The sequence below is a fragment of the Anabrus simplex genome, chromosome X, assembly GCF_040414725.1.
Source record: "Anabrus simplex isolate iqAnaSimp1 chromosome X, ASM4041472v1, whole genome shotgun sequence".
Classification (NCBI taxonomy): domain Eukaryota; kingdom Metazoa; phylum Arthropoda; class Insecta; order Orthoptera; family Tettigoniidae; genus Anabrus; species Anabrus simplex.
Window position 1 is genome coordinate 165584577 of NC_090279.1, and position 72089 is coordinate 165656665.

The 72089-nt window shown below is 38.6% G+C and overlaps 2 protein-coding genes across 2 annotated transcripts; one reads left to right on the forward strand and one right to left on the reverse strand.

The window, feature by feature from the left end:
- Positions 1 to 13720: 13720 nt before the first annotated feature.
- Positions 13721 to 46873, reverse strand: LOC136885973 (uncharacterized). Its single transcript, XM_067158680.2, has 4 exons — positions 46681 to 46873; positions 24974 to 26117; positions 20248 to 20560; positions 13721 to 14439 (listed from the first exon to the last, which is right to left on the reverse strand). Exons 1-4 carry the CDS (start codon positions 46803 to 46805, stop codon positions 14066 to 14068), a joined length of 1956 nt encoding a protein of 651 aa, XP_067014781.2. The 5' UTR covers positions 46806 to 46873; the 3' UTR covers positions 13721 to 14065.
- A 346-nt stretch (positions 46874 to 47219) lies between these two features.
- Positions 47220 to 49633, forward strand: LOC136886126 (uncharacterized). The gene is made up of 2 exons (XM_067158874.2): positions 47220 to 47325; positions 47531 to 49633. The coding sequence occupies exon 2, from the start codon at positions 47586 to 47588 to the stop codon at positions 49236 to 49238; it is 1653 nt and encodes a 550-aa protein (XP_067014975.2). The 5' UTR covers positions 47220 to 47325; positions 47531 to 47585; the 3' UTR covers positions 49239 to 49633.
- The last annotated feature ends 22456 nt before the right edge of the window (positions 49634 to 72089 follow it).

Genomic DNA, 72089 nt, shown 5'->3' on the forward strand with positions numbered 1-72089 from the left:
TCTTTTCAGCAAGTTACTATTTTTCTTTCCTACCTTGATTCCTTTATTTATATTCACTTTTTATGACTAATAAAATTTGAAACATATTCAAACAACAAACTAGGGGCTGATGGTCTCAATGTTAACGTCCCTTAAAATGAATCAACAACGTATTACCAATAGTCATGCACTATTTCATACATAAACTCTAGAAACTTAGCACTTTCATTCATATCAACTTTTTTTTTTTTTCTTTCTTCACAATTCGCTTTATGTCACAGCCACACAGATAGGTCTTGTGGCAACAATAGGACAGGAAAGTGCTAGGAGTGGAAGGAAGCAACCATGGCCTTAATTAAGGTACAGCCCCAGCATTTGCCTCGTATGAAAATGGGGAACCACAGAAAACCATCTTCATAGCTGCAGACAGTGGGGTTCGAACCCACTATCTCCCAAATGCAGGCTTATAGCTGCACGCCCTAGCCACATGACCAACTCGCTCGGTTACTATTCCGTTCCTCAAATACTCACACTTTCCAGAAAATTAATACTTGGTTCTATTAGATTTTAAATAACTGAATTCCAACTAATTCATTTCTATTTTATAGCTTCCAGAGTTCAGTCTGCAAGACATTATAAACTCAATTACAATGAAGAGGAGGAGAAGAACTGATAATTCGTTTGACACTCCATGTTGCATAATAACAGCATATAAAAAGGTCTCTGGTGACATTTGGTGCAACAAAATTTATTAAAATTCAGCCATAGATCCTAACTGATATACTTTTACTCTGCTATATGATAAGAGTAAGAAGGAACATCAAAACTGACAAGCAGGCAGCCTACATTGCACAAAATTAAAATGTATGCAAATGGTTACTGAGGCCGTATGATTATAATTATTATTATTTTTGGCACGTAACAGACATCTTTGATGTTTACCTGACAAAGTTAATTAAGAGTCGGCTGTAGGGCGCCCAGTAGAGTTCCGGTTGTCCTTCCATCTGATAGAATAAAAACAGAACATCAAAACTGAAACACAAGGAGCCTAGAAGACGTCAAATTATAATGGCACCTGCAGAAACCGAGACCATATGATTATTATAATAGTTACGATGACAGGAAGGTAATTGGAGAGGAAAAACATTCTGACAGAAGGGAAACGAACTGAGATGATTTGGATATTATAAGAGAATGGAAAAGGGAAGGATACCAAAGCAGATCACGGAGGCTGAGACTGAGGGAAGAACAAGAGGTAGAACAGCATAATAAGAATGAACCTGGATTTGAACACAGTTCAGGAGCAGTAGTTGGACAGAGGAAGATGGAAAGGTGACATGCTGACCTGGCTAGAGCTGGGATAGGGAAACTGATGATGATGATGATGAATTAAAATAGGTTTTTTTTTTTGACTCCTGGTTTAATGCCACACTAAAAACATTAAAGGTTTTCGGCGATGCAAGGATGAAAAACGGATAGGATTGGGATGACAGTGCCCATGGCCTTAATTATGGTGTGCTCCAGCATTTGCCTGGTGTGAAAATGGGAAACCATGGATAACCATCTTCAGAGCTGCCGACGGTGGGATTTGAACTAACCATCTCCCAAATGTAAGCTAACAGCCACGAGACCCAAACAGTATGGCCAACTCGCTTGGTAATAATGTTATTAATATCATTTCCAGAGTTATTCATTTAAAGGAGTACAGAGGTATCACAATTATGCCCTGAAAAGCAGTGGGAGTGGTTATTTTTAAGGGAAAAAGAAACAGGATTATCAGCCCCTGAATTATTAAAATAACAGTGACAACCGTGCCTCACATGTAAACTTCTTTGAGCACAATTAAGACATATTTACATGGTATACATAAAGCTGTATCTAATTGAAAAAACAAGCAGAGGCAACATACTCAGAAATGAAAATATAATAAAATCTTTATTATAAAATAAAATATGTATAATGTACAATAATATGAAAATAAAATTCCCCATACTTCATTGACTACAATACACAGTTAATTTCATTTATAGGACATGATAGAAATACAATGATAATATGAGGGAAAATCAAAAAGTAATCAAGTACATTTCATATAGCAAAACAGAAATGTGTTCACAAAAGCTGAAATATACATTTGGTATATGTATTTTGCCAGCTTTCCCCGGGATTGCTGGTGTGTGTGCTTTGCGCACACTGAAAGGCAGTTGTTGAGACATTCGTCACAGTTGAGTTGTCTAAGGGACAGAAACAATCTAAAATCTACTGCAAGTTGTCAGCAGTGTACAGCAACACATTCATTACATTCACAAATGTCTGTAACTGGTGTGCAAAGTTAAACGCAGGGCGTCTAACTGTTTTCGATGAACTCCATTCTAGATGGTGTCGCACATTCCCACACACAGACTTTTGCCTATGTAGTGTAATGAAAGAATACCTTGCCAGCAAACACTTCAGCAGCGTCACGTGAGTTGCGACACTGTAAATCATTGGTTACGCGTCCATCTGAATGATTTCCACCACAAAGGCATTGCAAAATTGGTGACATGGTGGGATAAATGTGAATCGATACTCTGTGAAGAAGTAGAGTAATATCCCACCTTCCAAATGTATATTTTGGTTTTTGTGAATGTATTTTAGTTTGGCTGTAACAAAAAACACCCTTAATTACACCTTTTGATTTTCTCTCGTATCATATTATAGTGGTTCCCAAACTTTCAACACCCACGGCTCACTTTTCCTGCCTTGCATATACCATCATGACCCTTACGATCATATAAATCGGATATCCTCTGATCCTTCCTGTTTATTTCTGAGTAGATTACTGCTTCAGTAACAACAAATGTATAAAAGTTATTTAATATAGCAAGGAAAAAGAAAAGTTCCTATAACACATTTATGTTTGTAAATGACTTTGGACATTGATTTTCATTTTCACAGTTCTTCACAAACAAATAAATAATAATTTTATCTACTCAAGAGTACGGTTCCTTGGCTGAATGGTCAGTGATGTGGCCTTTGGTTCAGAGGAACCCGGGTTAATAGATTTTAATCCTAAACAATTATTTTCCTTGGCTCAGGGATCGCGTATTTGTGGTTGTCCCCAGTATTCTTGCAACTCACACACTACACAAAACACTATCTTCCACCTAATTAACACACAGATTCCCATACACGAGAGCCTTCGTGGCACAGGCGGCAACCTCTCACCACTGGGTTCCGTTATTCAAAACCCGGTCACTCCATGTGAGATTTGTGCTGGACAGGTTTTTCTCTGGGTACTCCGGTTTTCCCTGTTGAGCTCGCCTGATGGTCATGATTGTTAAGGCGTTGAAGTCTAAACAGTCTGATACTTTGGTTAGCTGGTTTGAGTCCCATTGGTCGAGAAAATTTCACCATCATCAGAATGTTGGCCGGCAGGGTAGAAGAGGTGGTAGTATACAATTTCTAATCATTAAGATTGCATACCAAAAGCCTGGATTAAATTCTAAACCTCTCCACAGTGCTCATATGGAGTGAGGGCATATGATGCTGTTGATGGTGATTCGTTCATCAGATGGGAACGTTAAGGCTTTAGCAGACCCCTTGGTGCTATTCGACTAGAGTAGGCTATGTGCCGGCACCGGGTTTCACCTCTCCCTTCCTCCTATTATATATCACGACATTCATTTCATCTCATTATCTTCTGTGATGAGGTTGACGCATCCGGTCATAAAAATCCGCCACGGCAGATTCAACTCACCTCATACCCAAACCCATGGAGAAATGGGACAAAGTTGGGCAAACAAACTTTCCCTGTCATCTTTCATTCCAGCAATATCATTTTATATCATCTGTCAGCTGGCAAAATTCCTATCCTTGCCACAAGTTGGGGACTTCGTTCATTACATTCCTAACTAAGTCAAATGACTGGCTGTTGATTTTCATTTTTATTCCCATACATGTAGCAGGGTCTGCCTTATGAGGGCTGCACCAGGCTAGCAATAGCCACACATGATTATTACTACTACCCTCTCAGAAAACATATCATGTCTGTAATACACATATATATTTTTAAACTCACAGCTAGTATTAAGGTGACACTCCGGAGATAAAAATCAATATTTTGGTCATTTTGTTGAAATTTTTTTAATGACTGAAATTGAAAGGATTGAGCTTCTTTCTTTCTTGTCATGAAGTTATTCCGCAGAATTCAAACAATTTATCACTGCAATAATGCTTTGTTTGCCAACTGTAATTTTACATTTAAATCCCATTTTTCTCCCATAATATTCTGCCAAATGTAACAAAATTTGTATGGTATGTGTATCACAGTTATATTAAAGAAACCTGCATATGGAATTTTTGATTGCAGAATTTTTTCAAGTAGTAGGGATTTTTAAGTCCAAAATTTTTGAACGTAAAAATTACACAAACTTTAGTACGATATATCTCTCTATATAAATTATGTACAGAAAAATCGATACATAATGCTTTTAGAGGAAGTATTATATACCTAATTACAAATTTACTTTTTTCAAGTAGTAGGAATTTTTAAGTCCAAAATTTTTGAACGTAAAAATTACACAAACTTTAGTACGATATATCTCTCTATATAAATTATGTACAGAAAAATTGATACATAATGCTTTTAAAGGAAGTATTATATACCTAATTACAAATTTACATTAACATGTTAATTAAATTTCATGAAAAAATGGACTTAAAAATTTCAAAAAAAAATTATTTTGGAAAAACTATTAATTGTATATGAAAGAAATGTTCGTGATATCTCTACTTTTATGTAGGCGACATTCCCACGTTTCGTGAAAATCCATGCATTAGGTAAATATACATATTTTTATTTATTTCTGGAGTGTTGCCTTAACATACATGTATTCAGTTTCACTTTCTGAATGAGAGGTATGATCCTGCTTATCCTTCATTAACTCATTGGTACTTTGGTGTTATTTTAAGACAGTCTTTTTGGCTGAATGGTCGGCACCATGGTCTATGGTTTAGAGGGGCTGATCACCAGATGAGCCAAGGATTTTAACTGCATGTGGTCAAACTGGGAGTGTGCTCGTCTTAATACATTTCTCTTCATCTAGACACAACACAACAGGCTACCAACCAGCACAGAAACACGCAATCGTGAATACATCTGGCTGTAGAACTGGGCCAGAAACACACCCTTGCTGATCCAAATAATCAGGGGGAAAAAAGGCCAGAAAGAAATTTGTAGAACTGGGCCAGAAACACACCCTTGCTGATCCAAATAATCAGGGGGAAAAAAGGCCAGAAAGAAATTTGTAGAACTGAGCCAGAAACACACCCTTGCTGATCCAAATAATCAGGGGGAAAAAAGGCCAGAAAGAAATTTGTTCACAATTTGCTTTAAGTCACACTGACACAGGTAGGGCTAGGAGTAGGAATGATGTGACTGTGGCCATAATTGAGATACATCCCCAGCATTTGCCTGGTTTGAAAATGGGAAACCACAGAAAACCATCTCCAAGGCTACCGACAGTGGGATTCGAACCCAGTATTTCCCAAATGCAAGCTGATAGGTATGTGACCCAAACCGTGTGGCCAGAAAGAGAAACAATCTTGGGAGTTATTTTAGATATTACAACATTTACTCCTTTCCCAATGTTAAGTATTGCTCTATTCTTTGACTGTCACAGTTATTAAGATTAATTTACTGGGGTGGCTGAAAGAAAATATAAGATGATAATGACAAATCAATTAACACTATCCTGCAGAAACTTTATAGGATTGTGGTTAATTATTTAACCACCTCGGACAAGGTTCAATATATATTGTATTTAGCTACAAAACTCAACCTTATCATCATCAGTGTTCAGCTAGACCGCTTTGTGGTCCCAATATTTATCACAACCTTAGTTCTCAGTACGGCCATCAGAGGGAATCGCCCGCGTTTTTTTGTGGTCAAAATTTTAACCACAATGCATTTCTGATAGCTAATAGCAGCACACGAGTTTATTCAGCCGGTAAGTTAATATTTCTCATAATTTTGTGCGTAAAACTATGTTATTTCAACGAGTTATTAATAAAAGAAATAGTTTTTGTTATAACTGTAATTGACTGCGGAACTTGTAGCCATTTATGTGAATATATTTTAGGCTTTGTAAGCAGCTGTCCAATCTAACCTCACTTCTTAATTTTGCAGGTCTTGTTTTTTTCACTAAATTCTTGGTTCTTCTACAGTTTCCTGTGGTTTTACTGTGATATTAGGTGAGTACAAAGTATGTTTTGTAGAATAAAGTTGTAATATTGATAATAATGTATTGTGCTTAGATGATACGGAGATAATAATAAGAATGCAGTAACCTGAAAACTCTCGTAAATGTATTACAGCTTGTTTAGCTGCTCTTTGAAATAGTATAGAATGTCCATAGTGCAAAATGAAGTGTTGGTGCATGATTATTATATATTTTATTTTAATAAATCATTTTTTCTTATATTTACTTTTGCAGAAACATGCCACATCTACGAACATCTGAAATTGAGGAACTCCTGGATACACTAGGAACAGATTCAGAAGCCGGTGGTGATTCTGATGCTGAAGATGCCTTAGTCATACCAGTAGCAGATTCTAGTACAAGCAGTGGCGAAGCACTGGCAGGTACCAGAAGTGCACAGTTGATGGAAGAGGATTCGGATGGGAGCATGTATGATCCAGCTGACCAGGACCAAGCAGATAAGAGCCAGCAATCTTTCGTTTCAACATCCAATTCATATTCTGATACTGAACCAGACTCAGACTCCTCCAGTCCACCTCTGCAGCCTACACAGTATAATTTTACTAACAGAGCAAAAGATCCCAGTAGTTTTCAAAGCTTTGTATTCTCTCACCCATTTGGACCCAATGTATCTGTGAATTTAGCTTCTCCACTTGAGATATTTATGATATTCTTCACTGAATGTATATTCAAAATCATAGTTTGATGAGTCCAATAAGTATGCAGTTCAGAAAGGCACCACACTAAATACCTGAACTGAAGGCATTCTTTGGCATTCTTATCATAATGGGGTTTCATTGCCTTCCCAGCTTGAGGAATTATTGGTCATCTGATCCTAATTTCTATGTGCCAAGAATTGCTTCAATCATGTCCCTAAAAAGGTTTTTGAAAATCCTTAGGTTTGTTCATCTGAATGACAATGATGCTATGCCCAAAAGGAATGAACCCAATTATGATAAGTTATATAAAGTGAGGCCACTAATAATACATTTGAACAAAATTTTTAAAAAAGTCTTCAATCCGAGCAGGTATCTTTCAATTGATGAAAGCATGGTGGCATTCAAAGGCAGAAGTAGGCTGAAACAATACATGCCACTAAAGCCTATCAAGCGTGGCTATAAAGTGTTTGTTATATGGTGTGCTGTTACAGGTTTTATGTTGAATTTTCAGATTTATGAAGGGAAAAGTGAAAATAATACAGATATGTCTTTAGGTGAAAGAACAGTGTTAGGATTAGCTAGATCATATGAATTTATGGGGTATTGTTTGTTTTTTGATAGATTTTTTAGTAGCTTGCCACTGTTGTCAAAACTGTTGACTCGTGGTTTGTTTGGATGTGGGACAATTCTATCAACTAGGAAGTACTTTCCTAAGATGTCATTAGCTGCTGATAAAGATCTGAGATATGGAGATTCGGATTTTACAATGTCAGGTGATGTATCGATCAGTAAGTGGAGGGACAGAGGGAAAAAAGCAGTTGTAATAGCAAGTAATATGCATAACCCAGAATGTACAACATTTATTACGAGAAGGAATAAAGAAGATAAGAAAGAGGATGTGGCATGCCCGAAGTCTATAGCAGATTATAATTGCTATATGGGTGGTGTTGACAAATTTGACCAATATCACTCCAGTTACAATATATCTTGGAAATCAAGGCGAGGCTGGATGAAAATATTTTATTATCTCATTGACGCAGCCATAGTAAATTCATATCTCATCTACAAGGAGACCTGTTCTTTGGCAAGGAAGAAAAATATGAGCCATCTGCTATTCAGAAGTTCTTTAGCTAACCAACTGATAGGTGACTTTTGCTCTAAATCTAAAAGAGGCCCCACTCCTAGCCCTAAAGTTGTTAGTAGCAAAGCAAAATTTGGAAAAGGAACTCCAGGAATATACACATCACAATTTCACAGTGTAACAGACCACATGCCAGTACCTGGTACTTGCAGGAGGTGTGCACTTTGTAGCACAAGGAGTAAGCCCAGACGATCAAAACTGTCTTGTTCCTCATGCAATGTTGCACTGTGCAAAACTTGCTTTGCACCATATCACAATAAGAAATGATATTGTATTTCTCAGCTCTGTTTCAACAATGTTTCCAATGATTATAACAGCAGAATTAAATGATATTGTATTTTTCAGCTCTGTTTCAACAATGTATCAATGATTATAACAGCATAATTAAAACTAATTCAATAAATGAATATAATTTATGGATGTGGTTAATTTATTGACCACAAAACATGCATGTCCCTAATAGGATTGTGGTTAAAATTTTGCCAAACAATTTTAGTAGTGATTATCGTTAAAGGATTTAGCTGCTATTGATTAAAGGTTTGTTGGTTCTAGTATTTACTTTAGAAGGTAAGTATGTTAGATTTTGGCCATTATGAATAAAAAAAAGTTTTGCCCTATAAAGGGTTAAGTGCTAAAACAAATGAAGCCTATCTGGATGTAGTCATTTTTTATAATTTCTAATCCCTGAGTAAGCACACAACAATATCCTTGGAGCAGTGTTCTTGCCGAAGTTTGGTGGCACCTCTAAAAGCCGTGATGCAGACTTTGGGAACCACTGCTACGCTCTATAGTAAAATCCATGCACAGCATAATGATAAATATACAATTCTGATCAATTATTATAAGATGTACAAAATTGATTATAAAAGCAACCAACACATGAAAAATAAGCTTTGTCATATAATTTTATATTTAAAATATGACAGAATAATGAGAAGATGGATTAAAAACAACATGCCATTTGACTAACTCTCCATTATACCATTCCTAGAGTTTGTTATCAAACTAGAAAATAAAATTACATGAACTTTTTCCTGTCACATTGTTTTGCATTTCGCAGAACACAGCTGAATTCTTATAGTACCTGGGAGTCCGGCCCTGCAGAGTAGGGGGCCAACGCGTCCACCTGTCACCCGGCGGCCCCGGGTTCAATTCCCGGCCGGGTCAGGGGTTTTTAATTGTAAATGATTAGCGTATTTACACGAATAATCCCTGCATCCTAACTTTAGGTAGGCTCATTTTGAAAAAAAGAAATGCCAACTTTGATGCAAAAAAACGCATCCCAATTTCGTGCCTCAAATTTTTAAAAAAATGTGCGTGTATTATTCGCATAAATACCCTTACGCGAATAATACCCGCCACCGAATAATCCCTCACCCTAAATGTAGGAAGGCTGATTTTGAAAAAAAAAAAAATTCCAACATTGACGCAAATAAAACCCGCACCCCAATTTCATGCCCCAAATTTTTAAAAAAAATATGCGGGTATTATTCGCGTAAATACGGTAATATCCCTGGCCTGGGGACTGGATGTTTGTGTCGTCCTTAACGTTCCTTTCCTCACATTGAACACTCTACCCTTCCGCAATTACAATTGCATGCAGGTTCATATCATACTGTGCAAGTATGGGCAAAAGATCTACAGAGGTCGACGCCATGAACAAATATTATTTAAAAAAATAGTACCTGGGATAACAGGTATGAGAAAGAAATACACACACCGTAGAACAGGACGGCAAAAGAAATTATGTTCGTCAGTCGGAGTGGAAGAATCTATATATATAAAATAAGAGTTTTGTCTGTACATTCAGAATTTGAAAAGAATGGTATTTCTGTATTGATCATGTCCACAGTAACAAGAAAATGCAGTTTTTACTTTTCCGTAATTTCTGTCTGTCTGCCTGTATGTACACGCATCACTAGAAAACGGCTGAAGAGAATTTAATAAAAATCGGTATGTAAAGTCGCGGGGTGAGCCGCTACAATCTAGGCTATAAATTATTTTATTCACGCTGAGTGAAATGGTAGTTCAGGGGAAGGCCTGAAATTCAATTCTCAAATATTTATATTATTAGTGGTCATATGGATACATACTACATAACTAAAGTTATATAAAATTAAATTTCTGATCATTTACGTCTTATGAATTTTTACCGTACCGGCTATGATAAGAGTGGTATTTCAGAATCGGAAGACAATTACTACTCTGAAGGCCTATAATATCGAACGCGCGTAACATAGATCAACAATAACATTACACTGACCGTTGTTTGTTGTAATGTTCTTTGTCTCTTATGCTGACATTCAACTTCGAATAATAATAATAATGTTATTTGGTTTACGTCCCACTAACTACTTTTACGGTCTTCGGAGACGCCGAGGTGCCGGAATTTAGTCCCGCAGGAGTTCTTTTACGTGCCTGTAAATCTACCGACACGGGGCTGTCGTATTTGAGCACCTTCAAATACCACCGGACTGAGCCAGGATCGAACCTGCCAAGTTGGGGTTAGAAGGCTAGCGCCTTAACCGTCTGAGCCACTCAGCCCGGCGACATTTAACTTCGATAGATGGGATTACTGCTGCGTACCGAGTATAACAGCCTAACTGAATATTGGCGGGAAATAGCTGAGGAGTTAGATAACTTTCTTCTTTAGCATGCCAATCCTCTGGTTCATACATTTTCTGATACTGCTGGTACGAAACACACTGGTTCATCATAGTAATTCGATACCTATTCTGACGCGCTGTTTTGAATGAGCAGTGTACGCACTTAAGTCAGAGGCTCAGTTAGTAGTAGTAGTAGTAGTAGTAGTATGAATTGGTCTGGAATTACAATTTAGCCCTATTCCAAATTATAGTACCACAATTCACTAAATAACTCAAAATTCAACCCTGAAAAGAGCTGTTTCTTAGGAAAAGCTTCTTCCTCTTCACTTTCATTAAATCTACATTAATTTTATTCCAAATAAGCAGCGAAGATGTGGTTTCTTCTCTGATTTGGAGGAAAAATTGCGTCCACGTCAGATAGTTCATTCCTCAGCCAGTGTAGTGAATTGAGATTTTCCGACTCATCGGGTTCTCCCAGGAAACAGATAAGTAAACGGGCATAGTTTTTGCCCTGGGACTATCCACTATTTGACCTCACCCCCTCCTCCAAAATGAAGAAGATTGTTCACGGATGTCTGCGTCTTGGTTATTCCAGCTCTGTAGCATTGGACTGTTAGTTCGGCAGCATAGTACTGTTCGTTAAAAGTGAGCAAATGTGTGGTTTTTCATTTGATCGAGTATTTCATATGAAGGCATTGCTTTTAATCGCGCCATTCCTACTGATGTCATTGTTATGACCCATGTTCATTTCAGTTGGGAAAACCAGTATCTATAAAGGCAGGCGAAGAGTGAGTGTCTGCCATTACAATGAAAACTCCCCAACCTGATTGTGACTGACGGTAGGCAAGCTGGCCTACCATTACAATGAAAATTACCCAACCCAGTCTTCATATGAGAAAAGACATTGGTGACTTGCCCGTCGTGCTTCTTGGGCAACGTTAAGAGCTATGCAACTTAATACAATCTTGCTCACAATGTTTACACTACCTAACCTAGAATTCTGTACAAAATTTAGAATTCCGTAGCGAAGCACGGGTACATCAGCTAGTGTAATATAAAAAAAATGGAATATCAAAATATTATAATATTTTCCTACTCTACAACATCCATGTCAGTATGTGGACTGAACTACAGAGAAAAAAGAATTTATGATGGACATCAAGACTAGATGACCGTACGCAACAGTAAAGAAGTTAGCATTGGAGAGAATACCTCTATCTTGAGGATGACAATGCTGCCCTCCAACCATGCAAGGTTGAGGAGAAGAGGAGGTCCGGGTGAGATTACTGACCAAGAATGGTTAATTTCTACGACTTGGGGACAAGATCATTGTTCTGTCTCTAAAATTCCTGTAACTCACACACGATACACAACACTTCCCTCCGCTACTGACACATTCTTTACTTCCCACGGCAGACAGCACCAACCCACATTGAGGGAATTCCATTTGTTAACACACTGACGACCAGCCCTGGAGATTTCCGTAGTGCTGCGGCCAGCAGTTGTTGATGGACCGTGAAGATCTCCGTTTTTATGCACGAGCATCGTTTTGTAGCTTGTTGTGCCATCTGTTGGCTATAATTTTAACTACCTCTAATCAAGTCATTAAGTAGAGGGATGCTGGATTTTAGTGTTGATGTATTTTTTAAAAATTGTACGGTCTTTGTAGCCATGGAAACTTTGTATATATACAAGTGTTCTTACGCTCCGAGAATCATGGTAACGTGCCCTACATGACGACAAAGTATTTCAACATTTATATGCAGATGATGTGCCACATGGGTAATGAGCCCTGAGAATTCTCATCGTTTCTCAGCTGACAGTAGGTGATAGTCAAAAGTACGTGACGGGCTAAGAAAATTCTCGCTTTTATGCACCTCGTATTTCCTTGATTATTAATGAAATTGTGGACGAGATTAGGAGTTCCAAACGGTGCAGTCATGTAATATAAATTATCGCTGTATCTTTCTTTCTTCAAACCCTCATGTATTTAACAAAATAATGTTCGATATGTAGAACTATTCCCTGGAGCTCCAGTGCGGATGTCAACATGGCGCAGCATATTCTGTAGCCGACAGCTACCGATAATTGTGATTAATTGTGTACAGACCAGTTATAATAGGTACCAAGTGACAGTGAATTAGATATTTCTAACGATAAACAGCTAACACAAAACCAGTGTAAAAATATGCAAGTAAAGCAAAACCTGTCTTAAAGAGACCCTCTAATATGCAGCAACTTGCCTTTAATGTAAAATTACCTCAGTTCTATGTATTGGGCATAAAATGTAATGCAAATCACTCTATCTGTGGTGATATGTTGCAAGCAAATGAAGATGTGTGTTATGACTGTCATAAACACCCAGTTCCCTTGCTAGAGAAATTAACCAAACACAATTAAAATACATGGCCGGGAAATGAACCTGGGGCTCTCTGAATCGAAGACCACTACAATGACGATTTGGCCAAGGAGGTAGACAATAATATATTCATTATATGACAAAAATTTAAAAGCTTCACACACGGTAATTTAAAATTTCCCTTTCAATACAACTTTATTCACAGTCTGGTCGAATCTAAACTACGTGCTGGGCTGACAAACATCGAGATTACCTACCATGAAAATCCATGGATCCTGGCAATAAATAGCTTATTCTCTTGTCATTGCATTGGCCAAAACCCAATAGAAATTATTTTTAAGATGAATCACATTATTGAGCTCTCTCATATTTACTTTTGTAATGGCATAAAACCAATGCAATATCTTTAAATTGTTATTAAAAGGGTGCAGGTAGGTGAAACAGGCTGAAACTAACCTGTGTTAGTGTTTCTAACCGCCTGACGATTGTGAAGATTACGCTATCATAGCATAATAAAGAATTGGAAGTACAATAAAAGCATACATAACAAGAAAACAGCTCAAACCGATGAAGAATTCATGATAGAAAAAAAAAACACCTATCCCTCAGAAGGTCGCTGCCAACTCTTAAAATAACTACAAAGCAAAAAAAATGATTAGAATGAATTAGGGAAAGAGAAAGACTCTTTAAAAAGGACCAATCATTTCTTTTGAATGAATAAATGTTATGGCAATCTGCTGTGTTTTTTATCATATATGTTTTAGTTAATCTGTTGAGTGCTTGAATTAATTTTATGAAAAGTATATACAATAAATATTTAGCAAGAAACATTAGACATTTGCTTCACGCTGTACAATTTACTGGTACTGTATATTCATGTGGCATTTTTTGGCCACGTTTCACATAGCGTTTCAGAATGTTATTAACAGTACAAATCTACTGTATTTGGCAAGGAGAAAAGGAAACTTCCTAGTCGTTACTCACTTCCTACTCCTGGTTTCTTTCTAATCTTCCTAAACAGGTGGCCATTCTGTAAGACTTCAAACAGTGTTACTATACACATATTATGGCAACGAAAGTTACATTACCCCTCTTTGGTATCGTAAAGCGAAGGTATTCGTTGGTACAGGTGCCTTGTACTTGGTTACTGAACTGGTCCGAGATATTAAATAGGATGGTTGTCGTTTTAATCCCGGAGTACCCTTTGATACAATTTTGGATGATTTTCTGACCGTTTCCTTCCAGGGAGATCTAGGACTGGTCTCCTTCGGTTTACGTTTGGAGGGAAGAGTAATTTTGTTTCTTTTTACTTCTTTTAGTAAATTATTAGAGAGAGGTGACTCTTCACACTGAGCAGTTGAGGCTTTGGCCCAAGTACATGTTGTCTTCTTTGAAGGAACTGCATATCCCGGAATAAAGTACTCCACGCCACCTATCACAAACCGCTCAAGACCTGAAAGAGAGGGAAAAGAAATATAATGAGATGTGGTGTTCACAGTTGCTAGTGTACTAAAGGATTATAGACCCTAACACATTCAATGGAAAGAAAAAAGTATCTAACTGAGGCCACATATAGTGAATTAAAAAAAAAAAAAAGAAGAAAGTAATTTAAATAATGTTATGCAGTAGAAACCTGATATACCATAGATTCTGATTTATTATGGCGAAATACATGTCTCCTTAGATATATACAGTATTAATTTATTAGTGAAATTCTTATTTTCGAAAGCCACTCAGCACGGTGGTTGAGTTTTAAAATTCCATATTTAGTTACAAAGAAACTTAAACCCTTCAGTCAAGGTGATTTTATAAAGGAATGTTTAATGCTAGCAGGTGAAGAGTTTTGTCCAAACATCAATGAGGAGTTTGAAGCTACCATCTTATCCCCGCAAACGGTGTCGAGAAGAATTTGAGGCCTATCTGATGATGACCACTTACAAATGATCAGAAATGATGAAAAACTCCCAGGCATTCTTCTTAGCAATCGACGGATCACAGATATTTCTGACACAGCCCAACTAGCCGTTTTCATAAGGGGTTGATGAAAACCTTACAATTTGAGAGGAACTACTGGATTTAGTGCCCATGACGGATACCACAAAAGGCATCGACATTTTCAACTGCATTGTAAGTGTTGTTGAAAATGCTTCCTTCCCATGAAACAAACTAGTTTCAATAGCCTTCTATGGCAGGACGCACTGATGGAGCAGTTGGGCTCTTAATACAGCTCACACACTTGTTCCAATTCACTGTATCATATACTTCGAAAACCTATGAGCGAAAAGCATTGAACTGAGCAATGTAATGACTGCAGTGGTTTGAATCACTAACCTCATAAGTTCAAGGGCAATTCAACGAATTCCTAGCAGAAAGCGACAGTGAAATTGGTGATTTGCCTTACCATTGTGCTGGCTTAGTCGAGGCAAAGTACTCAATGCATTTTTTTAACAACGACAATACATACCTACATTTATGGAGCAAGAAAATGTGCCAGTCCCCGAACTACAAGATCGCAGGTAGATTTGTGACCTCGCATTTCTAGCGGATTTAACAGGTCATTTAACATTCTGAATGTTTCTCCCCAGGGAAAAGGTTTAACCCTCGGGACGTTGCGCGAGGCAGTGTAACGTCAGTCGTCGCGTGCGGTGGAAAAGACCGCGGAAGAATTCCATATCCTTTTTGTATTTCAATTTGCTATTTATTTTTGTTATGTTGCTATATTTTTGTTTCCTCTATTTTCATTATTAAAAATACAAATATTATTTATTTACATTTAAATAGTGCTTTACAATAACTAACGTTACGTTCTACTTAACACACATCAAAAAACAGTGAAATGGGAAGAACATAGATTCACAGAATTCACAAAAGTAAACTGGTAAAAGAAGTATAGTACAATGTACAAGTAATTTACAACTATCAGTAAAAATATGTACAAAACAAAGTTACAGCAATATAAATAAGGTAAGAGCAAGGCTACAACAGATAGAAGGGTAACAGCAATTAGAGATTTACTGTTCACTAAAGACAATTTATTTGTCATTATTCATTATATTCGAGAGCTGACTGTGTCCTTAGAAAATAAAACGGTCATCTTTATTTTCTTCATCTTCACCTGCTGTCCCCATGCTGCAGGCTTGACAGGTGAAGACAGTGTGCTCCCGGCATATGCACACAGAGCAGGTAGCACACAAAGTCTTCGTCTTTCTGTTTCCTTTTCTATGCCATAAATCAATTTGTTTATCCTATCAACTTCTTCGGAATCCATTTTCACTCACAACACAAGTAAACAGTCAAACAATTTGTGTATACGAAAAGTTGCGCGTCCAGGATTAGAACCAAATTCAACAAACGGCAGTAGTCGCCTGCGGTCGAAAGGACCGCACACTCACATAAACATCCACAGCGACAACAGAAGAGCTATTAGGGAGCGCTACCTGGCTATAAACACTAGAGGAAGATTGCGGGGTAGATATGGTGGAGGGAGAAATCTGTCCTGTAACAATCATAGACAGAGTAACAAAAGAAAAATGTGTGGGGTCAAAAAGACAGCGAAGACCGCGGCGCGTCGTCCCGAGGGTTAATAATTACAGAAATGTTTGACAGAGTGAAATCGCTCAAATTAAAATTGTGTTTGTGGGAGTATTAGTTCATGAACAGAACTATTCCAAATTTTCAGAAACTGCTTGTAGTGTTTTAATGTGCTACAGCTGATGATATTGATAAGTATATCAAAATCATTAAAAAACCTTTATTTGGAATATGATTCTAGATTTAACAATTTGGAGTGTCTGGAAGCTGATTTTCAACTTTTAACCACACCATATTCAGTTGTTGCAGATAACATTGAACTAGACTTAAAATTAGAGATTTGCAGCAAGAATGTTGAGTATTTTTTGGTTCCGTGTATGCCTGTGAACGACTCTTTTCTATTTTAGAAACAACTAAACCAAAACAGAGAAGCCAGTTGTCAGATCACAATTTGAATAAGCTCTTAAACTTCATATTTCTCAAACATTAACTCCAAATATTGAAATACTAGTAAACGAAAAAAAGACCTAAAAAATCAAGCAAAAGCAAGAGTAGCCACTGACTATCGATATCATGAGGTAAAACGTATGTTTCAATTTCACAGGTTGTCTTTCCTACTATTTTTGTTGTAAAAGTGTATTATGTTATTATTAACACTCATTTTACAGTGGATGATATTGCAAAACACAGCAAATCTTCATTTCCTCACTGTCTGTTTCGAAGATGCACTGAAAAATAACAAGTTTTGTTTGTATATCTAGAAATAAAGTTGTTGTTCTTAATAAAGTTACGTTACAATACAATAAAGTACGTGGAGAGAGTGTGTGACGAGTTACCTGACATCACATGTACAAACAGTTGGTTGACCCTGGTCTATAATGAAGATTGATGTATGACGTACTGTATTTACTTGCATAATTTCCCCTCATTTTCTTAAAATGAAGAGGACAAAACTCGAGAGAGGGAGGGGGGTTAAACACATGGATATTATGCGATGACTGCAAAAAAAAAGGGACGTTAAAATTGAGATACATAACTTCATTAATATTTAAAAGCAAGTAACTAAACTCAGGCGAGTTGGCCGTGCGGTTAGGGGTGCGCAGCTGTGAGCTTGCATCCGGGAGATAGAGGGTTTAAAACCTACCATCGACAACCCTGAAAATGGTTTTCAGTGAGTCCCCATTAGGCTGTACCCTAATTAAGGCCAAGGACGCTTCCTTACCACTCCTAGGCCTTTCCTATCTCATCGTCGCCATACGACCTATCATTGTTGGTACGATGTAAAGCAAAATTGTTAATAAAAATAAGAAAATAACATAACACAAAATTTGAACAGTTGTGAGACTTTTCTTCAAATACCATGCTGTGTTCAAATTCAAAAGTGGTGGCAATATAGGTGAACTTGATCTTGGGGTCAACCTTAGCAACAGAAACACTGCATAATAAATAACGGGCATTCCTACTAAGCAGTAATAGCAAAAATTCGTGACATGTGCGATAAGTGAGATATTTTTATATAGATTTAACCCTACGCGGGCAGAAGTGTTTTATGTCTGTAAGTAGACCGAAAATAAGGCAAATTAAAACTCATCCAGAATTATCGAACACTAGCTATGAACATGCATATGTATGTAATATTAAATAATTACCTAGAATATTGGATGTATTCCAACACAGAGTTTTGTAGGATATTATCAATTTTTTTTTTGCGACAGCATGTTGTTGCAAAAAAGGCATAAGAGTCATTCCACAAATAAGTTATTACGCCAATCAAAGCCCTTATATCGGATAGTATTGGATATGACCACTCTTTGATTCTACATGTTCTAGATGGATGTGTTGCCTGTTGTTTCCATGAATTATGATTTCCTGGTGAATTATGAAAAAATTTCGGTATCAAAACAAAGTGAAAAGTACTCTGTAGGCCCAGTCGCTATGTCAAAATATGAGTGTAAAATTGGTCCTTGATTAATATTATAAATTGGAATGGTACTTGAAGTTACTCAAGTCAATCCTTTTGTCAGCTGCTTCGTTCGGTGGGGCCCATGAGTCATTCTTGCACTGAGAAGACTCACTACTTGAATTTCTATCTTCGGACTCTTCAAAGGAAAAAATCTTTCATCTACTTCTGTAGAGTCCGAAAATGAAGCAATCTATTTCTCACCAACTCTCTTCTTAATAACCATGTCACAAAATAGCTATATAAATCACAAAAAAGCGTCTCAAAACTCACAATGCACGCTTGACTAAAGACGATAGACTTTTGAATATGAATAGATGTACTCCAACGCAGAGGTCTGTAGGATATTATCACATCTTTCTTTTGCAGCAGCATATCAGCCTCTCACAGCTTGTAAAAAGCTAGCAGGGGATTCTCCTTTCAGCCAGACCTATAAGTGTTGTTTACTGCCATCTGTTGAGCTTTTTGATTACTACGTCTGCCAGTGGATCTCACAGACCATTTAATATATTAAATTCTGCTCGCGGGCAACCTATTATGGGATTTAATACATCAATTTCCGCCCCCTACGAATTCATATAATGGGAATTGGGACTTTGTATTTATGTGTTAAGCGAGAAAACATGTTAATGAGGACTAATGAGGTTTCACTGTACTTGTATTATATCACTGGGATCCCTTCCTTCTTTTGCACTTGTCCTGCGTTCCTAATATTTTACTACCTGTATTCATCTTTATATTTTCTTCCTTTTACCAGTGTTTATTCTACTCTCATCTTATCCCACACTTTCCACATCAGACTACAGCATAATGAACGTAACGAAGCTGCTTAGTACCAAGTGTTCAAGGCTTACATTAAACCAGTTTAATCTATACAGTAGGACAATAGGCAACATACATACATCTTCTTCTGTGCTACTCCACTGCTGAGTATGCATGCTCCGTGTGGCATAAGTCCAGCCATGCCAAAAACATAGATGTAGCACTAAATGACACCTGCCGTATTATCACAGGTTGTTTAAGACCTACTCCCATAGATAAACTCCACTGTCTCGCTGGTATAGCACCACCCGAAATCCGACGTGAGATTGCTGCTAGGCATGAGAAAAGCAAGGCTATGACTATGGAAGCCCATCCTTTGTATGCCTGTCAACCAGCACATCCTAGGTTGAAATCAAGAAAGAGCTTCTTGACAACCACTGAAGCTCTTAAAGGAACACCACAACAAGCAAGAATCTCAATGTGGCGGGAAAAATGTCAACATTTGAGAGAATGGATGGTTCCAAAGGAAGAACTTCCTCCTGGACATTCTGAACAGTGGACAACATGGAAGGCTCTCAATCGATTACGCTCCAGCACCACGAGATGCAAGACCAACCTACAGAAATGGGGCCTTCCTGTGGAGACAGTTTACTGCAAGTGTGGTACTAAGCAGACTAACGAGCATCTTCTACTGTGTCCATCTTCTCCAGCCACTTGTACCATTAAAGATCTAATGAGGGCAACTCCAAATGCGCTTGTCGTGGCCAATTTTTGGTCAACCAATATTTAAAATTACCTTTTTTATTTTTTGTCTCTCTTACTTTGTACTTCTGACACGATAAATAAATAAATAATACATCTTCTTTATAGTCTTTCAAAATTCAGTCTGCAAAATGAATTAATTAATCCCACTCCTTATTCTTTTCTTTTTTTTTTCAATGCAGTTTCTTGCTATACATGAACAGATACAATATATATATATATATATATATATATGAAACTTCTTACATCTTTCCTCTGGTTGTGGGGGATCCAACTGGAACAAATCAGTTCCGAGATCGAGATCAATTCCCTTCTCAGGCAAGTGATCATGATCGTGAGCATGGCATTCACACCAGTTCTTGTAGCGAAAACGTTTCAGTTCTTCAAACCAAGCTTTGTTATCTGGAGCCTTCGGACAGCAACAGTCTCCTCCACTCATACCAAGTTCTGAGGCTGTATCCTGGTCGTTCAGGTACTTGTGGATAGTTCTACATCTGCAGGCCTTGCAAGGGCATCGTTGGGAAGCAAGAATTTGACAACAACGGCATCGTGATATGTCCTGTGGAAAGAAATTATTTTTTAATACAAAAAATTCTGAAAGTTTGCTAAAGGCACATATTATGGGAATAGAAAAACAGATGTTCATATCAGTAAGGAAAAGAAATGAAAAAGTGACTAATCATGTCTTATGATCCTATCTTTCATTACATGAAACACACAGAATTTTTTCTAGTTTGATATGAATTTCAACTAATAACAGCTCACACCTCCTTTCCCTTGAGAATAATGAGAACAACATAAGAAACTTGTCATTACAAGCATAGCTGGCAGAAGAATAATGTATCCCCCTGAAACCAGTGTTTACCACCTCCTTGCCTTTTTCCTCTAGCAGGGACGACAGAAAGAGGGAGTTTGTTTTCAACTCTGATGCATCTATGCACTCCGCTAATGAAGTTAGTCGTGTTCTATATTGCTGGGTCGAGTGGCTCAGATGGTTGAGGCGCTGGCCATCTGACCCCAACTGACTCAGACCAGTGGTATTTGAAGGTGTTCAAATACGTCAGCCTTATGTCGGTAGATATACTGGCATGTAAAAGAACTCCTGCGGGACAAAATTCCGGCACCCCGGCGTCTCCAAAAACCGTCAAAAAGTAGTTAGTGGGTAAAAACAATAACATTATTATTCATTTAAATGTTCTATAGCCGACCTTGAACCAGTTGGTGTTACAGAATGTGTGGATAGTAGTGTTAAGGAGTAATAAGTACCTCTGTTCAGACAGTCGATATGGTGACACAGTGCAGTTGCAGTGGTAGAAAATTTTGAAAATTGAATTTTGGTTATCTTGAGTTATGACATGAGTATATATGTCATTTACAGTGTAAGTGAGATGCTCTCACTATGCTCCCTTATGTGTGTGTGTTTGTGAGGGAGCAGTCGCCCATCCAAGTAGTGACCATGCCCAACATTGCTTAACTGTGTATACTGTATTTGTACGATATATCTGGTATCCTTACGCTGTACCAGTGCTGTTGTGGGTGGGGAGATGTTTTGCTAACACCTAGTGTTGTTGTAGAACGGAGTTTGAAAATTACTTCCCGTCACTGCCGTGAACTGGAAAGGTCACCATGGAAATCCAAGATGGCTGCCAATGTTGCAAAACCCTTTCTCCCCCAAGCTAAAATGCTGTAGTACTGCTAAAACTGCCAACCTAAATTAAGGCAAAATGTAAGGTCTTACTGAAAATTTTGTGCTCACCCCAGTTTTGAAGCTAAATAGATACTTTTTTTAAAAATAATGATTCAAGATATATCCTTGTATATGTCCTGTGATTTACTTTGTTGGTGCTTATGTCTTTTGTTTAAAGAATTAATTAGTAATTTCCACTTTCTGTGATTCATTTTGCAAATTAAAATTAATATTTGCTATAGTAATAATTATTTCACATACATGTTAATGTCACTGTTAGAATCACTAAACTCTATCGTTTCTTAATATTAAAAGTTTTAAATCTCTTGTTTAAAAAAGACCAAATGATTTTAGTTTTTGAAATTGAAAATTGAGGTTAGGTTCATCGTCATGTTGACTTGCATTTCGCTGGCTAACATTAAGATCAATGTCATCTTCACTTTCAGTAGGAGTAATCTGAGGAGGGATAACACCATTAGGCCTAATATCTGTCAAATAAACTGTTCCTGTCTGTCTCATTGTTTTCATCTTCGCTAGAAGATATAAGTTATCACTGTCACTTCCTAACACCATAGCCTGAATGTATTTTTTCACATAAGTGTACCGAATAATATTTTACCATCTTACCCTTTCGCTTGAAAGCAATACCTCGCGCCAAAAAAACTTGTCGTGCAATGTTCGTGGTGCATGACATGGCCAGCGCGTGCCAACCTCTCAAAGAAATAGAAAACAAGAACGTTATATTCTCTTTGTCAGAGAGAAAATGGTATTTACTTGTAGTTAAGAGATACCTTGGATCAGCCAATATGCAGACGAGAGTCATCTGTTACATTAAGCCTGAACAAACGGTCTTTGAAAACTGGCTTTTATGGCATCGGATCTCATCGAATCATGGCAGTTTTATGATTCACAGAGCATCGGCTTACATCGGATCTTGGCGGGCACTGGGTTAACTGTCGTTAAGTCTGATGAGTCTTTTCAAGAGCAAATTATTTAGCACCATTTGCTACAATTTGGAAAGTAACTGGCTTAGTGTTGTAGCATCTTTCTAGGCATCACCTGAGCTTCTTCCCTTACTTCCAGTGCTTCGAAAGCAAGGTAACCAGGTGGTGAACAGGGCTGCTGCTGTCTCGGTTAGAAGAAGGAATGGCTTGGAAGCGAGTCTGTAGTAGTCGGGTGAGGTTGCTATTGATGGGGTTCGAACAGGTACTGGTGCGGGGGGCTCAAGAGGGGTGGGGGAAGTGATCGGGGATTTTTGGTTTGTGTGTTCATGTGTCTGACATGTTTGTACTGGTATTTTGGTGTGTAATGTGCTTAAATTGCCTTTTTAATATAAGGGCAGCTAGTGAAAGAAGAGGTGCGATTGCCTTGGCAACTGGTACATATTGCCTGGTTCTGCAGCATCTTATAATCAGCGTGGTGGTGGTTTCCTAGCATGAAGGTGTGGAGTGATGTAATTTCAGGCAATTAAAGCACTGAATTACAAGTGAGGTACTGATGTGTGACTCAGGGTCAGGCTTTTCAAGTCTGCAAGTCTGCCTTAGGTTGTGAAGGTGAGTGTGGTTTTTGGCCTTAGATTGTGTGGTGTGGCAGTCCAGAAATTGGATGGAGTTTGGTACCTGTTCCATCTCAGTCCCAGATTCGGTTCATTTGTAGAGCCGACCTTTTGGTGCTTGGGCAGGGTTTGCTTCCAATCCCGTCTTAGCCTTAAGATCCGTTTGTGTAGTTTGGGTTCTGTGCATTAAATACATTCGTTTTTAAGTACATGTGATTTTCAGTGTGACAGTATTTAGTGTTCTCAGCAGTGGGTCATGAATTTGGGTCTCAAGTGTGCCTAGGTTTTTATGCTGTTTGTTTGTGTGTGTGTCAGGAGTCTGTGTTTTAGTCTGGTAAAAATTTTCAATTACCTTTGCAGAAAATCTGTAAATTTATGTTTCACAGGTCATTACTGCAACTGGGGATGATGATTATTAAGTGGTTTGAGAACTCTTCGATCATGGCTACTGTGTCACGTACCAGAGCACCCAGACCCAAAGAAATTTGATAAAATCCAGACAATACAGTAGTGGGTTACCTTTCCTCACTGTACACCTTCGCCATGCTCACTGCAGAGTTGCAGACACCACATCGTTGGACTCTGGTTTATGCTGACGATATCATAGTCTCCTGTGAATCTTGGCAAGAACTAAAACAGCTAGACTAACATCGGAAAAGTCACTTTGGCAAATACGGATTGCAATTTAATGACTGGAAGATGGAGTCCTCTTTTGATTGGAAGATCCCATTGTACTTCAAATCAAAGATTTATAAAACAGTCATATGTCCAGTAGTACTATGCGTAGGATGAAGAAAAGTGGAAATAAAGCTGATCCCTGATGAACGTCAACTTGGATATTAAGTGGTGCAGAGATTTCTGCAGCAAGTCAGACATAGCTGGTGACATACTTGTAATCTATTAGAATCTACAAAATTGCGTAATGAGAAGAAACAAACAAGTGACATATCAAGTCATGATAAACACAATGGCAGTTCACTGTGGGAATAGGGAGCAACAGAATGAGGAGATGAGAACAAATATGAAGGAAAAAAGTATCCAGTATTCGGGAGATAGTGGGTTCGAATCCCACTGTTGGCAGCCCTGAAGATGGTTTTCCATTTTCAGACCAGGCAAATGCTGGGGCTGTACCTTAATTAAGGCCATGGTCACTAACTTCCCACTCCTAGCCCTTTCCTGTCCCATCGTCACCATAAGACCTATCTGTGTCGATGCGACGTAAAGCCAATAGCAAAAAAGATGACTGGGATTATCTCCACATTTTCATACACTGCATACACTCCTGATCAATGCCTGTTCTTCTTCTACAACAATTTCTTGTGAACCCTTGATAGGGTTGTTTCTACTTTCCCAAGAGGGCGGGCTTCAATACTCACTGAGAGGCCATCTTGACTGACCTTCAGAGACATGTAAGATAAGAAGGAAGCCAGTTAAAACTCACAAAAAGAAGGGAAGAGGTAAGAATATAAAAATGAATATAGGTGAAGAAAGATTTGGAACACAGGAAAAACACAGAAGACAAGTATCCACACGGGTCAATCTAACAGATGAAGAGGCACAAACAAGTGACAAATCAAATCATATGTAGAAAGATAGGAACATAAACAAGAATGAATAATTGGAAAAATACAATGGTATATCACTGCAGGAAAAGGGAGCAATGGAGAGAGGAGACAAGAACACACAATGCCTAAAAATCTATAAATTATATTTCCTACACATCACATTACCTCTCTTTCAGCGCAAGATTTATGTTCTAGATCTCGCAAAGCAAATCGTGATTGATCTCTAGCAGGAATTCCTCCTGTATCAACACTTCCATCTCGAGACGAATGAAGTGGGAGAATTGGAATGTGTTCAGCTTCTGCTTTTTGAGGCGATTTCTTTTCTCTTGGAGATCTTGTATCTGTCCGATCACCTCTGCATCGACAAGAACATAGCTGATGAACTGGAACTCGTGTAATTCTTGAGCTTGGATGCTTTTCCTGGGCAGATTTTATTTTCGATGCACATCTTTTACTACGATTCGAACACACTACACGTGTTGGAACTTGTCTTGTTCTAGTCCTTCCATGCAATTTCTTGACCACATGCCCCGGATCTGAATCACTATCATGTTGAGCCTTATTTTCTCTAGCAGTTTTTGACTTCTTGTCTTCAACAGGATCTGCCTGGAATTTCCTTTGAAGCAACTCTGCCCTTTTCTTGAATCGCCGCAGAAATACCGATTCTGGAGAATAATTTAAAACAGAGTAAACATCTTCAAGAGATTTCACCAGATGAGGAGAACTGCATGGTGTTGTGAAATGAACACTTTCAGCAACAGGACATATGTTAGAGGCTGATTGTGAATCTAATGTTTTTCTTGAAAGACCCTCACCATCCCCTAACGAACCTTGCGAAGGTAACCCTTCAATTTCGCTATGATCTCCACAACATCCAGAGCATGTTCTTATTTCACAGCCCTTGGTATCAATGTATACATTCCCAGTAACTGTTGAACCATCCGTCTTGTTCTCGGTTTCTATATAAATATCAGGACAATAACACTGAGCACACGGTTTCTTTTCCTTTTGAATAATTTTTTGTTTCTTGGTTGATTTCTCTGAGGTAGGTTTAGAAGTTTTTGGTTGTTCGTGACACTGACTGTGACGATGTTTCTTTTTCACACCAGAAACAATGGTTATGTTTCGTTTTGATCGCTTGGCTGTGCTGTTTGATGAAGGTTTCACGTTTTCTTGCTCAGGATCAGTACTCTCAGTACGAGCAGCACTGATATGACTAGATGAATTTCGAGCCTTCCAAGATTCATACTTGCGTTTCAAAGGTGAAGGGGGAAGTTCCTTCCACGATTTGTCCGAGTGTCTTGGCGTCCTAGAAAACAAGAAAGAAAAATATTACATTACAAACTGAAACCTGAGGAGACTGAATATCAGGTAGGAAATAGAAAACTGGAACAGGAAGATCATTTCAAGTACTTAGGATGTGAGTTTCCAATGTTGCCAGCTTTGTCTGCATTTCCATTGAATAACTGTAATGTGTTAGATCATGTCACCTGAAAATTCAATTAACATACCTGCATCCTCATTACACAGAGCGATCCATATAAACCTGAACTACTTTTTTAATAGGTTAATAGGTGATAATTCCTTCTGAAAGCCCGTACAAACTGGAAATTTGTTCAAAGGATCTTAGTGGCTCTGGGAGAATCAGTACCGCTGACCGTTGTTGACAATTTTGTTGACTATCATGACAATAACGAGTACTGTTGGCAAATTAATAATTCGTTCGCAGTCTTTAGCTGGCAGTTGTAACGGAAACATGCAGTACACACTTCAAGAGTGTGTTTTTATTGTGAAAACATACTGAAAGACAGAATCATCGGTTAGAACAATGGGCATTCCGAAGAGAATTCAATGTGCGTGATGTTCCAACTAAGGCAACAATTTTATTGATTGTAAGGAAGCTGGAGACAACTGGTGTACTAAACAGTGACAGTGGTAAACAAAGGCCATCAGTGAGTGCAGAGACTATTGATAACGTTCAAAGACGCTTCAAGAACTCTACCAAGAAATCGTTGCGTTGACTGACCCAAGCATTTCATATGGCACAAACCACAGAGCTGCAAAGAAATCGGGGATGCGACCATACAGAATGTATACGACCTATATGAATATGAAAGAAGTAGATAATGAGAAACGAATGCATTATTGTCGACTGTTTCAGGGGTTTATTATTCAACGTCCAGACACTCTCTCCATAACTTGGTATAGAGATGAGGCACGGTTTCATCTGTCAGGTTACATCAACACACAAAAGAACAGATATTGGGCTGCTGTAAACCCCCATATCATCCACAAAACACAGAAGGTTATTTCCAACAAGATGGAGCCATTTGTCATACGTCTAATGTTTCCATGCAACTTGTAACCAGTTTCTTTGCTGCCCGAATAATCTCAAAAAATTTGTGCCATCCCGGATTAACGAACTTTATCTTATCTTATGTATATATGTATGTAATCTCCCAATTGTGTATTATCACCTCCCAAAGTTGCACATGTGTCCTACTGATTCAAATGCTATAAATTAAAGTAGTTCAGGTTTATATGGATTGCTCTGTAGGTCAGCCTCCATAGCACAACAGTTAGCATTATGAGCTGCCATCCATGCAGGTCCAGGTTCAATTCCAGGTACTGCCAGAAATTTAAGAATGACAGGAAGGCTGGTATGTGATTAAAATGGGACATTTAGCTCTCCTCCACTGGGGGTGTGCCTGAAAAGAGCTGCACCACCTCAGGATGAGGACACTAGTTTACTCGTTATTGACTGTTGCAAGCCTCAGCTGTAACTAAGCACCTCCACAATCCTATATTTGCAACTAGCTCTGTGGTCTTGTTTAGCCGACCAGACATAATCAAATTTTTTTTTTGTGATACACATAAACCCCGCTATACGCGGATTCATTATCTGTGATTTTGCATATGCGCAATTTTGGTTTTAAACCTAGTGTTGCCGTCTAATAACTGTACGTGGAAACTGTAATGCCTTAAAGCGGGTACAGACATGCGTTTCGACCCGTTATACGCTGATTCATTATCCATGATTTCACATACCTATGCACGATTTTGGTTTCAACTCTAGTGTTGCCATCTGTTAACTGTACATGGAAACTGTAATGCTTTAAGGCACGTACAGACATGCATTTCGAACTCTGTTACCTAAACTACATTGCGCGCCAAGATTAAACGGGGCAAGTGCATCTTTATAGGCATCTTCTATCGTGTTTGTCGAGATGTAAATTGTCAGTTCCAGTCAATAGAGCTTTGAAGTTGCACCTGACAGGTTTCATATTTAAAATGTTGGGTAAAAGGAAAGAATCGTGTACGAAAGTCGTATTCATTAGAAACAAAGAAGTTTTGGATTGTTATGAGAAGGGTGAGCGTATTGTTGATATTCAGCGTGCTTTGGGACTTAGTGAATCCACTGCAAGAACTATTCGTGACAATGCGCAATCAATTCGAAAAACTGCTCAATCTTCTACTAATGGAGGTGTGACTAGTGACCAAATCTCGCTCGGAAGCGATGGAAAGAATGGGAAAAAATGCTCTAAGCCATTGGATTGAGGATCACAACCAACAACACACGCCTCTCTCTGGAATGCTACTGAAGCTAAAGGCAAGAGCTTGTATGCAGAGTTTAGTTTATTATTGTGTGTTTCAGTATTAAATTTTTAAGTGCATAAATTTTGCATTAAAACATGATAATGGTTTTTTGTTTGTTTGTAAAAATACTAAGAATCTCTGCTATTTTAATATGTGAGTAAAGAGAAACCTAACCCTATATTTTACATATACAATGACTCTCGATTTACGCGAATTCAGTATGCGCGGCAATTCCGCGGAACATAACTATCACGTATAACGAGGCCTACCTGTATCTGAAGCCATATTTTTTCAATTACGTTTAATTAAGGTGGGTTTTTTTTCCAGGTACAATTCTGTTAACGTATGTTTTCTTTTTCTCAGATAGTTTGAAAATGGATTTATTCAAAATTAGTTTTTGCAGACTGAAGAACCTAACAGGTCATAAAAGCAAAATAATTATTTATATATATAATTAAATAAATAATTATTTTGCTCTTATGACCTCATTAGACTACTTCAGTCAACCATTTTCTCGTCATCTTCTTCGATAAATTTTCTTTTCGAATTGCTCAGTAGCCTAGCATTTGTTGTGATCTTTTCTTTCGTTCCACATTTGTAAATACCCTTTTTATTGTATGTCATTGGTCTATTTTTGATTTAAATCTTATTTTTATGTTTTTCAGTTTCTTGAATTTTCTTGCCTTGTTTTGCAAATTGTCCAGAATTACTTCTAGTTCTTCCTTATCCACTCTAATTTCCTTTTGCTAGAGGCTTTACATCGCACCGACACAGATAGGTCTTATGGCGATGATGGGATAGGAAAGGGCTGTACCTTAATTAAGGCCACGGCCGCTTCCTTCCAACTCCTAGGCCTTTCCTATCCCATCGTCGCCATAAGACCTATCGGTGTTGGTGCGACGTAAAACCACTAGCAAAAAAAATGTTTGTATGATTAAATGTGTCTGGTGTATTAATGCTGATCACGTTTAGGCATTTAAGACATTTACTGTATGTTTATAGTTTTTTTTAGGTCATATTTAGCTAGTTTTTAGGGCATATTTGCTTGCATGTTTTGTGCTTCTTTAGGTCTTAAACTTCCGAACCCTATTCATCACTGAAGTTCAAGAGTATCAGGAAACAGGAGAAAATCAAATTCTTTGCAAAATTGCATCATGTGAGGCCAAGGTCTTCAAGGTGTTCTGATCAGATTAAATATCCTGACGTGCTTAATGTAACAGATTGAGGGCGATTAAAAAAAGAAGTACCCACAGATTGCAACAACTATAGGGCAGTGGCACTGATCCGTCATGTTAGCAAGGTTCTTCTCCACACCATCAACAAGAGACTAAAAGCCTTCCTTCTGCCACACATAGCTGAAGAGCAGAAGGTGTTCGTGCCAGACAAGGGCACAAGGGAACAGATCTTGAAAGTTCAATAGACTGTGAAAAGGCCCGAGAGTACAACATCCCGACATTCCTGTGCTTTGTTAACGACAAGAAGGCAATTGACTCAATGAAGGACATACTCCAGAACATGGGAGTTCCAGATCACCTGACTTTACACTAACAGAACCAACGAAATGTTCTCCAGCACTTTCAAGACCAAAGCAGGAGTCAGGCAAGGATGCATTTTGTCACCTATACTATACAACATCTACTCTGAACACATCATGAGGAAGGTCCTGAATGGGGAAGGCGGCTTCAGAGTGAGAGACAAAACGATCAGCAACCTGAGGCATGCAGATGACACTTACTTCATAATGATGAGTGGCAGGGAACTGAAGATACTTATGGATGGACTGATAATAATGAACATGGAGTATGGCCTTGAGATCAACAACAGCAAGATGAAAGTCATGATCGTGGACAGGCCAATCTATTATTCAATCGTATGGTGATTTTATACAATATATATACAAGGCAAAATCAAACTTTAAAGTCCATCCTTTTCAGCCATTCAGTTAAACCGGGTGTGAGAGCGAACAAATCATCAGGAGTGCCAGGGTACGAATGAAGAGGACAGTGTTGGACCAGGTGCTCAATCGTCTGTTCTTCCAGGTTACAATCACACATTGGTGAACTGATCCAACCCCACTTGTATCTGAAATAATTGCAACCACCATGTCTATTCCTTAACCTGTTGATACGGCACCAGAGGTTCCTTGGTAGGTCAAAAGCGTTTGGCTTCTTTGTGGGATCAAGATGGTGGACACTTGTTCCCAATGTTTTTGTTGACCACTCATGCTTCCAGCTTTCATTTAAGTCAAATCCATCTGCAATGAGTTGCCCTGCAGTGACACTTGCTGGTCTTCTGGATTGCAGTCGCTGCAGTGACGGAATTCTTGGTGCAGTGGCAAAGAGGGTGATGCAAAGATTTTCATAGCTACCCTTAGTGGAGCTTGCTTCCGCTTTAAGTGAGGTGGAGGGATGTGACTCAGCACAGGTAACGAGTGACATGGAGTTGATTTGATGGTACCAATAATGCAACACATTGTATCGTTCAATTTTGTGTCCACCTTCTTCACATGTACACTTTCCAACCTGACAGGAGCACAGTACTCAGCAGCCGAGTAGACAAGGCTGATGCCAGTTAAACATAGACAATCAGCAGAGGCTCCCCGAAGGTACCACAGAGCTTATGCAGTATGTTGTTTCTTGCGGCGACTTTATGAGAAAGCTTAGTAATGTGCTCTTTGAAGTTCGGGGTTCTATCTAAAGTGACTCCAAGATATTTTGGGAAAGGATTGTACCTCAGCGTTCGTCCATTGAGCAGAACTCTTAGTTTGTAGTTTGCAGCACGATTCGCTACATGGAAATAAGATACTTCAGTTTTTGTTGTGCTGGGGATCAATCTCCAGGTCTTAAAGAAAGTTGACATCTTCTTGAGGTCCTCTGTAAGAATTTGTTCACCGTCTTCAAAGTTATTACACTGTGCTACCAGTACGATGTCATCACCATATATGAACTTAGTTGATGTTGTGGTTGGTAAATCATGAATGTACAAATCGAATAGCAATGGTGCTAAAACAGATCCCTGTGGTAGACCATTATTTAGTTTTCGTTTGTGGCTTTTAGTGTTGCCTAGAAATTCTTCGAATTGTCTTTCACTGAGCATGCTAGATATTAGATTCACGATTTCTCGACTTGGTACAACTTGCAGTAGTTTGTAGATCAGTCCCTGTCGCCAAACAAAGTCATATGCACCTGTCAAGTCGATGAAAACAGCTGTTGATTTTAGTTGTCCTTGAAAACCAGCTTCGATATGAGTAGTTAGGGCAAGAACTTGATCGGTGCAGCTTCGTCCATGTCTGAATCCAGCTTGTTCAGAAGGAGTAACAGCTTCAATGAACGGAGCTATTCTGGTTAGGAGGATTCGTTCAAGAAACTTGAATATACAACTAAGCAGTGCTATTGGTCGATAACTTTCGGGACTGTCCTCAGGTTTGCCAGGTTTGAGAATGGCTATAAATTTTGACAGTTTGAATTGTCTGGGCAATCTGCTCTCTTGGAGTATGTAAGTGAAGAGAGAAGTGAGCCAGTATATACAATGCAGGCCCATGTTCCTAATAAATTCATTATACACTGACTGACAGAGCAAATGCAACACCAAGAAGGAGTGGTCAGAACTTTATGCCAATTGCAGGGTAGACTGATGTCACTGAGGTATGCTCATGATGTGAAATGCGCCGCTGTGCTGCGCACGTAGCGAACGATAAATGGGACACGGCGTTGGAGAATGGCCCACTTCGTACCGTGATTTCTCAGCCGACAGTCATTGTAGAACGTGTTGTCGTGTGCCACAGGACACGTGTATAGCTAAGAATGCCAGGCCGCCGTCAACGGAGGCATTTCCAGCAGACAGACGACTTTACGAGGGGTATGGTGATCGGGCTGAGAAGGGCAGGTTGGTCGCTTCGTCAAATCGCAGCCGATACCCATAGGGATGTGTCCACGGTGCAGCGCCTGTGGCGAAGATGGTTGGCGCAGGGACATGTGGCACGTGCGAGGAGTCCAGGCGCAGCCCGAGTGACGTCAGCACGCAAGGATCGGCGCATCCGCCGCCAAGCGGTGGCAGCCCCGCACGCCACGTCAACCGCCATTCTTCAGCATGTGCAAGACACCCTGGCTGTTCCAATATCGACCAGAACAATTTCCCGTCGATTGGTTGAAGGAGGCCTGCACTCCCGGCGTCCGCTCAGAAGACTACCATTGACTCCACAGCATAGACGTGCACGCCTGGCATGGTGCCGGGCTAGAGCGACTTGGATGAGGGAATGGCGGAACGTCGTGTTCGCCGATGAGTCACGCTTCTGTTCTGTCAATGATAGTCACCGCAGACGAGTGTGGCGTCGGCATGGAGAAAGGTCAAATCCGGCAGTAACTGTGGAGCGCCCTACCGCTAGACAATGCAGCATCATGGTTTGGGGCGCTATTGCGTATGATTCCACGTCACCTCTAGTGCGTATTCAAGGCACGTTAAATGCCCATCACTACGTGCAGCATGTGCTGCGGCCGGTGGCACTCCCGTACCTTCAGGGGTTGCCCAATGCTCTGTTTTAGCAGGATAATGCCCGCCCACACACTGCTCGCATCTCCTGACAGGCTCTACGAGGTGTACAGATGCTTCCGTGGCCAGCGTACTCTCCGGATCTCTCACCAATCGAACACATGTGGGATCTCATTGGACGCCGTTTGCAAACTCTGCCCCAGCCTCGTACAGACGACCAACTGTGGCGAATGGTTGACAGAGAATGGAGAACCATCCCTCAGGACACCATCCGCACTCTTATTGACTCTGTACCTCGACGTGTTTCTGCATGCATCGCCGCTCGCGGTGGTCCTACATCCTACTGAGTCGATGCCGTGCGCATTGTGTAACCTGCATATCGGTTTGAAATAAACATCAATTATTCGTCCGTGCCGTCTCTGTTTTTTCCCCAACTTTCACCCCTTTCGAACCACTCCTCCTTGGTGTTGCATTGTCACTGTCAGTCAGTGTAGATAATGTCGGGACCAGCAGCCTTGCCAATTTTCAGTTGTTTAATTGCATTTTCTACTTCCACTGTGGAAAAGGGTCTGGAAAGCGGCTTGTTTCTCAGGGCACTGTGCTTAGTTTAGAAAGGTTACATTTTACTATTCTGGTATGATTCTTGTCCCTCTTTGTCCTTGTGAGGTCTACGATCCTGTTGGCAATAATGTCAGGACTCAGTTTAGGATGCGGCTTTTTGGGGTGTTGCTTGCCAGTTAACCCATTCAAGATTCTCCAAGCTTTCTTGCCTGACTTTGCAAAGTTCATTTCTTTGAGTGTAGCTTCCCATTTCTCTCGTCTGTTCTTATTTAAAGAATGGAGTAGCTGTGAGCCCAATGTTTGATTTCCAGAACTTTGGTATTCTTGGTATAAAAACTCACTGTCTTCATCCCATCCAGGTACATATTCCTTTCTGTAACCCCTAAATGTTGGACTTAGCAGCTTTGATAGCTAGTTTAACAAATTTGTCGTAGTTATTTGCTGTCGGCTGAAGATTCTCCGCAGCTAGACTGGAGTCAAGGTCTTTTGTGAATCCATCCCAGTTGGCTCGTTGGAAGTTCCATTTGGGTAAGGGCACTGAGTTTACAAGGGGAAATTTTCAAACCGATTTCCACCATAACAGGTCAGTGTTGACTGTTTGGGAAGTTGGACAGAACAGTGCGAGTGGTGTTGAGTGGTTGGTCTAGTTGATCTTTAGACACGAATGTCAAGTCTGGGTTGTAATCCTTGTTCCAGCGTACAGAGTGGAAGGTTCCCTTGTCTTTTACATCAAAAACCAAATGCATATTGTTAGTTTCTACCCATAGAAGTAGAGACTCCCCGTTCGCATTCACGGTGTCATACCGCCAGTTTGTGTGATGGCTGTTGAAGTCTCCAGTGTATATACAAGGGTGATCAAATGCCAGCAGTACTGTAGGAGCCCAATTTACACGTGGAGGCTTGTAGAGATTGACATTTTTAAAGTCATTTATCTGAATTGCTATAATGTAAATGTGGCCATCTTCAGTGCAATCAATTATTTGCACTCCATTTAAACTTGACTTCACGTAAGTGGCTATTCCATATTGTGGATGGTCGACAGCTTCGACCAGTGTATAACCGGATATTCGTCCTCTATGCTGGATATCCTGTTCATCTTTGGTATGGGTTTCTTGAATGCTGAGAACATCAATGTTAAGGTCATGCAGTTGTTTTTGCAGATACTCGCATTTGGCAGAACTTATGCCTTCAATATTAAGTTGAAAGTTACTTTTTTTTTCAATTGGCTTTACGTTTCACCGACACAGATAGGTCTTATGGCGACAATGTAATAGGAAAGGGCTAGGAGTGGGAAGGAAGCGGACGTGGCTTTAATTAAGGTACAGTTCCAGCATTTGCCTGGTATGAAAATGGGAAACCACAGAAAACCACCTTCAGCACTGCTGACAGTGGGGTTTAAATCCACTATCTCCCGAATACTGGATACTGGCCGCACTTAAGCGACTGCAGCTATCGAGCTCAGTGAAAGTTACTCACGTCAGTAGGTATTGGCTCAAATTACCCTACACGTGACCCCCGGGTGGTGCTAAACGAGTAACAGCGTTAAAGGTGATACACAATATGCCCAGAAACATAACAAGTAACAATTCTTTTCAGAACCATCAAACTAGAGGTAAGAAACACCCAGGCCAATCAACAACCTGCTACACATGAGTAGAGCAGGTGGGTTTGAGGTGGTGGAAAGATTCATCTAGCTGAGAACTCTAGTCTCGACAACGGAGGCTGCTCAGATGAGATTAGGAGACGCCTTGCCCTTGCCCGTGTGGCAACTGCCAAACTCGGCAAGATATGGAGGGACAAGATAATCACCAAGAATATGAAACTGAAGTTGGTAAACCTATTAAAAACTATTTAAAATAGTATTATGGTTGTATCCACCTTGTCAATACACTTTTTATGATTGGAACTATTCATTCATCGAACATGTTTTCATAACAATGTACATTCTCTTCATCAACGATCATCAAAGTCTAACTTAATTACAATATCAAACAATATAGCAATTTTCATTTGTTTAGACTAAATTCAACACTAGAACAGCTGAGAATCTTAGAATACTAGAACAGCAGTAAAGTGTTATTTTGACCCATCATAAGAAATGCTTGGAAATGTTCAAATTAGAACTTAATAAGAGATGTATTTTATTCTACTGTGTTTCCACAAATTTATTTTACACACAAAGACCTGACCTGACTTTAGTGTATGGACACATGGCCACATGCATAATCACAAACAACTGCATCGTGTTTTTGTTTCTCTAACAAGTTTTCACAAAATTAACCAATTGAACACCTTTTGTTAGTCAGTCATCCACATTACAACGATCATACATTTCCAGAAATACTTTGAGAAAATGAAAAACATGGGTCCTACAACTTCCTCTTGTTGTTGCCCTTGCTTGTTCCGTGATTCATGCCGTTGTAATTACAGTTTCTGGCTTCTTTTTTCATTCTTTACTCATTGTTACTTGAGCGTGCCATGTGCTAAGAAGAAGGATGGTCTTGCTTCTTTCCTTGGTGCGCTGTCAAGGTGTACTGTGTGTTCCCAGTCTGTTGCAAGATGGTTCTGGAGTTTAAATCGAAGACCTCCCAATCGGTTCCGTCTCGAGCGACCATTTTCACTGATGAAACACCAAACTGAGATTGAGACATTTGAGGCGAGTTTGGAGGCAGATTAGCACTTTCGACTTCTCCTGCTGATAATTCATCCTCAGTCTCATTATGATCATCCTCATTAGACTCGCTTGTCTCTAGCAAAAAAATCGTCATGTGAATTCGATAGTTCACTTTGAGATTCAACACTGGCATTTTCTAGCATATGAGTCACCTCCTCAGTAGAAAGATAATCGTAACACATGTCTGTAGGAAGAACATTTTCTAAATGATGAGATGAATAAAATAATCCCATTAACTTGAACACTCACCTGACAGCTGGGCTCAATAGTACTAATAATCCAGGCCATGTACACACTGTTGTCTGGCAATGTAAACTCCTGCTTTGTAATAAGGTATTGTACAGGTGTCAAAATGACCCCTTCCACTGTCCAGGGTATGCCACCTCAAAAATCTACGAAAATGTAAATATTTTGCCGGATGCAACAGATCACCATAAACAGGACAAAAAGCTACAAAAAGTAAAGATATTTGAAGAGAAACGATATAAGAGTGCGCACGTTATTAAAGAAAAATTGAAGGTGGATGTCATTTAGATCCCTTCCGCTGCTCTAGTGTTAAAGAACTATTATATCACCATTGATAATATCAATATCAACAAACAAATATTAGTGGTACATTAGGAAATTATTATCACATAAAATATTCAATATTTGGATGATGTTGAAGGGGAAAGGAAGCCAAGGAGAAGATGGTGGTAGAAGGGAAAGTATCAGGAAGACCTCATGGAACAGCACCTGCAAAGTGGATCGATGAGATAAGGACTCTGGTTGGAAAGTCTTTATTCCAGGCTTCGCAACTGGCCAAAGATCGATCGGCATGGGGGGGAGAGAGAGAGAGACAGGAGGGTCCTATCAGACCTCCCTTGGTCAACTCTTATTATTTTCAGACCCCAATGGTGTAAGTATTGAGGCCTAGGGAGTCTTTGAAAGAGAGAGAGGGAGATATTCCAGCATGCCATCTGAAGTAAGCTTCTACAGCCTTATAAATATATTATTTTCCAAAAAAAAAAAGGAACCATCTTTAATAAAGTTATCTTCACAAGATGGAAAGGATCTCACGATATCCATCCGGAAGAGGGGGAGCCTTGTTCTTTGGACATATCTACAGAATGAACCCGGGAAGAATAACCAATAAGATAACAAGATTTTTTGAAATCAGGAAAACTACAGTGCGCTGGTACTAAGAGATGAAGAGGTACCTGGAAGAAATGGGAATACAAGGAATGGAAATCAACAACAAGGATGCTTACAAGTCAAGGATCAAGGCCACAAAAAGGTTTCAAGAAAAGATCCCGTACCCGAGTGCCATGGACAGAAGAAAGGAGGAGAATGCAGAGTGAAAGGCCTAAAGCCCAGAAACAGATGAAGCTGAATTCAAATTAATGTGGTCTACAGTCGGCCAAAACTAAAGAAGAAGAAGGTTATCTTCAGTATCTCTACAGAAACATAGCATTATTTATTTATTTATTTATTTATTTATTTGCAAATATATTTACTTCCTCTAACTCGACATCTGGGGGCAGATTATTAGCTAGTACTGAGTTTATTTTACATTCCACTAACTACCTTTACAATTTTTAAAGATATTAACCTGTCTGAAATTATCTCTTGCAGGAGTTCTTTGCATGCCAGTATATCTACTAACATGAGGCTAGTATGAACACTTTTAAATGCCACAACACAAGACTGAGCTGGAATCAGACGTACCATCTTGGACCCTCGCCAAACAGCTGAAGGCGAGGGTGGGGATTGAAGGTAAAAAAGAAAATGATACTCTAAATAATTTGAGAGCAATAAAACTCGCTAACTTAGGTCCAACGCTATCAAATTTTCTTTTAAAAATTATTCTACCATAAGAAAAAAAAAAACTGTTTACAGTAGGCACATAGCACAGTGCTTGCCTTTACGTTAACATTGCTAATTACTCAAGTAGCTTCCTACATTTTTGGGACTACTACAACATATGGTACATAAGTTCACTTAAAGACCAGCAGGGGAGTTGCTAGTCGATCCACTACAGTGTGCTGTATCCTAATGCAGCATGATTATCTTTTGTATAGCAGTGTAGATACTTCCTAAAAATCTTTGCCTACAGCAACCTCGAAAACATGGAGGAGAAAGATGGGGGTGGGCATTTAAAAAATGTAACCATGTTTTTGTTGTTAGTGATATTGGTCTGTGGATGTCCGGGCTAGTCTCCTGGTGAGTGGGGGCAGTAGAATAACACCACGGTATCCCCTGCCTGTTGTAAGAGGCAACTAAAAGGGGCCCCCAGGGGGCTCTGAACTTGTGAGCTGAGTTGGCGATCACGGGGCCCTGAGTTGAGTCCTGGCATTGCTTCCACTTACTTGTGCCAGGCTCCTCACCTTCATCTATCCTATCAGACCTCCCCTGGTCAACTCTTGTTATTTTCAGATCCCGATGATATTAAGTACTGAGGCCTAGGGAGTCTTTAATTATTACACCCTTCGTGACCCTCGTCTTTCTTCGGCTGATACCTTAATTTTTCGAAGTGTCGAATCCCTTCCATTTTATCTCTCTGATTAGTGTTATATAAAGGATGGTTGCCTATCTTAGAGGTGAAGCTTCCACGGTGTGTAGAATTATTTAGTTTCATCTTCTGGGTTGAAACGTGTTGTTGTTTTCTGTACAATACATTCAGTTTGCCGACGTTTCAAATACACTGCAGTATTCTTTGTCAAGGCGACTGAAATATCCCTACTTGATCTGAGGTAATCAGTCTCCCAGGCAGCAATCATACCATGAACACTGTTGTTGTTTTCTGTACATTACATACAGTTTGCCGACGTTTCGAATACACTGCAGTATTCTTTGTAATGGCGACTGAAATACCCCTACTCGATCTGAGGTAATCAGTTTCCCACGCAGCAATCACATGTGTACAACACGGTTCAACCCGGAAAATAAACTAAATAGATGGTTGCCTAGTTGTACTTCCTCCTAAAACAATAATCACCACCACTGTCCTGGCTAGCCACAAATCCCACTGGTCTAACATGTCAGAGGTGCAAAGCAAAAAGCCTCCCAAAGGGAACAGTTTCATGTCAGACCACTGTCTTAACACTAGAACCGCCAGAGCGGTCAAAATGACCGTTACACATTTTCCAAACTCAATTTTGACTACAGTTTTTATTTTAGGATAATGAGCTGTGGTGACTTTTCCTGATTAGTGGTCAGGAAAATCAGTAGGCCTATTAAATATAATTAATTTTGCAAAATGGATGGGGCATAAGTAACGAGTAAACCTACTATCGCTGGAGTGGTCATTTTGACCGCTGTATTAATTATAATAATCATCATCATTCCGTGTCCGGTCAGCATTTCCAAAATGTAGCAACTCCGATGGCCTTGTTGTTCGCCTCGATTAGGTCCTGTGTAGTGCAGGGATGTTCTAGTAGGGGACAAATGAGCAGGTGGTTCGGATCTTGTGTTACACCACACTCGCAGGATGCGTCTCCATCAGCTGGAAGTATGGCCCATTTTTGCATGTTGGTCTTGCAAAGAGGTACGCCCACCCTAAGACGATTAAGTGATCTCCAAATAGGGTAGGGCAGGTCATTTCCTGGAGCTAGCTCTTCCTCTGCAGGAGTATCAGGCGGCAGCATGCTCTTCCACCTGGTGATGCGGTTATACTCAGGTGTTCCTACCAGTGGTTGAGTCCTGGTGATGAAGCTCTTTCTCGACTTCAGTCGACAGACTACAGCCTGGTGATCATGCAGTGGGTGGCGAGAATCATTAGTCTGCTTTGTCCTCTCTGCATCAGCAGCAACAGCCCTTCTGATAGCGGGGGGAGCTATTCCAACAATCGGGTAGAGTTTGTCAACTGGGGTTGGCTTCAGACATCCCGACAAGATACGTACGGTCTCGTTGATTGCAATGTCAACCTCCTTGGTGTGAGTGGATGCACTCCACACAGGTGAAGCGTACTCTGCAGCGGACACACACAAAGCAAGAGCAGAGGTTCTCAGGACGCGAGGGCTTGCTCCCCAGGTGGTGGCTGTGAGCTTTCTCAAAATACTGTTCCGTGAACTAACTTTCAGCCTGGTGTTGTGGCAATGTTTCTTGAAGGACAGTGTTCGGTCAAGAGTAACACCTAGATACACAGGTGTTGGACAATGTTCTAGTCGTTTGCCTTGCCATATAATGTCCAGTTCCCGCCGAGCTTCTCTATTCCTTAAGTGAAATGCGCACACCTGAGTCTTGTTGGGATTTGGCTTTAGATGATTGCCTTCATAGTAAGAGCCAAGAGTATCTAGTGCAGAAGTCAACTTTTCCTCCACCTCTTCAAATGTCTTTCCTTGGGCAGCCACTGCAGTATCGTCGGCATAGATGAAAAGCCTGGTATGTTCCATTATGGGTTGATCATTAGTATAAATGTTAAAGAGCACAGGGGCTAGCACACTGCCTTGAGGTAAACCGTTCTTTTGTACGCGCCATCTGCTCTTCTTACCATGGAGAGAGACTTGGAATCTTCTATTCTGCAGGAGAATGCCAATAAGAGATGTTAGTTGATAATCATTAGTGAGCTGGTAAATTTTCCTCAGTAACTTCCTGTGGTTGATGGTGTCATAGGCAGCTGTTAAGTCAACAAAGGCAACTCCAGTTACCTTACGCTGTTCAAAACCATCCTCGATGTGTTGAGTAAGGTTCAGGATTTGACTGCAGCATGACTTTCCAGGTCGAAAACCAGCTTGTTGAGGAATGAACTTTCCTTCGAGGATGCCACTAATTCGGTTAAGGATAAGGCGCTCGAAGATCTTGAAACAATGGCATAACAATGATACTGGGCGAAAGTTTTTAGGATCGTTTGGCTCCTTACCAGGCTTAAGTAGTGCAACCACTTGAGCTTTCCTCCAGAGCTTGGGAATATAAAGCTTAGATACACACTCATTAATCATTGTAAGCAGCCATTGCAGAGTAGTCCTGCCGAATTTCTTGATCTGTTCTACTCTGATATCATCGATGCCAGCAGCCTTATTTAATTTCAAGGTGGAGATGACAGACTCTAGTTCATTCAAGGTGAAGGGTTCTTGGAGATTTTGGTTCTCACTTCCTGGGGTTCGTTCCAGTTGCTCCCGTGTACTCCGACCTTTAATCTTCCTGTTCATGAGTAATTGGGTTGCAATCTGGTCAGCAGTAATTGTGGTGAAGTTTCTAGGTTTTGTTGGGTCACCGCTGAGGTTTTTCAGGAGATTCCAGGCTCGCCTACTGTTCAACTTCATGTCCAGATTCTCTACCAGTGAGGTCCATTTAACTTTGCGATTTGCTGAGATAGTTTGCATCAATTCCTCACCAACCTCGATAGTTTCATCAGCAAATGGGTCAGCCTCAAAAAGATCTTTGTAATAGTTCATCAGCTGTTTGCTGTCATCAGTCATTCCTGGTATGTAATTTGTCCTACAACCTCTTGGAATGGTCCTTCTAGAGGCTGTCTGGACGCATTTGACAAATGCCTCGTACATCTCAGGTTTCGGTGGGATCTTGGCAACTTCTATATCAAGCTCGTTGGTGAATCTTTCCCAATTGGCCTTCTGAAAATTAAACCTTCGCCTGAAAGGTACCTCCTCTGGCACTACCATGGCATTCACTTTGCAGATTACAGGTCTATGTTGGGTAGATGGGATAGGCTTACCCATCATCTTCACACAACTCCCAGCAACTTTTGATGACACGAAAATATTGTCAGGGTTGTAGCCTCTCTTCCACCGACCGCTATTGAAGGATGCTGGTAGTTTTGGATCATGAATTAGATGAAGATCATGATTCTCTGCCCAGGTTTCCAGTTTATCTCCATTGGTATCTGAATCTGGGTATCCCCAAGATGTGCTTCGGCAGTTGTAATCACCAAGGATGAAATTTACGCCCTGGTACTTAAAGTTAGTAGGTTCTTCAAACGTGAAGTCAACATTAGGAGGCTTGTATACAGAAGTAACGCTAAAGTGTGGCGTACATACAGAAAGAATCTCAATATCATCCCTTTCAGTTAGTGAGGTTGATGTGATATTTAGGTTTGGTCTGGTGAAAATGGCACTACCGTATTTATCATGGGGCCTTATTATAATAATAAAATGTATTATAACACACATCTCTCGTTGAGATATAATCATCTTCTAATAATGATCCTATCAACAATGGAATGTTCAAAAACACAACAATGGAACTCGGATATATTGCGAATTGTACGAGCATTATTTCCCCTGCGATTCCGGTAGTGTAATCACTCGTCAGCTTGTCACAGTACAGTAAACATGTCTTGTAAACCATCAGTTCCTGAGTCTACTGAATGACATTCCTGAAGATATGTCTGATGTAGAATGTGGTCCAGATATATAGGACCTGTATTGTATGTATGTTGGGTATTCAGCCCGAAGGCTGGTTTGATCCTCCACAGTTCCGCCAACAACTGTCATAACCTTGGCGTCACTCAAGAGGCATACTAGGGAAATGAGGAGTGAGATAGTCCCCGTTGCTTTCCTCACAGAGCCAGAAGTTGCTATTACATATCAGTCTGCCAAGCCAACTGAAAATGCACGCACCAACCAAACCTATGAGTTACATTTTCACACAATTCATAACAGGGACTGGCTGCATAAGGAACGGTATTACTAGCAATCACACATACCTCGGTCATTTTCATATTGTCAAGGCCAAGGATGAGATTGAGATGGGTCAGTGAAAGTAACAAATTCATTCTAGCCCATACCAGAAGACACAGTGCACTGTAAACACTACCTTTCTCCAGCAAAGGCATATAAAGGACCTATAAAATGCATACAAAGACTACTACCAGTCAAGTGATAACTCGGAAAGCAGTGATTCAGATCACGCTCAAAACCGGATTATTCAGGCTGAAAGTAAGTTGATATTAGTATTATTATAACTATCAGCGTAACAAGTGTGGTGAAATTCCTTGATTTATACCGTATTCAAATTATAATGATGCCTCACATAGGCTGAGTACTGACGAGTTACACTTAATCTCTTACAGCCGTACACACAGTAACCCGCAAAGTATGGTATCATAGGGGATGCGACAACCACGGTAAAAGCCTCCCATGGTCAGATAATGCACCATTAGGTACTGATGGCATCAGGGAGCGAACTGTAGCAGACTGGGAAGATGACACCTAGTTGGATTGCTCGCCATACCCCTTGAAAGAAAATCCAGGACTTAGTCCATATTCATAGCGGTATGTATCTGACAACAGTGTAACCAGTGCGTGGCGTCTTTTTGTTGATACATACATATTGAAACTCATAAAGCAATGTACAGAAACAGAGGCAAAATGATAATAATGAGTAACCGTGCGTATCGAGAACGAAGATATAATATAGCTGAGACGGGCAAAGCGTACCCAGCGGCATTCAAAGAGTTCGGCAAACGTTTGATTTCCCTGGCCACTCACTTGCCTAGCAGGGGGTGATTTATGACGGCAGTGGGCTTTAAAACGGAAGTTCGCATTCCCCTTCAGAAATCCTCACAACTCTGTTGCCAATGCACCTCTTGTTAAACAGACGTCAGTCTCTTTTTTTAGCTCAGACAATTCACACTTGCTTTGTTCGCTGTTTGAAAGTTTTGGATTATTTCTTTGCTTCGTTAATTAATATTTGTGAAGTGTGTTACTTTTCATTTCACTTCATGCAGTGATGTGGAGACCATGGGAATCACACCTGGAAATTATACAACCAGGGAGAATGACCAGTACCTCGCCCAGGCGGCCTCACCTGCTATGCTGAACAGGGGCCTTGGTGGGGGATTGGAAGATTGGAAGGGATAGGCAGGGAAGAGGGAAGGAAGCGGCCGTGGCCCTAAGTTAGGTACCATCCCGGCATTTGCCTGGAGGAGAAGGGGGAAAACACAGAAAACCACTTCCAGGATGGCTGAGGTGGGAATCAGTTGTACTCAGTTGACCTCCCAAGGTTGAGTGGACCCGTTCCAGCCCTCGTACCACTTTTCAAATTTCGTGGCAGAGCTGGGAATCGAATGCGGGCCTCCGGGGGTGGCAGGTAATCACACTAACCACTACACTACAGAGGCGGCCAATTAATATTATTATTATTATCCCAGTCCCTAGTTCGTGATTTTACTTTTCCTTTGCTGGGCGAGTTGGCCGTGTGGTTAGGGGTGCGCCGCTGTGAGCTTGCATCGGGGAGATAATGGGTTCAAGCCCCACTGTCGGCAGCTCTGAAGATGGTTCTCCGTGGTTTCCCATTTTCACACCAGGAAAATGCTGGGGAAGTACCTTAATTAAGGCTACGGGCACTTCCTTCCCACTCCTATGCCTTTCCTAGCCCATCGTCGCCATAACACGTATCTGTGATGATGCGACATATAACAAATTGTAAATAATTGTTGTACTTTTCCTTTCTTTACTGAAAGCGAGACACTGATATTAGCGCATGAAATTACGTATAATATTTTAATAGGCCTACTTTGGTATCAATTGAAGTTTAGTCTTTGTCGAGTTTATTTGCCAATTCCTTCTTCCTGTTTTTTTTCTTTCTTTCTTTCTTTCAACATCTGCGACCACCGCACATGTTAACCACAAAACAAATTATTCTGCGATATCGGTGTGTGCTGTGGTTCATGATCAAGTTTTTATATTTATATTTTGACTTTAGAATAAATTAAATGTTAACATGTTTAAATAATCGACGCAAAATATGACAATCTTGCTTTTGACAGAGCTTGCTTGCCTTTTAAACGACACGCGCCTCTTGTGTCCAGAGGAAAGAAACTGACTGACAACCCTCATTATCACAAGGGCGGGCAGAATGACAACCCTCATTATTACCAGGGTGGGCCAAGTTTTGAGATCAGAGGATACCGCGTGGGTATGCTTTGAGCGTCGGGACTATAATTTCAATAGCGGTCAAAATGACCGCATCGGCGGTTCCAGGTATATAATATGTTCCGGCGGTTCTAGTGTTAAGCAGAGACACCAAGCGAGTTGGCCGTGCGATTAGCTTGCATTCGGGAGATAGTGGATTCGAATCCCCAGACCTGTAGATGGTTTCTTCGTGGTTTCCCATTTTCACACCAAGCAAATGATGTACCTTAACTGAGGCCATGGCCACTACCATCCCCTCCCTATCCCGTTGTCATAAGACCTACCTGTGTCGGTGCGACGTTAAATAAGTAGCAGAAAAAAAATCCAGCAAAGACACTGTTTAAAAGGTTTTTTAATTGTGTGGTAGTTGGTAATGAAGTCTAGCAATGTTAAATTCTGGGAGCGACACTATGTTCCATGAATTTCAGCCAACGGCAGAGGTAGTGGCTGCAATAGGTATGAAAAATGTTATACGATTTTAGGTTTTATTTTTACAAGGTGCTTTACGTCGCACCGTCACAGATAGGTTTTATGGTGACGATGGAACAGGAAAGGGCTAGGAGTGGGATGGAAGTGATCGTGGCCAGCATTTGCCTGGTGTAAAAATGGAAAACCACGGAAAACCATCTTCAGGGCTGCCGACAGTGGGATTCGAACCCACAATCTCTCAAATACTGGATACTGGCCGCACTTAAGCGACTGCAGCTATTGAGCTCGGTGATTTAAGGTATTATAAAATATGCTTCACATTTTCCTTTTAAATCTCTCAAGCTTGAGTGTACAAAAGATTGGAATAGGATCCCCTCCTTCAGCTGGATCAAAAAATGAGGTGTTTAAGCTTCAATCAGTGAATAGTATAGTAATAGCTCCAGCTAATACAGGCAAGATAATATTTGTGGAGCTGTAATGGCTACTGCTCAAAAAAATAAAAGGGCTCTGATCAAGAGAAATATATTTTATTTTTATCTCGTTGTTTACAACCGCGCACTAACACATCGAAGATTTTCGGCGATGCAAGGATGAGAAAGGGCTAGGACTGGGAAGGTAGGGGCCGTAGTCTTAATAAAGCACTAGCCTGGTGTGATCGAGACATATACCTGGGGCAGGTATATTAATAATAAATGTATTCATAACAGCCAATTTAATTTAATTTACATTTGAACACAGTTCATAATTTTATGTATATTCATTACCCAAGAGGTATATCATTCTATGCCTATGAAGCCTCAGTATCATACAGACACACAACAAAACATTTTCTTCATTTAAACAGCTATGAAGTTATATTTTATGATAGAATTCTTCTTTAACAAGTAAAATCCTTGCAATTCCCTGAATGTTTTTTTTTTTTTTGTTATTGGCTTTACGTCGCACCGACACAGATATGTCTTATGGCGACGATGGGACGGGAAAGGGCTAGGACTGGGAAGGAAGCGGCCGTGGCCTTAATTAAAGTACAGCCCCAGCATTTGCCTGGTGTGAAAATGGGAAACCACGGAAAACCATCTTCAGGTCTGCCGACAGTGGGGTACGAACCATTCCCTGAATGTAGGCCAATAATAATATTCACATTACTATTATTACATATCAACCGTGACATCTTCATATATTTTGACTATATTTCGTAGTTAAAGAGCAATTAGTTTTTAAAAATTATTATTAAAAGGCTGCGCGGTGTTAAATTGTCAATGTTTACTTACCTAACAGTGTCCCGCAACTTCATGATTCTATTCTCAAGTAGTACCGAATTGCTTTCAAGCTCACGTAACAGATCTCTATTTTGTTGTCGTAATTGTAAGATATCTTGGCCCAACTGACAGTACATTTTAGCAAAGCAACAGGGATTTATAAATACCAACGCTTTTTGTACCAACGACAACCATTTCCCGATTGTATTTTCTGAAGTGAGAAGAAATGGAGTATTTCCAGGATTGCAACTGTTTAGCGAACACCCTACTAACTAACCATGAACCTGACGTAACTATATCCACTGATACTGTCCACTTATAAAGATCAATGAATGCTTAATGCAAAGAACTGTTAAAAAAAGTGAAATGTGTGTAACTGATCAATTATTTCAATTGTAGGAAAGGACCGTAATAATTACGATCATGCAGTTTGGATCAAAGAGGATATGATGTTTGGACCGCAAAGTTGGTGGTAGTGGAACATTTTGTTGCTTCGTTTGAACAGCGAAGCATCGGCATCCGTTGATTGTGTTTGTTAGTAAAGTAAAATCAAGGAATTAAGCTATATAGTGCCTACATAACATACGATGCTTTAATATGCGACGCGTAATGAATACTTTTGTATAGTATTTTATTTTGTATAGTATTTATTTGAAGGTAAGGATCATGAATATTCGAGTGCGTTACTCTGAATGATATCTGTTGTTACTGTCCATTTTATGGGGGCATAATTAAAATGTTATATAATAATTACATTATTTGAATAACATATCTTGTAAATCTAACTCTAGAATTTTTCATTCAGTTCGTTCGTGTCCTTCAACAAGATTGGCTCTAATAATTTGTGTTTCTTTCTTTCCAGATCTTCGAGGGAGTGACTTCTATTATATTACATTTCTGCTAAGTGTAAATACATCATGAATTTTTCTCCTTTTGGTGGGCATTTTCCTACTGTGCATCAGTTTGCAACTGCGAAATTTAATAGTGAACAAATACATCCTGGAACTATGCTAGTTACCAGTGCCTCAGATGGAACAATTCAGTACATAAGACCAGAGCACAATGGTGCAAATTTCATTGCTACTAGCGGTAATAACAACCCAGTGCAAGCTATTCCTGTTACCCTTACTACAACATTGAATATTCCCGTTTCGGCTGCTCGAGCTTTGAATCCTATGCAAACTCAACATCAACAACCTAATCCTCCCCCATCACCTCAACAGCAACAGCAGCAGCAGCAACAACATCACCACCATCAGCATGCTTTGGCTGCTGTGGTTAATCAGAATCCTGGAACTGCAAAGTATCATCATCCATCTGGAGCTATCCTAAGCTGGGCCGATGTTCCTGTCATGCATCATTTCAGTAATGATGCTAATAAAAATATAGCTACTATAAATGTTCCTTACCCCGCTCAAGCAATGAATTCCACAGCTACAATATTGGCTGTGCAATCCACTCAAACTGTAGCAACTCCATCTGTATGGCCAGTGAGATTGATGCAGAGTGTATCTACAATGACTGTTGATGAATCTGAATTGCAACCACAAGATCTTTGTAAACCAGAAAATGATGCTAATAAATCCAAAGATGATGTATCAAAGGAAAGTGATCTGAAACGTGAAGTTAAAGATTCTGGTGAAAGTGAAGATGAAAGTGATGATAGTAGTAAATCAGACATGGAAGGGCCTTCGTCTACAAGTGAAGCAGAAACTCAAAGGACTACCATTCAGATCCCTGTTAAGACTCTCCCTAATGGAAACTTAGAATGCCATCAGATCCAGTTGCAGCAACAAGGATCAGCAATGGCCGATTATCTTGCCCGACTTCCAGCATCAACCTTGCCATTAAGCCTTCAACACTTTCTAAAATATCAAGCAGAAAATGTTGTTGGTACGAACATTGCTATAAAACGTGAAGATGATAATAATATTTCTGGTGTACTGCTTGGTGGTGCTGCAATTACTCCCATTAATAATTTGAATTCTGGTCTGGATAGCCCAAAGAAGAAGAAAAAAAAGAAGATTAGCAAGAAACCTCCAAGACCTAGACCTGGTGAGATACGTTTATCTACAGCTTTGGATGGTTCGACTCTTTTCTGCTGTCCAGAATGTCACATGGCCTACCCTGATCGAGACTTGTTGGAGCAACATCTGGCAGGCCATAAATTGGAGAGAAGGTTTGTATGTAATGTATGTGGTGCGGGTTTGAAGCGTAAGGAACATTTGGATCAACATAAACGAGGTCACAGTGATGAACGTCCATTTGTGTGCACTGTGTGTTTGAAAGGTTTCAAGCGTAATGAACATTTAACACGACACTATGTCATCCACTCAGGTTGCAAAAGCCATGCATGTTCTGAATGTGGGAAAAAATTTTCACGTAAGGATCACCTGCACAAACACACACAAACACACATAGCCAAGAGGGTTAAAGCAGAGATGAGTCAGGCAGGTCAAGAAAATGGCACCATTGCAAGTGGTATTCTTCAGCCCAGTATTATACCTCAACCACCTACGCTTCATCACACCATGGTGCATCCTTTACAGATTCACCATGCATTGTCGTGAATTAACATAAAGTTTTCCCCGTCATTTCATTCTGAACAGTCGTTCAGATTAATCTGTAGAAATATACCTCCACCCTGTCACAAAACAATTGGGTATTCTTTAAGTTTTATATAAATGTTACAAGTAAGAAATTCAGATTTCGTGGATAATTCCTAGTCAGCACATTCTCCGTATAGATATTTGTTAAAGTTTAATAATTCTGCTACAGAGTGCTATATCACTGGAAGGTTGTGCATATATGTGTTTGTAATGACCTTTACACATTGAAGTCAGAGTTTATAACTGCAAGATAGTCTTTGAAAGGGAAAATGAATAGATTAGAAAGATACTTTTCTTGCCAAAGATGCAAGAAATATGCTTGCATACATATATACACCCTCACTCCCTGCCCCGATACAAAGTTTAAAAGAAATATTGGACACGAGTAATGAAAGAATCAAGTACAGAATGCGCTTTACATTGAGCCCCTTTGCTCTTCTCTATTTCTTTTTCCTTTCTCAATTTTATGATGTTGCTTGTATTCTGCTCTCTGTCTGAGCTTGATAAGCTAACTGTTTGCAATATTGCTTGTATTCTGCTCTCTGTCTGAGCTTGATAAGCTAACTGTTTGCAATATTGCTCATTAATGGATTTTAGCTGCTAGTTAACAACTGCGATTAGTAAAGGTGTTACATACTTATTCTCCCGACAGCAATATTGTTACCAACTCAAAAAGTTTTTTCTTATTATTTTTTGTCGTTTCATGGTTATAAACTGAGGCTTGTGATTTTGACCTCTACTGTTGCAATATCTCATCAATAAGTAGATATACATTTTTTTTTTTTTTTTGAGATCTTTCAGGAAGTTTAATTTATAATGATCTAGCTGGTTGACAAAAGATTTTGTACGATTATGGCAGTAATGTTATCTAGCAGAGATGAGTGACAGCAGAAGACTCAAAGTAACACATGACTTAATAATAGTCCATGTTAGTCTGGTTCCATGGTGGAATGGTCAGCATAGTGCTCTTTGTTTCAGAGAGACCTGGGTTTGATTCTTGGCCGGGTCAGAGATTTTAACCTTAAATGGTTAATTCCCTTAGCTTGGGGACTGAGTGTTTGTACTGTCCCCAACATCCCTGCAACTCGCACACCACACACAGCACTATCCTCTACTACAATAACACGCAGTATTTGTGCCTTACAAGGGCTAGAAACAGCCACACAAAATTATTATTAATGTAATGTTGGTGTTGATAACATTTAGACCAAGCGAGTTAGCTGTGCAGCTGTGAGCTTACATTTGGGAGATAGTGGGTTCAAACCCCACTGTCGGCAGCCCTGAAGATGGTTTTCTGTGGTTTCCCCATTTTCACAGTAGGCAAATGCTGGAACTGTACCGTAAGGCCACGGCCGCTTTCTTCCCACTTGTAGCCCTTTTCTTTCCCATTGTCATCGTAAGGCCTATCTGTGTTGGTTTGACGTAAAAGGAGGTTGTAAAAGCAAGTTGATAACCTTTAGGGTATTGGTAAACAAGAGCTCCTTACTCAAGACACGCATGTTAATGTTCTCATGGTGCTAGCGCCTTACCTTTCTTCATAACATGATTGTCAGTCACAATACCTACTGTTGTCAAAATACTCTATGCCTGGAACTGCCCTCCTTAGCATTAATATACATTTCATTTATCTGCAGGGGTTAGAATTTGTTCAGGTTTCTGTATAATTATTTCTCACCATTGGTTTGTTTACAGTACAGTATATATGCCTAGCAACTCAAGGTAAAAGGGAAAGTTGGACTTCGTTTAGATGGGTGAGGGGTTCAAGAATAAATAATGGTAAGGGATATGACATGTTTAATAGCAACCACAAACTTATCACTGTTGTGATTCACTTGTGTTTGCTATTAAATAAATTATGAGTAAATAAATAAATAGATAAATAAGTGAGTAAATGTTGGTAAGGGATATGACATGTTTAATAGCAACCCCAAGTGAATCATAACGTTGACAAGTGGTTGCTTGCTTTTAAACATGTCCTGTCCCTTAACATTATTTACTCTCGAGCCCCTCAACTACTTGCCATTGTTTTTTATGGCATAAGGGGTTAGATTATATTTAGGTGTTCTTATTAAATTATGATAAAGTTGGTAATGAATCTACCTTGTGTTTAATTCTGGGAACGACACCATATTTAATAAATTTAAGCCAATAGCATTGGCTGTCGATGTCCGTGGTAGGCTATGGAGAATGTTGCCTTAATTATAACCCCATGGTACTACAGCCCTGAAGGGCCTTGGCCTACCAAGCAACCGCTGCTCAGCCCGAACGCCTGCAGATTACGAGGTGTCGTGGGGTCAGCACAATGAATTCTCTCGGTCGTTATTCTTGGCTTTCTAGACCGGGGCCACTATCTCACCGTTAGATAGCTCCTCAGTTCTAATCACGTAGGTTGAGTGAACCTCGAACCAGCCCTCAGATCCAGGTAAAAATCCCTGACCTGGCCAGGAATCAAACTTGGGGCCTCCAGGTAAAAAGCAGGCACGCTACCCCGACACCACAGGGCCGGCACCTTAATTGTAGGAAGGGAGAATTTGAAGGGGGGAAAAAAAGTTTTTTTGTAACTTAAGTTATAGGCTAGCTTCAGTGTTAAATATTTATATCAGAAACTGTAAATACTACATAACAATGTAGTCCCATTACCTGATGCAGGGTTGGGGGTGAGGAGAAATGTAATTATTATATGGCATGCTTTTACTGCCATATGCCCTTCCTGGTGCCAACCTAAGTTGAGGCGGTAATAAGATGAAATGAATGGTAGTTAATGAAATTGGGTGAGGAGGAGGAAGGAATCAGCTGTGACCTATGAATAGGAATTGTCCCAGCAAATGCTGGGAAGTGAAAATGGGAAACAATAGAAAACCATTCTCAGAATATCTGATGGTGGGGTTCGAAACCACTCATCTCCCAAATGCAGAGTTTAACTCCACAACGTTAACACGTGCACAGCCACTTGGCTCGGTAAATACTACATTACAGTAAATTATAAAATTATTAAACAAGTCATTGTGTTGTAATCATTAAAATGCACTGACATCTGGTCATCATTACCAATTTGCAAGAGTAAATACAAATTTCTCCGGCGCTAATTCATAGATATCTGCAGCGGTGAACCAAATAAAACGTTAAGTTCATTTTCGTAAAAAAAAAAAAAAGGTTACATTTAAAAATGCCCATGTAGCCAGAATGTTATGTTTTAATGGCCAGTCATCACTTTGTATGTGGCGATTGAGAAGCGCAAGCTGCACCAATGCAGTAATGGGATTGCTCAGCAAGCTACGAAAGTATAGCTAGTACGCTTATAGATAACCTCATGGAGATGTGCACTTTGTCATTAACATATACTTGACTGTGTGGTAATTATTTTTACATAGCGGTCCATACTGGTAAGTGGGTAGAAAAACGGGAATTACAACACACACTTTAAATTAACAACGATCGTGTTTGCAAAAAGCTGCAGCACGTGAGTTTTGTGTAGCGTGCCAAAAAACAGCCTTATCATTTCAGGGACCAGAATTTGGCCAGTATCCAAAAATGGAAAAATAACTGTTACGGTAACATATGTAACTGGATAAAGAAATGACGGCTATTTAGTTTCACGTGAAATGCCCTGGAGGTCGCAAAGGAAAGCAGTATAGGAATCTCGCAGTTTAAAGCAAGCAGTATATCTCTATGTAATTTCATGGAGAGGAAGATTTTTCTCTTAGGACATCTCTATGCTAGAGACTGCCGAAGGACCATACCGAAAAAAGTGGTAGAATTTTGTTAGTAATTTAAATTAAATTCACAATGCTTCCCTCCCTCAATTTATTGAGCTTGAAAATTGTTATAATAGTAGGAAAATGATGCAAATAAATGTGGTATTTTGTAGGAAAAGAAAAAAGGAGGTTATGTTACTTTTTGATCTGCCCTCATATTTAAGCAGAAAGTTTACTCTCCATAATTGACTTAGACTTTCTCAACACCCACTAATCATGAACTAACCAGAGAATCATTGTCAACATCGAGGACAGACATTCTGATTAGCAGCTAATCGTCTTAAATCTTTGTATGTCTTTGGATTTAGTGGTCATTTAAAGCAGAATACAGCAACATTTAATTTTCATTCTTTGCAGCGTCTATAAACAATGCAGATTAATGATAATTTCTTGCTACATTACATAGGTAAACTCTACAATACTGAATTTCTTACCTTGACTGTAACATAAGCTTATGATATCTTTACAGCATAATAGTATTAGTATAGCTTAATATGTGTAGAATTACAGTACATGAGAATGATTTTTTGCACTGTGAAGTTTGCATCTGAGTTAATCAATGCTTGTCGCTTAGTTATATTTGTTGCAAGATTTTGTTCGCTAGACATGTCATTTCATGTTGAAACTGACAGTTGTATTACAGTGACTGAACTGCTAATTGACAATCGATAGAGATAGCATATTTATTTTATTGTACATCTCTTTTCTAGATTTCTGTTGACAGATTTGAGTTAGTAATGAACCTATCAACTTTTTCATCATTTTGCAGGTTTCATGTATTGTTAGTTCTTCAATAGTAAATTTTTGGATAATTTTTTCTCTGCCTTTATCTCATGAATATAACCGTGAAAGCTACTTATGTGAAAAAATAACTGTATCTTGCTGCCTAGAATTATGGGCTTTGCTGAGATGCGCGCGCGTGGGGTCGAGAGGGTCACCCAGTATAATACAGTACCTAACGAAAGTTTAAAACCACCAGCAAAAATCATTTAATGAACTTCTGGTCCTACATTTATGATATGAATTGATCTGAAAATATTTTTTGGCTTATTCGTGTTGATATACAACTTATGAAAAATAACTGTTGAAATACTAAATGAAGTTTATGATTTATAATTTTGGAAATATTTTGAGAACTTATAAAAGTACCCTGCCTTTTGGGTTTAAAGGTCACCCTGTTCACTTAACTACAGCAGGTATTATGGCTGCTTTTTTTTTTTTTTTTTCTTCCTAAATATGTACTCAAATAGAGTGTACATTGCCGTATAAAAATCAAAAGATGAAAATATCACCTTTCTTTTTCTTTTTCTGGATTTTTCACGATACTCACTTCCCAGTTCGAATGTGACTGTAACCTCAAAGATAAAACTCCAGTCAGCGATAAATTCTCCATCTGTAGCATGCACTGACCCCTTTGATCTGTTGAGCGAAGCCCAAGGTGTGCAAGCATTTCTGAATATGGTGTTAGGTTTTATAATTCAAGTGTGAAATTTCAAAAAGAACATCCCCAGAAAAAAAAAAGATACCAATGATACTTTCAGCTTTTATGCCAATATACACTCTATTGGATAGTTATTTAGAAAGAAAATAAAGTAGCCATAACTAAACCTTCTGTAGTTTAGTGAACAGCATTTTATAGGTTCTCAAAATGCTTGAAAAATTCTAACGCTTAAACTTCATTTGATATTTCAATAGTTGATTTTCATAATATGTATATTAACACAAATAAGTTACAAAATATTTTGCAGACCAATTCGTACAATAAATGTAGTACCAGGACATTGACATTTCATTAACTGATTTTCGCTGGTGGTCTTAAAGTTTTGTTAGGTACTGTATAAAGTGTTGTGAATGATGGAAGTATTTTAATTTCATCTTAAAGAAATATGTTTCAAGGGTTCGATTTGCATTTCGTGTTAGGGTACTTACCATTAGTGGATCAATGAATACTATTTCCCGTGATCGGAAACATCATTACGCTGTAGGTGGAGTGCTCTTATGTTGGCATTAATGGTATCCTGCCATCGTTGTTTTGGCCTTCCAATTGGTCAAGTTCCACTGACTTTAAGGTGGTAGGCAGTATTGGTGACGGTGTGAGGTGCTGCGCGCATGATGTCTTTCAGTGGCATTTCCTCCACTGAGAAGGCCATCACCCATCATGCGCCCTAAGCCATTGACCCTCTTGGGATGTTAGATTATTTTCTGCCGCCCAACACTCAGCATTAAGTTGCTGGCTGTACCGTCTTACTCCTTACCATAGCAGGGGGGAAATTCTAGCCAGACCCCTTCTTGCTTGCCCTTATCTCTCTCTCATTATTTGAATATTGTTATTTAGCTTCTTCTGTTCACATTTATTTTATATATACTCTACATGCACAGTGGATGCCACTTATTATGATCACTCTGGGATGCATATAATTTGATAACATTAACTGGCTGATAACAGTAGCCGAAAAATAAAAATTGATAGGTAGCCTACTGTATTTATTCATAATCTATATGCACTACAGTGAAACACTGATTCATAACCTACATGCACTACAATGAAACAAATACCAGTAGACAGCACTGCAGTCCTGCGAACTGTTTTCAGCTATGTCTCTAATCGTTGTTTGCTTCTGGTTGTCTCTCAAAAGTCCATTAATATCTAGCGCCTGTTGCATTTCAGCATTTATTGGTGTTCGGGAAGTTTCGGCAACATCGTCATCATCAATATCGCTATCTTCTGCTCCATGTTCTTCACCTCTCATATCTAATTCTGCGGAAATAACTGCCTCACATATGTTCATCCATTCCTGAAATTCATCTTCCGTTAAGCCTGTTGGACAAAGTTCAACATCCTCGTCTACTTCTGGTAACTCTCTTAAAAATCCCCCATACCGGAAACAGTTCCTTATTGTACGTGCTGAGACATTATCCTAGGGCAGCGAGAAGGCTGGTTGTTTTGGCAAGGGCTTTGGCACGAGTTTTATGTGTGTCCTCTCTGTTTTCTAAGATTCTTGTGTGCATTTCATAGCGATAATACGCTTTCATGGTGTAAACGATTCCTTGATCGCATGGTTGAATTAATGAAGTTGTATTCGCTGGTAAGGAAATCGCATTGATGTTCTTGAGCTCACAATTCACAATGTGTGCTGCACAGTTGTCAACCAGCAAAACTATTTTATGGCCCAGCCTGTTATCCCACTTCAGTAGCCATTCTTTTAAAATCAGGGCAGAGATCAATGCATTAGAGTTGGAATGATAGTCCACTGGAAACTTATTGATGCCTTTAAAGCAACGTGGTTTCTTACTTTTCCCAGTCACTAATAGTCTTTTCTTTTCACTAGACATACTCGCACAACATAAAACTCTTACTTGTTCCTTGGAGGTTTTACAGCCTTTAGCGCTTTCATATTTGAAGAAGTTAGTGTGTTCAGGCAAGACGCGCTAATAATACTTGAGAATGAAATCCTTGGAAACAAATATAATAACATAAACCGAATTCATGATCACAATAAACGTAAGATTTTCAATGTTTTAGTATTTGTCTGTACGAGACTTCATAAAAGTGATTATGTAATGCGGTTGATAACATTATCCGTGATTACAATAAACGGCGTCCACTGTAATGCGTTCTGCCCTCTAAGGAGCACCTAGAACCGTTATTTAGCAATGGACTTCTTGCTCTTCTTATCTTCCCGAAACTTTCTCATCCTTTCACTATGGGCTTATCTTCTCTCTTGTGTCCAAGCATTTTTGAGTTTCAAGTTCCTAGCTGTTGGGTACTTGGATGTGAACTTGTGTGAATTGATTTTCTGTCTGAATGTGGTCCGTGTAGTTGCCAGTGGGTCAATATTCATTTCTGCAAGGTCACTTTGAATGTCTACCAATCAGCATAATTTGGTTTGTCGGGTTTCGTTAATGATGTAAAAGTTTCTTTGGTCAGTTGAGAGTCGTTCATTTGTGCTATGTGTCTGTAAATTATTATTATTGATGATGATGATGTGTGGTCTCCAGAGAGACCTGGTGCAGACCTTTCTACTTGACGCCTACACATGAGGGTGTGTGGTGGTGGTGGTGGTGGTGGTGGTGATGATTATGAGGTAGTGTGAGCGTGAAACCCAGTGTTGGCCCATAGCCTACTCCTGTCTAATAACACCAAGGAGTCTGCTCAAGGCCTGTTATCTCCATCCGACGGAGTAATCACCATCTAAGCGTCGTATGCCCTTACTCCATAAGAATACCGTGGAGAGGTTGGGAATTAAACCCAGACTTTTGGCTCTCAGTCTAGTGATTAGAAATTGTATACCACCACCTCTCCTGCCCTTCTGGCAAACATCTCATGGTGACATTTTTTTCCAACAAGGGAGCTTGAACTAGCTAACCATGGTTATTTATTTACTTACATCAATACAGCCATCTGTAGACTACAGTTAAACAAACTACCTGCATCTCTTTCTTAGGCTTACACCTTTATCTGCACGTTTTTTCCTGCCTGAGCCAGTCTGGCAAGCCCACTTATAGTGACTGACCCTGCGAGGCATACTGTCACACCATTACAGGGATTGGCCGCATGAGGAATGGGACTATTGGCATCGATCATACTCAGTCACTTTCATATTGTCAGAGCCAAAGATTGAACTGAGACAGGTCGATGAAGTTAACAGTTATTCTGATCCGTACCAAAAGATATAATATATCTCAGCTAGGGATGGAACGGGGCTTAAAAAAAATTATGCAAAACACAAAATAAATATAGATTTATAAAATCAAGTGATTTTCCATTACTTCTTGATTATTATTGCCAGAGAAATTTTTCAGTACAAATTTCTGTAGAGAAAGTGGGAGAGAAAATCCAAAACGGATAGCTGCCATTGTATAAAAAAAGCATTTAATTAATTTGTAATTTATCATTCTATACCAGGGCCTCTCAAATGCCCAAAATCTCACGCGTGCAAAATGAGACGCATAGGTTTTGTGCACCGTGCATTGATCCGGCTCTGCTCGGTTCGGACCAGCATTTTGTCCTAGGGCGACCCAGCTAAGCTCGGCTCAACTCTGCTCAGGTAGTGGAACACTGCAGAGCAAGTGAGGAAGGGGGAGAGAGGCGTAAGGAAAGACAACCTAGCAAAGTAGTCTTTTGCACCTTGTACCATGCAATGCATGGGTGCATGCACCCTGAGAGGTCCTGTTCTACACAAAATGGTCATTGACAAATTGGAAACAGTACCTTGAGAACATTGGTGGCAATTTCTTCTAGTTCCAAAACATTAATGCCAAATCTGTGTGAGAAATTCATGCAGAATTTAGATATTATTCCTTGAGCCCAAACAATAATTAGTCCATCCACCTCCCAATTTCAGAATGGAGTGTTGTACCGGTATTTCTTTTCCAAATGTTTAAAGCATGGTTCGTAGTGCCCTCTGCTCTTTGCTTGCATATTTCATCCATAAAACCTCGCAGTTGTGTCGATAATGAAACAGATATTCTCCTTTTTGTTGATTCTACTTCTTTAAACCTCACAATAATTAGAGAAATGAAATACTCTTTAGAGAATAGTTAGCTTTGCACATTCTTGAGACAAAGGATAAGAAATGGCACATAATCATGACTTAAACATATTGAATATTTCTGTGATAAACATTACTGAAAATGTATAAAACTGCAAATGGCAAGGCTGAAAGGGTCATTCAACAGAATTAATTAGATTTATTTATTAACAACAAGGTGGTATACTGTAGTTTGATTAGTATGAGTCAGTGGTCAGAGTACTACACTGTCAGTTTTCAGCTTTCATAAGTACAGGTACAAGCATAATATGAGTTATGTTCTTTTCTTATTTTTATAATTTGTACATAAGTCTATTTTGGATGCCACATTTCTGTGATTTTTTTTTCAGCCACTACAAAGTAAGTGGTGATGATCTACATCTTCAATATTTATTTCTTGAATCCTGTTGATATCTGATGTTTAGTTGATATAGTTGTATGAATTTAAGTATCATGAAAGAAGTGCTATTATTAACCTGGTGGCAAGTAAGAGGATGTAATGCTGGACTCGCCTTGCGATACAGTGGTTGGCATCCATACCTCACCTTTAGAAGTATTCTGAAGGGTTGCTTTTTTAAGTGAATGAAAGAAAGCAAGAAAGAGAAAGCTGGTCATTTCATTAAGCTATCGTTTCCTCCTTATATATATTTATTTATTTTTAAAATTTTTTTTGCTAGTGGTTTAATGTTGCACTAACACTTCAAAGGTTTTGGCGACGTAAGGATCTGAAATGGCTAGGATTGGGAAGGTAGTGACCATGGCTTTACTTAAGATACAACCCTGGTTTTTGCTTGGTGTGAAAATGGGGAAACCACAGAAAACCATCCTCAAGGCTGCTGACAGTGGGATTCAAACCCATCTCCCGAATGCAAGCTCACAGCAACACGACCCTAACCACACTCCTTTATTTTTCAACTGCTGTACAGCGTATTCTATCCAAGCAACGCAACAAAATTTTATGAGAGAAAAAGCTGATTACAGCCAAACCAGGCAAGTATTCACAAAGCTGTAAAATGTTTAGTTTTTCTACATTATGCAAGCACCCAGGAACCATGGAAAATGAAATAATTTCAGGATTTGATGTTATGAAAATTGGAAAGACGTGGAAAATAATACGATTTGATCCAACAATATGGTAATAGGATTTTTGTCAGTTAGGTCCTACATTGTATTACTTAAATTATAGAACTTCATTGTAGCTGAAGGAAACTAATACTTTTACTATACATATTGTACAGAGTGGTTAGCTCGGCTTTGGGCTGGAACAGCGCATGCAGTGTTGCTCATGACGGCATGTCACTAGCGGAGATGTTTAATCTGTAACCTCCAGCCTCTTAGTTCCTGTTGTGTCAGTGAAAGCAAGTACAAAGAAACACTAAGCAAGCAACTTACCGAAGTAAATCTAATACTAAACTACGACACAGGTGATAATGTATTTTCCTTCCGTGGTCTACAGCGAGTCATGAGCACAGAGATAGGTCATCTAACTTACAATCAAGTAGATTCCGGAGGGATCAAATATAACTTTTCAAAATTGGTGAATTTGTAAGCTGTTAGGTCTTTACAACCTTTCTTTCTCTTTCTTCTTTCTTTCATAATGATGATGTGTAGAAGGCGAAGATTTTACAGGTTGTTCTTGGTAACTCTGTCTAAGAATTGGATCCATTCTGAAGTAGCAGTTTTTTCTATGAAACGTACGAGCATATTATAAGCTTAGTCATTAGAGTACAAAGTTTTTCACCAGGTTTGCCCTTTTACTTTATGACTTTACGTCACATCACATCATGTACGGCAGAAATATTGGTGTGCTTAACGGCCTTCTCCAATAAAAATGCATAATAACTAATTGAAAGAACATTTTTTAGTCAAAACCATATATTATTATACAGTATCATGGAGTATAGTGAACATTTTGAGCATCTATGATGTCACTAACATTGACTCTTACTGCTACATCTCTTTCAATATTCAAAACTAAATGGAATCTGTGAAGTATGGTCACACATGACATCACTTTCTTCCAGCTAGTCTCAAGAAGGAAGTATGCGAGTTCAGATCTCTCTCATGATCAGACATACCGTTTCAGGCATAACATAGATATGCATAACATACCAACATTCTGGTGTGATGTACCCAACTTCTCTTAGGCTTCTGTTATTTAATAAAATATTACAGTGATTTATTTTCTGTAAGAAATGTGTTTTTCATTTCTTCATTTTGACCTGATCTCTGCTTCAAGACCAACAGCCAAATTTGTAACATCAACATGTTAGGTCCCCTCTCCCACTCTATTCCTTTCGCTGACACCTCTGACATCGAAGACTTGTTTCCTCAACTGCCACTTCACAGATTCTTTGTACAGACTTCAATATTTATGACAAAAATGTGCAAAGTTTATATAATCAGGACTTTCTTCACAGTTTTAATTTTTTTTTTAAATGTGGAATTAAAGGTAATATAATTCCAAAAAAGAAGAAGTAATTATTAGAAGTTTGGTTAATTCTAATATACCCATGCATCTCATAAAGTAAGATAGGCTAAATATCTAAACAGTAGAGTCTTTGCTAATAATGTCATATACCTCGATACGGACAGTATAAACAGAAATAGCTTCTGTTCCATCATTAGGATTAGAAAGGAGATTTTTCTTCTGTAATATGTCAGCAGATATTTTCATTGAAGAAGGCCTTAAGTTTTCTCTTATGCCATGGTAAGTTAAGGTTTGCTAAAGCTGATTTCACAGCCTACATACAGACGCTTTTATATAATATGGGTCACCAGTCCTAAAGATTAATGGCTTATTCTTTTATTTGGTTTAAATTATATGAAGAATGTTTCATTATTTTCTGTATTTACTTGTGCAGTTCACCTCTTGAGATTGGAAATTGGAAGTTTTCCTATTTACATTTTTGTGTACCTGTTTTCTTAAGCTACTCTCCTCAGAAATCTCATTTATTTTAGGAACAGAATATAGTTTTTAATTTAGGGCTTGGTAGTGCAGTAACATGAGCAATGGCTTCTCACCAAGGCAGTCATGGTTTGAATCAAGCGAAAAGTCATGTCCTTGTCACATAAAACTATAAGGTTAGTTTGTGAATTACACAAGTATGTTCAGTTTAACTATATACTCTCAGTGTAACTGGTTCTTAGTTTTTGTAGTCTTTTGAGTTTATGCCATGTAAAATGAAACAAACTTCCTACAGTTATTGGTGTATTGCAAAGACGAAAAGCGGAGGTTGTCAAATATGTAAAGTAAAGTTGTAGGTAGTTTATCTTATTTCAAATGGTAATGTTCGGTAAACTATCAAATCCAGCATTCAGACTATAAGAACATTTTACAAGTATTGTTATCTGTATTATATTCTCTCTGATGTTAGATACCGGTAATACATTTTGTCTTCCTGCCTTTCAGGAGACGTGCCATCAAAAGAATAAAGCCATTAATGCTTACGTTTTATATTTCACCTTCATTACTATCAGTAATTTTAAAAAACTCTTTATTTTGAAATGAATTTATAATTGAATTTTTTATAATGTGGCACAAATACTGCCAGTAAAATGAACCGTATTTGCTTTGAATGTCAGATTACCTGAATTTCACCAAGAAAATGTGGAGAACTACGTATACTGTATTGCTGATACTTTTGTTATTGTCTCCAAATTGTAACAACGTATTCTTATCTGTGCCGAGTTAAAAAGGTAGTTTTCCCACTAGTACCTGTTTATATAATATTTCTTTTTATTTCCAACTTAACTTTTGACTATAGAGTTAAGACCAGTGATTTTCAACTGTTTTTGTGAATTTTTCTTTTTTGCATTGCCTTAGCAACTAGGTTTTTCATTATACAATCATGAATGAATGAGTGATATTCTCAAGTGAGAAGGCTTTTTTTTCTCCTAATGATAGATTCAAGTTTAAATGATAGAATAATGAAGTTCAGTATGTTATTTTAAAGCATTCGGGTGCACTTTGCTCTTTTCTTTAGCACACCTACCTCAGTAAGTTATTGCAGTATTGATTTTTGTTGTTGTTGTTAAATTCTGATTTAGAATTGAAAGCGGAAATTAATGGTGAAATCAATTTTTTTAATAATAGACTTACCAGAATGGGTATGCAACTGAACTGTTGTACTCAGCAGAAACGTTGGATATGATTGAGAAAGGTGGGCTGGAAGACATTAGGAAGAAAAGAAGATGCTCTGGAAAATTCTGGGTCAAAGATGAAAAATGAGGAGAGAAACTGTGGGACCTAACAAAGAATTGTGTACCAGAAGATGAAGTGGTGGAACTGATGAGGAAGGGAAAAATCATCCCTTAGGCCGCGTTCACACTAAGGCGATATATTGTAAGAGATATACCATACGCGATACGCACAGACAGATACTTGAAATCTTAAGGGAGGCGATAAAAAAGGTTCACAGCTGCGTGATTGCACAACATATCGCAAGTGACATATCTCTCAAAGTGCCGCTTGCTAGTCTCTTCAGCGATTAGTGTCGTACGATATTTCGAGCTGTGAACATGACGGGAAGAAGATAAGATAATTCTGTAATACCTTTCATTAATTTAGTGGAACTGATTGGTACAATTTATAAAAAAAAAATGTAAAAAAATTATCAAATTAAAACTGCTAAATTTTATTAACACTGCTTTTTATATTCGTATCTACTTACCTTATAGTAATCAGAAGTTTTTTATCTGAAGAAATGGCCTTCCTGAGACGTGTGTACCTTTATTTTCCTTACTGAAAATGAAAATGAAAGTTTTCAGGATTCATTCGATAAAACTTCCTGAATTTTGATTCATGTTGAGACAGCTTTCGAGAAACAACAGCCGAACTATGATGCAGGTTGGTAAGATTGTAGGGATGTACCCAGTATTTCCTTTTTCTTCTCATCCTACGCCTGAACCAATAAGCCACTACAACGTCTTCCTCACTTGAACTCATATTCGTAACTGATGTAGTGAGAATTGTGTTCCCACCAAATTTTTATCACCCAGGTCGCGCCGATTTATCGCCCAGTGTCATGAACCTTCCTAGCAATATAATGTCGCAATATATTCCTTACTATATATATCACTTATCTTATATCGCCTTTGTGTGAACGGCGCCTTAAGGAGCTACTGAAAGTAGTTTGCATATATCTCGTGTTAACCACAAGTAAGAACGCCCTCAATAAGAAAATTTGATGGACCAAAAGGAATTTTTTTATAGTTTACAATGTGCATCAAAAATTGAAACCTCGGAGACATATATAAAAGATCTTCCTCCTAACTTTGCGACCTGATATTATTTCAAGACGGAGCAAAACATTCATTTCACAGGATTATTTCCACTTAGCGAGCTCACAAATTGAGAGGATAAACTTAGTCCAGTCAATTAAGACAATAACCTTTTCAACACAAAATTTTAGTTTTTAAATTGGAACATACGTGTTTTCTTTGCTAAATTGCAAACTAGGCTTAAAACTATGGATAACAGAATTTGTTTCACATTACTAATTAAGTATTTTCAGAGATAATAAGGTAAGCAATTGGGAAGTGGTCTGCGACGTGTCTACGTAAGCGGTGTAGATACTTGTATTTCACAGTAGAATGCACTGCTCAAAGTTGTTAGTTTTCCAGCAGTAGTCTTGCAGTGTCTTGTGGCTGTGAAGTTAGATGAAGAGCTAGTAGGGTAAAAAATAAAATTACACGTGCTTATCATAATAATTGAGCCTGCCTGTTTCTTGTATACCAAATCAATCCTTTGGTCCTTTAAGGCTTCAAAATCATCGGTGATATCTTTTTTTCACAGATGCTGTAGTAGTAGAGATGAACAGGATTAGGGAAAACAATGTATAAGCATCTATAAAAATGTCCTTACCCTTATGAAACTTTCTAAAATCTCTTCAGTGGCAATCTGTCTGTATTTCTCGTAGGCATATAAAATAGAGTCTTCATTTCTTAAGCGACATATGTTGAGGAACACAGGATTCATATATAAAACAGCATAGTTTTAAAGAAGGAAGCATACTCCAGACTGAAAGGAGAAACATACTCTCTGATTAATTACTGTACTTCACCACGCAACTCTCTGCAGACAAATTATAGCAGGTGGTGTTACGGTTGTCATAGCAACCATCGAGCTAAACTCCACCCATAGAGGTTGAGCAGCATGAAATGAAGACTGCTTCACTCCTCTGGTCACCTTGGTCAGAACAGGATCACACCACGCCCACTGCCGGAACAGTAAGAGTCCCACATTGTACAAATATAAAGAAATATGTTCCTATTGAAACCAACATATGTGATAAAGAAAATCAATTTTTAAAGTAATTCTGGTAAAAATAATAGGTGTAGTTGTGAAGTGCCACTTCACCTATTACTCCACAATAGCCGCCCCTGCAGTAGTCTTGTGTTATCTGTGCTTGTACAATATGGCTATTAGTTCTAGCAGGTGCAGTAATGTTCTGAACATTATGATAAGATTATTATTTTGTTATATGCACAGTAACTGCTGTATTATTCAGCCAACTTATTATACAATACCTTCGATACAGTTTGTGAGAACAGAATTATTTTTTGTACCATTTCTGTGTGTATCGTAGGGCTTTGTATTTACATCTAATTATAGGAAAGCACTACTATGTCATTTATTTTCAACTTGTGATACAAAACCAGCTTCAGTTTCTTTGGTGGCTCTATGTGGCTTCAGGTTACATGTTTATGTGCATTACACTACTGACATTTTCATCGTAATATCTCTTAGAAGTATTTGGTATAGGAACCTGAAACATATTCTGTTATTTATAATTTTGCACCTAGTTTGAGAAAGAACCCACAGGGGATAGCTGCCCTAGAACAAGGGGTACCTTAAGGTAACAGCATCAAATTGATGGTAATGTACTTAATGTCATTCCATTTTTCACACAATTTATCTTAGGAAAAAATGAGCTTACATATGTTTTCATTTTGAAATTCTCCTGTTGTACAGCTATCCCCAATGAGAAATACTTTATTTTTCTAGCATATACCATACAAATGGTGATTTACTATTGACATTGAATTGCACAACATATCTAAACAAATATCTTTTAAAAACAAAACAGGAAGATATGTTTGCTCAGTTAAAAGAACAAAGAACATTGTGTTGAATGAGGTATGTGGTTAGTTCACTGAAGTATGTTTATCCTCTCATTTTGTCCAGTTACATGGAAACAATCCTATGAAATGAGTTCTTCAATAACTTATTCAGTCTTGGAATTATTTCAAGTTGCGTTGCTACATGAAACAGTTTGTATAATTCAATAAGGAACATAAAATTGCAGGAGTTAAGTACATCCTATGACCTTACGAGATGGCTTGTTCATAGATCATAATTCTAGGAACTTGATAAGAAGAAAATTGTGTGATAACCACTGATGGAATTTCCATGACTGATGCACATAAAATGAAAACCCTGAATTTCAATACCAAGTTAAAACTTATAATTTTCAATTCAACGTTGATGTGATGGTCGAGGACGAGGGAGAATCCCGCTATCTCCTAATGGTTGGCAGGTTCATATCAGCTGCTCAGTTCCATTGGATCTTCTAGCATATTCAAAAGAAGTTGGCGTGAATCTGTGATGAATAACTTTACACAAGGAAGGCCAGCAAAATGCGGCCGTGTTTTTTGTAATGAATACGAGGGTAGGAATTTCATGTACACACATGTTGAAAGTTATTGTAGAGGAGGTACATCGTATGCTAAATAAATTAGCTTTTCATTGAAATAAGTTTCAACATTCTCACTAACTTGCCCCAACAATCCACTATATATCATGGTGTAATATCTTCGAAACATTTCAGTTGCATACCAGTATGGATTAAGACTTGTTTATTTCGTGTGGTTTTCATGATTAGATTTTTAATTTCTATTATATATTGCCTTAAACTCCTCAATCTCTCTACCCTTGCCTAGAAACTTCCAAAGACCAAATTTTGATATTTACACCCATGTGACTGGGCAGCTCGGTTTTTTCTGTTTGCTTATAAGTTTGCCTCTGAAAGCAATTGAATGTCACTATTTTACTGTCATAGAATAACTTTTTTTTTCTTTTTCCATATTAATTTATTTTCATGTTTAGCCTGATTTCGGTCCATTTAAATTTATTACCAATCAAGTTGAGTGCAGTGTGTGTCTTGCCTCTCCAGTCTTGCTTGTTTGCTTCACTGCTGTCATTATATGTGATGGGGTCCACTGTACTGTGACATATTGTCAGTGTATTGGATTTCTCTCAGTTCTGCACTCCTAGGCTTTATTGCCGATGTTACAGCCTAAGCTAGCTGCTTGAAGACTTCATTGTATAGACCGTTATTTGTAAGAATTCTCAATATTAGTATATTCCTCTTATTTCTGTGTCTGTGGCCATACCCAGGAATTTTTTCGGAGGGGGTTAGGATTTGGAGTGGAGTGGGGGGTGGGGGCTGAAAAAATCTATAGTAACAAATACTTTTTACTTTAAAATAGATTTTACAAAAAAAAAAAAAGAAAGGTTTCAAATAGTTTTACAACTCAACGGGTGAAGTAGAAAGGTAAATTTGCAGCGGTGTGGTGGGCAGAGCACGTTTTAACGTGTGCGTGCAGTGCAACACAAGGATTTCTGTCATTTGTTTAAAATTGGAGGTTACAGTATGTTTCACTGTAAGTATTAAAAATATTTAGAGGCTTAATTCATTTTATAAAGATCTTCTAGAACCTCGATAACATGAAAATATTTCTATATGTGTGTTGAAATTGATTTTTATGCTGCAAAATGTATTAAGAACATAACAACACAAACAATTCATATATCATCAAAATAAAAATTTTCATTTATATTTTCAGCACATTTGTTAACTGTATTCATTGAGAAACATTTAATCCTTTCCACTCACATTATTTGTAAGTCCTGATTTCTCCCAACTTGTATTTATTTCTGTTAGCATTGTTCATGTTTTAAAACCTGGTATTAAGTACTGGTTGTAACAATATATACAGGAAGGAACTACATAATTAATGAATGTGTGGTAGTCAAAGCAAATGCCGGGATGGAGCCCTGCTTGCTTATCCAACCAGTCTTCACTAAAATAATCCTGTATTTCTGCCTTACTGTTCATCCCTATGTTGATAATTATACCAATAAATGCCTTCAGCTCTTCTAAAGTCACAGCTTTCCAAGAAAACCAGATGGATCTCTTCTGAAGTGGAGAATTTTGCTGTATTTCCATTTCAGCAAATTTGTTTGTCTCATGGACAATGGAGGTTATCAACTGATCATTAAGAAATAGCTACCAGTACTGTAGTTTTATTTTAGGTCTGTTGCCACATCTTATGAATCCATTGACTAATCTGTAAGGAATTTGGCTAATCCTGCATCAACCGTTCTCCACGATCTCAAAGGTATGTTTGAAGTCAGCACTGCATGACTGAGACTGGGACAAGTCACAATACTATTGCTTCCTCCATGATTTCTCGCGACGCTGATATCAATATCGTCATTTGAATCACTAATGGATGTATCACTTTCATCGCCAGATTCAAAATTTTCATCACTTTCATGATCACTATCATCAAAATCAGCCGAAATAGGTGCAAGAATCTCAGCTTCGGTCAGACTGTGTGCCGCCATGTTGCTTCATGCGACTACTTTCCATTGTCAAGCAAAGAGAAACTAAAACACACCTATTTGGTTTCTTTCGGTTTCTGGAAGGGACCAGCACTTATGAAACGAAATACAAAAGCCCTGGCATTCCAGGTAACCTAGCAACGAGCGCCGAAATATTGTGTCGACTGAGGGTCGACACACGAGCTATAACGCTAAGTGACGGCTGTCGACCTCAGGTCGACACACGAGCAGAAGGGGTTAAAGATGGCACAGATTTTATAGGTTGCATTCAACTATTTATTTTGCAAATGTTTGTTTTTATAATATTTCTAATTTTCTGTAGGCTATTTTAAAACCCATATAGGCTGTTTAAATTTGTCAAGTTCACTTTTATTTCGAAGAGGGTTTGAACTCCCCTAACCTCCCCCTGGGTATGGCCTTGGTCAGAGTCAACATTGTCTGCAACAACAGAACATGGTTTACAAAACAAACCAGGTTAAAAAACTTCTAAATTTTTAAATCTTGAATTCTAAATGAAAATCCCTTATTATCCGAGTGTATTCATTGATGTTTGCAGTATTTGCAGATTGAATCTCTTTTTGCAGTTTGCTGGAATTAGTTGCTCCCCTCTCTGCCCCTTTCCAGCCTTTTCCTCAACTGCTCCCTTGCTTGCTTTGACATCACAAGTGAGGGAGTTGGTTGAGCTTATCCAAAACTTATTACTATTTTGTTTGTTCTTTTTAGGCAACCATGAAACATTCTTACATTTGAGCCTTATATTCATATAATTACTCCAGTATTAAGATTTAAACCAATTATTTCTGTAAGCAAAGACATTGGATTGAAAACGTTCCATTTTTCCTGGAACTCTGGCCAGTCACTTCCTCAGGTTATTTATAATTTCTACTATTGCCTAGGCAAGGTGTGGTCTGGTCTGACGAGTCTAATATCATTTCTCATTAAGATATTATTATTTTTCAGTGCATTGACAATTTTGCTCATCTTCTTTGGAAGAGATCTTGTTATCACGAAAATATGAATCTACCTATCTTGTGTTAGTGTTAGGGCAGCTGTTACCTTTCTCAGTATTCTCAGTTTATTAGTTCCCTCTTTAGATAATTGGTAGCCTATATGTTACAACCTTTAAAAAATCTGATTTTTCCAACAATTTTTTTTAGTAGAAAATTCTGGTAAAAGAATTTTGTAAATCTATGATTTAGTTTTGATGTTATGAATTTAAAAAACCAAATGCTGCGTTTTAGCAGTCAGCGAAAATATAGTCTGTTCAAGCATGTTGGAGAAAACTTCATCATTCATTTCTCGTGAACTACATTTTTCACACATGTATTCTCAGGTATAATGTCTAAAAAAAAAAGAGCAGAATCATTTGTCTAGGGTTGATAGTTGTTTGGAAAAAATTATCTGCAGGCAAAAGATTGACTAAAATTGTTATATTAAAATAATACAGTATTACATTTACTCTTTTATAAATATTAATCCTGAAAATGGTCAGTTTTTAATTTATGACTAAACAGAACAATTAAAAAGCAGAATGGAAATATATTAATAAACGTCCTAGCTGTGACTGAAAATGTGAATATCGACATGTAAACGATCATCGTTTCAAATAATTAATTACGGTAATGCGTGTGTCAGTTCTGAAGCATGTGAGTTTAACATGTAATATTTTTCATTTAGGAAGTTTTGTTGCTTTACATGTAAAAGGGGTGAGAAAAAATATTTTAAATGCCCAATTTTTGAAGGTTGTAACATATACCCCCTTAAGTTATGATTTCATGTAAGCCAAAATAAGATTTAAAAAAAAAAATCAGTGTGGTACTCAATACTATACATTTATTTGTTTGCTAGATGCGTTTTTTAAAATTGTAAATTAATTTCGTCATTGAGTCATTATATGTTGTACAAAATAAAATAGGCAAATCACATTGTAGAATTATTTTTAGAGCTTTTTTTTTCAGGGATTATACAATCTCTGTAATGTGTAGTAGTAATTATTTTTTTGTAGTTAGCGTGTGACTATAGAACAGGTTTAATTTTGTATTGTTGATTTCTGTACGAGATATTTTGCAAATCAAGTATCAAGAAAATGAGATTGTTTTTTCCGTTTGGTGTCCCGTGAATGCGTGCATGTATTTTTATATACCGAGCATGCAAAAATTTGTGTATATTGTTTGCACTACATGAATCCTGCCCTATGAAATTTTACTAGCATTATATTATTACCATGCCGAATTGTTGAGATTATTGGATAGCTTCACTGCTACTCATTCTGTATAGGTTAAGAGTAACAAAAAAAAAAAATGGAAGCATAGTATAATAAAAGTACTTAGAAATTAAGAGAAAGATTTTTAAAATGTTTATAGTAGGGGAAAAATTGAGAAAATGCTTTCAAGACTGGTGTTACGATGATAACATGAGTTTTCTGAGCTTGTAGGCCTTTGTCCAATTGGCTTTATAATTCATGTTTAACTAGATACTGCACCTGGCTGTTTCAAGCAATTTTGTTCTTCTTCAGTTCCAGTTCTTTCCTGGGTTGAGTTATGAATCAGGGACCTCCATCATTGGTTCTCTCAACCACTCTTTTTCCTGTCTGGAATTTTTTTTTTCTTTTTTTTTTTTTTCCTTCTGTCATTCATGCTCTATTCTCTTTACTCTCCTCCACTGTATCCATTCACCTCTTTTGAGACCTTCCTTGTAGTCTCTTTCCTGTTGGTCTTTCTGTAAATATTTTTTTTAGAACTCAATCTTCTCTCATTTGCATCATGTGTTCATATCATTTTAGCTTGTTTCTGTTCTGTCCTGTAGTTTTGAAAGTCCAGTACTCTTTCCGATCTCTTCATTTCTTATTCCATCTTGATTTTCAAAGGTTTTCTGTCTTCAAAGGTAATGGATTTTAAGGTATAGCAGTGCTGAGATGTTTCCTGTATAATTGAAAATTTTAATGTGTGAAGGGGAACAGCACTGGTCAGTCTGCTGTTGTGGCTAGCGACTGTTAGTTAGTTGTTCTTTTCCCTTACTGTTTGCTGCTCCTGCATTTACTTGGATTCTCTACTGTTCTTCGAGTCCAGATACCACCACAGATGACCAACCAGTTTATACAGCCCAACACTTGCTTATGGATGCAAGACTATTTACAGAAAACATTAAAATGTCAGGAAAAAAGTAGGATGTTGGACTGTTGAATAAGCATCAGTGTCTTGGAAGAGGCCAATACCTTGAGCATTGAGGCAGTAATTATTAATCAGATTTCAACTGTGATGGGCTGGTCACTCCACCAGCATGCCTCTCATATGTATGTCTTCGAAAGTATTGTATTCTCAGTTGAAAGATGGATTGTGTAAGTAGGAAGGGCAGCAAAAGAGACACAAGGATGTTCTAAAGTGTATTAGAAAGAAGTGTCAAATTGACATTGGCAACTAGGAGGATGTAACATTCCTTCAGCTGATGCAGTGACGTATTGTCCACAAAGGTCTACAATGTTTTTGAACAACAGTGATGAAGGCACGTGTCTTTTTAAAGATTATAGAAAAGAATAAGATAATCATAAAAGAAATTACCGTCAGGTTCTACAACAAGGAGTTTTGGCAGTTGTGACATGCCAGCATTGTGGCAGAGCTGCTTGTTGTAGAATTGATCCAGTGATAATCTCTACAATACAGTGTTACCAAATTCTGCTATGTAAATTTCATTTAGAAAAATGTTGGTACAAATGTTTTCACCTCTGCTTTTATTTATGATTCTCATGGGTAGGCTATATGCACAAATTTTTGGACTCCATGTATATATGACGCAAGTCTCTCTTTAAGTATAAGGAAAGAAATATATGTATAAATGATCTATTCAGTGAAGAGAAGAATTTGTGCTTCTTTCACATGCCCAGCTGTGCCTTTTTTAA

What these genes read in the sequence shown, in the direction of transcription:
- LOC136885973 (XM_067158680.2), bottom strand. Translation starts at nt 46,805, where the DNA reads ATGTACTGTCAGTTGGGCCAAGATATCTTACAATTACGACAACAAAAT. An exon ending in AAGTTGCGGGACACTGTTAG is followed by an intron (nt 26,118 to 46,680) that starts GTAAGTAAACAT and finishes CTTGTTTTCTAG; the next exon opens with GACGCCAAGACACTCGGACA. An exon ending in AATCTTGCGCTGAAAGAGAG is followed by an intron (nt 20,561 to 24,973) that starts GTAATGTGATGT and finishes TTCTTTCCACAG; the next exon opens with GACATATCACGATGCCGTTG.
- LOC136886126 (XM_067158874.2), top strand. Translation starts at nt 47,586, where the DNA reads ATGAATTTTTCTCCTTTTGGTGGGCATTTTCCTACTGTGCATCAGTTT.